This window comes from Piliocolobus tephrosceles, chromosome 7 (assembly GCF_002776525.5).
Source record: "Piliocolobus tephrosceles isolate RC106 chromosome 7, ASM277652v3, whole genome shotgun sequence".
NCBI classification, from domain to species: Eukaryota; Metazoa; Chordata; class Mammalia; order Primates; family Cercopithecidae; genus Piliocolobus; species Piliocolobus tephrosceles.
The window spans coordinates 23,099,998-23,171,733 of record NC_045440.1 but is presented as its reverse complement, the minus strand read 5'-3'; the positions used below and the strand labels follow the sequence as shown (position 1 = coordinate 23,171,733).

General features: G+C 42.2%; 2 protein-coding genes across 3 annotated transcripts; one reads left to right on the top strand and one right to left on the bottom strand.

Moving 5' to 3' along the window:
- The first annotated feature begins 11,635 nt into the window (after positions 1–11,635).
- On the top strand, positions 11,636–17,575 carry NEFL (neurofilament light). The gene is made up of 4 exons (XM_023216750.2): positions 11,636–13,049; positions 14,234–14,358; positions 14,741–15,060; positions 15,570–17,575. The coding sequence occupies exons 1-4, from the start codon at positions 12,006–12,008 to the stop codon at positions 15,710–15,712; spliced, it is 1,632 nt and encodes a 543-aa protein (XP_023072518.2). The 5' UTR covers positions 11,636–12,005; the 3' UTR covers positions 15,713–17,575.
- Positions 17,576–49,749: 32,174 nt separating this feature from the next.
- Positions 49,750–57,842, bottom strand: NEFM (neurofilament medium). 2 transcript variants are annotated; one of them, XM_023216748.2, is made up of 3 exons: positions 54,370–57,842; positions 53,518–53,642; positions 49,750–51,757 (listed from the first exon to the last, which is right to left on the bottom strand). In XM_023216748.2, exons 1-3 carry the CDS (start codon positions 55,447–55,449, stop codon positions 50,242–50,244), a joined length of 2,721 nt encoding a protein of 906 aa, XP_023072516.2. In that variant the 5' UTR covers positions 55,450–57,842; the 3' UTR covers positions 49,750–50,241. The 2 variants fall into 2 exon arrangements, with proteins under 2 accessions (XP_023072516.2, XP_023072517.2); XM_023216749.2 differs by lacking the exon at positions 54,370–57,842 and adding an exon at positions 53,948–54,301.
- Positions 57,843–71,736: the final 13,894 nt, after the last annotated feature.

The window sequence follows — 71,736 nt, the reverse complement described above, 5'->3', positions numbered from 1 at the left end:
TAGAAATCTTAGTCAGGCATGGTGGTGCATGCCTATAGTCCCAGCTACTTGGGAGGCTGAGGTGGGAGGATCCCTTAAGTCCAGGAGTTTGCGGTTACAGTGAACTATGATCATGCTACTGCATTTCAGCCTGGGTGACAGAGAGCCCATCTCGAAAAATGGGAAATTACCCTTTTCGACATATCAGATGGAACCTAAATATAATACCAACATTTACCTATCATCATCCAATTGACATATGCATGAATAAGCTCTTCTTCAGCCTTCACCAATTTTATGCTTCCTTTTTCTCCTTGAACTCTTATTTCTACTACTCTTCCCTACATTGTTTTACCTTTAATATATTTTACGTTTGCAAATCTTTTGTGCAAAACAGGACCTTATAAGTTTTATTAAGCAATTATTAAAATAAAAATAAACTTTTCTTTTTTTCTAGATATGCCCACATACACATGTACTATAAAATTACTGAGAAACATAGTTTACAAAAATAAGTATGTAAGCATACAAGTACACAAACAAATATATAAGTATACAGGAATACAAGTTTTATATTAAGTTATAGCAATGTCACTCAATATTTGAAATGTTTCCAAATTTTAAACCAAAAAGCACATGTAGACCTATTATAAAATGTATGTATTTATTTACTTTTATTTATTTATTTTAGAGACAGAGTGTTACTGTTACCCAGGTTGCAATACAGTCGCACAAGCATAGCTCACTGCAGCTTCAAACTCTTGGGCTCAATCCATTCTCTTCCCTCAGCCTACTGAGTAGCTGAGACTATAGGCACACAGCAACATTAGGCTGTTATTTTTTTTTTTTTTCTTCTGTAAAGATGGGGTCTTGCTATATTGCCGAGGCTGGTCACAAACTCCTGATCTCAAGTGATTTACCTGCCTAAGCCTCCCAAAGTACTGGGATTACAGGCATGAGCCACCATGCCCAGTCCTGTAGAAATACTTTCATGATCAGAGGATTAACTGATTAAATACTCCTTTGAATTTGTTAAAAGCTGAGAATTGGGAAGCACTTAGCTTGCATAGGAATTTCTCTCTAGCTGATTAAAGTAAGTTACTCCATTTCTGGGAAATACACAAGAAGAGGCTTTACCAAGTCTTATAAATGACCCTTAGTTATACCTAGTTATTTTTTTCTCTTAAAGATACTTTATTTAACCCGTTAGACTTAAAACAATTGGAATAAGAATACTTTTAATTTCAATGCATCTTTATCAATGCAGTATTACAAAATTATTTTCTTATGTGACTTAAATGCATTTTTGTCAAAATCTTACTGTTGAATATTTGCCTCATTCACTTTAGGGTAGAGGTGGGAAGGAGAATATGTGTAAGTTTGAAAACAGATTGATTTTACAAAAAACTACATATGTCGATGGGAGATCTAGAAATAGATTCCCTTTGTACTATCTACGCCTGTGAACCCCTTAGAAAGACCTCCAGTCTCCCCAGGGGAACATATAGCCCAGTTTAAAGACAGTTGCTCTTGGTTAATGGCAGAACTAGGTCTAGAATGGACACCTCAACGTCAAATCCAGTACCATTTCTACCCTCCATGCTATTCCCAAAACTATATAGACTTTCACAATTATACACAGAGCAACACGACATCCATAACATTTAGTTGTCAGGAAAAGATGCTGTGCATTTGGCTGGCTTCAGTGACGCTTTTTCTTTTTTGAAGTGAGAGCAGGCTCATCACTCAACCTGTAGGACGTGTCACCATAGTAACACCTAGAGATTGTTGGCGTGTCCTCTCTCTAAACCTCAGGTTCCACCGTCTGCTAATCCCTGGACTTTGGGGACCAATTTATAGGTTACTTTCTTCAAAGGGAAATCAGCAACACACACATTTTAGGAAGAGATAAAGAACCAAAGACTTAGAGAGTAGGGATTGGGAGATAGACTATTCAATTCCTCATGCTTGGGTTTGAGTCTTAGATGAGAAGGGTGAATGGATATGAATACGTGCTCCTTTCTATACTTAATCTGAAAGCAAGAGTAAGAGAAGCATCTGCTTTTCTCCCCTTTCATTCATAATGAACCCATGAAAAGAAAAAAAAATGGAAGAAGGAAAGTGAATATTGTTGTGTTACGTGAATGGAAACCAATTCAACTGATTAATATTCAGCTGTTTATTACTTAGCCTAACTCTGTAGGAAAGATGAGTTCAATGCAAATAAGCAAATATATGTTCTCCAAAGCTTCAGTTAGTAGCTCTCTTTCTTTCCTCAAAAATCTCATTCTGCTGGTTCTTGCTCATAATTTGCCTTTTTGACTCATCTCCAAACTAAGATATTAGCAAGTCTTGGTTTGGGGACAAATGCTATGCTTTTAAGCTCTCATTCATGATCACTGCAGGATGGGAATACTCCTTGGCCCTAGCTTGTTCAGTACTTTAAACCTTTTTAGTCCTTTTGAATCAGAGACTCTCAGCTTGGCAGACGACCAGAGGGGCCATCTAGGGCCAAGGCCAGCTCAGAGGTGAAGCACTATTTTTTTTTTTTCCTTCTAAAACGCTCTTGCCTCATGCTTGGAGCAGTTCCTTTCACCTTTGGACAGCTCTGAATGTTACATGCAACTGAGCCTTCTCTCCCTATAGCTTCCATCCATTTGTACACTGGAGAGTGTTAAAACAGAGCTATGGGCTTTACTTAAGTAATCTTTCTAAATTTCATTTTGGGAACTAATTTGGAGGGCAATTTTAAATTGGATAGCTTCTAAAGTAAGTATTAATCAGTGTAACGGGCAAAAACTGTTTCGGCCTGAGAAAGAAAAAAAACACTTTTCAAATTGAAATATCTAAGGCCTATTCAAAAGCACATCTGTTTTCCTAATGTAATTTGGTGGTGCAGTTTATTAGATTTGTAGGATGAAGTGATCCTGAAAGGTGCAGGGAATCTTTGTTAGTGTTTTTTTTTTTTTTTCTCTTCCAGATAATATAATAACAAAAGGAATTGCCAGTTAGCAATAAGGCATTGGACTTGTATCTGGAGAGAGACGCTGTAATGTAGTTTGGCTCTTATAAGTTATTTTAGTGATGGATGTCTATTTTTACAGGCTGCTAATAAAGCAGAGTGTGGACTTATTTGGCTTCTGTCTGTGCTGCTCTGCCCAAAAGATGATTATATGGATGAGTGATGTGATTTCAGCATTCTTGACTCTGATTATTGCAGTGGGGGTTTTTTTTTTTTGCATTAATGTTCAAATTTAAATTTTGTAGGAGAAATAAAAAAGATTGAGAGATCTTATTTGTATATCACATCTCAAGAATCTTGTACTTTGGTCATAGCAAAAAGTGTGAGAATTCAGCTGGATCTTCTCGCTGTGTGACTTTGAACAATATTCATTAACTCTCTGAATTTCCCTTTCCTCATTATAAAGTGAAAATAATGCTTACCTTAGTAGGGTTCTGTGAGGGCTTAATGACATAATATGGCAGAGTTCCTTTGGCATACTGTTAGTTGAAACCTTCATTATTACATCTTTGAAATGAACACGATTTTAATACCCAATTCATTGGGACTTTGTGATGATTAAATGAAATTATCCAAGTAAACGACTTCGCATGGTGCTTGACATAAAGATACTATTAATATTATTGCACATAATTATGCTTAATGAATGCAAATTCCCCTTTCCCTTATCCTCTTAACTTACAGGATTATGATTTCATTTTCCATCAATCCTCCTTAGGTTTAATTACCTGATATGTGGGTTATTCTGCCATTTTGCTTCTCCTCTTTCTATTTCCTACTCCCTATGGCCTTTTCCTGGCTGCCCAGCACCTTGCTGGAGTATGTAAGAGTTGAAAATGAGCTTGAATGAATGCCTGTCAATGTACAGATTATTTTTTCCCAAGATACAGGGTCTTGCTCTGTTGCCCAGGATGGAGTGCAGTGGCACATTCATAGCTCACTGCAGCCTCAAACTCCTGAGCTCAAGCAATCCTCCTACCTTCAGAGTAGACAGGAGTAAGGCACAAGTGCCACCATGCCTGGCTTTTGTACAGAATTTCTTTGGCCAAACGTCAGGTGGGGAAAGATACCCCAAAATAAAGCCTTAGTGTTCTCCCTTGATTTAAATATATCAAGGATTAGTTGACTGACATATGAATTGTAGCTTAGTCAATCATACGATGGAAGTAGAGGCCTTTGCTTTAGGTATGGCAGACTCGAAGTCTGTGAGGAATATTCTGCTTCCAGCCCCATCGCTATTCCTGCTTCTTCTCTGACTGTCCACTTCATCCTGGAAGTGTTGAGTCTCCTTTTTCCCTTGTTGCCCCATGCTCACTGCTCAAGGTCCTCAAGATTTCCCCTCTTTTTTTTTTTCTCAAAACTATTATCAGCCTCATAGTCAATCTTAGATAGAAAGCTTACATATGTCAGCTTTAGCCCTTACCTTTTCCACTGATATTGGCATATTAACAGTGATTGAAGATAAAGAGATGAAGCTCTGATTAGGTAGTTACGCATCAAGTATCCAATCAGAAAGTGAGCAGCAACTGGGACTTCCCTGTCTTTCTGGAATTGTACCATGAAAGGATCCAAAAAAAGGATTTACCGTGTACATGTACTTATAAAACTGAAAGATTTAGGGGGAAATTCCCAGTGAATTTGATGACACGAAAGCTGGATTATAGTTGTGGCTCCATTGCTCATAGGAGATATGGTTTGGGGTGCATCCCTTACTTCTCCAGCCCTCTCACCATCCTCATGTATCCTGTGAGGATGGTGACATCTGCAAGATTTGCAGAAGCCTCAAAGGATTGCTACAGGAAACCAGTGATACAACTCATAAATGCTTGGGAAACCTCAAAACCCCATTTAAATATCACGACATCATCTCTGTTATGTGAGGATGCCATGGGAATCACATGGAAAAGAAATTTAAGTGTGAAAGTGAAAGTGAAAAACCAAAGCTCATTTCTGGACATCAATGCCTCTGCTTCCCTAGAAATTTCTGCTCTGTTCAGAAGTCGTGCCCAATGGCTGCAGTGCAGGGTATAGAAAGAAGATAATGTACTTTACAGAAGGATAACCAAAGCCGTCAAAGGTTAAGGCCTGACAAAGAAGCAAGTGCAGGTCTTGACTGGAAGACATTTAAACACTTTCCAATCCCAAGAGTCCATGACACAGCGTATAAAGCACATTGCTGATGTATTAAGTTAAAAAAAATTGGCAATTGGCATATTTATTCATTATCAAACTTTACCTAAAGTTGAAAGATTTAAAATGATTTCAGCAGGTTTGAAAAATGGACTGGAAGTATTTATATTAAAGATTACATTTAAAGAAAATAAAGGAAAGTTATATTTTAGGTTTCTTAGAAAGCCACAGTATAAATCATTTTCAATGTTTAATAAAAGTCAATGCAAATTCAATATGAGGCAGCAATGTAAGATTGCTAAACATTTTTAATACATGATGAGGATGAACTAATAGAAATATTAATGTGGTAACTACTCATCTTGAGAGCAAAAATAAGAACATCCACTTCATAGAGCAGCTGTGAGAATTAAATACAATACCTTCAAAGCATCTGGCATAGTAACCAGCCATAGACGCAGCAATGTTGATTCAAGCCCACAGTCGCTGCTCCCTTTTCTAAAATCACAGCAGTTATTGCTTGTACTATTTTCTTCTTCCTTCTGACATCTCCTAGATTTCTTTTATTATTTAACTTTTGCATAGTTCTTTCAAATTCCATGTGCATTTTTTTCTGCTTAGCTATTTTAACATGATTTGTTATATATTTATATTTATAAATTTTTAAATTATATTTATTTTGATAATGATATGTAATCTACAAATGTGTATATACACATTCGGTTTCATTTTCTTCTTTTGATGTAAAATTTACATTTAATAAAATGCACAAATCTTGGTACATCCTATGCATCTTGACAAATTGATACATCTGCACAATTCAAACTTCTCAAGACACACAAACATACCACCACCCCAGAAAGTTCCCTTGTGCCTCCTCCCAGTCATTCCCTACTCCACACTCCCTGAGGAAAACACTGTTCTGATATTTTTTCCACCATACATTAGTTTGCCTGTCCTAGAATTTTATATAAATGTAATTATATAACATGTACACTTTATCTAAGGCTTCTTTCACTCAGTATCAGTACATTGTTTTTGAAATTTATCCATGTTGTATGTAGTAATAGTTGGTTTCTTTTTATTGTATTCAGATATTTTTCAAGGCCTTCAAAGACTGGGACTGGGCTAAAACTCCCTGCATCTCCCATGACACTTGTACAGGATCCTGTACCTTGTAAGTGTTCAGTCAACATTTGGTGAGTCAATGGATGAATGAACATTTGAGTTATATAATCAATCAATAAGCCATTTAGACATGATCAAGTTTTGCTTTTCTTATTCAGACAGTCTTTTTCATGTTCAACTTACCATACACCGGCGTTAACATATCCTGGCTTCAGAAGCCTGCCTGCTTTACTGTAGGAATCCAGGGATCCGCCCATACGCAATTCTGCAGCCTTTGCTGCATTCATGCAGCAGTGAAATACTGGCGAGAAACTGAACTCCTGCCCTGGACAGCATCCAGTGTGGCTGTGAAAGAGCCAACCTCGGGGCTTTGTCTCTTGCAGACAGAAATGCTTATCCTCTATCTTTGCAAACATTAAAGCTCACATTCCTCCCATTGATTTATCAAACCACTGTAAAGGTCAGCAAAGAAATTCAAGTGCCCAAATTGTAGAAGCAGCATGTATTTCCTTGCAGTTGGGAAAGCATAACTGAACAAACAGGGTTAGTACTGTCGGCTCTAACTGATATCCCTGTGACCTGCCTGAAGTGGCCGTCCCCAGTGTAACCCTCTTACCTCTGAGTCTGGTGACTACGATTAAGGACAAGGCATAGTAGAGCACGCCTCTGGGAAGAAAACACATTACCTCGGCTAGTTTTCTGGAGTGAGCGTTTAGGGGTTTGAACCTATCACCATCATTTCTGCTTGGACAGCGGTGAGTTCCCATCATTTCTCATGCTGCACGTGTTCTAAATATAAACGTGCTTTCCATCCTTAATCTATTCAAATGACATTCTCATTCCTGCTGCAATCTAAATTTTATATAGCCACATAGCACACTTGATGATGTATCACTTCAAAACGTGCTGCTGTAAAATAGGCATACTTGATATTAAAATGGGAAAAGAATATATTTCAAACAAATATATTTCCCAAGAGATGAAGGAGATCCATGCATAATTCCTGTGGTGAGCTAAATATAAAAAAGAAATAAACTGGCTACAAGAAACAGAGATGAAAGATCTTTGCGGTTTCAACAAGCTATATATTTCTATTGACTTTATTCATACTGCTTTTGAGAAAGTTAAAGACTTGCAGAAAGCATTATAAACTCCAATAATGAGGTGTTCAGTGCCAGCATTTTTTTTTTTTATTCCTTAGAGCAATTTTTAAGGTCACATTTCCAAAGAAAACCCATTTACAAGCGTGGAAAATGAAGATACTGTAATTAGAAAAAAAATGTGGAAGTCATGGTGTCGCTATTTTAAAGAGTTAGGTCAGCTAATTTGCATTTCAGCTTATTAATTCCTGAAAGGGTGTTTTGTAAATTGATGTTTAGAGTTGTATCTAAAATGTTACAATGCCAGTTATGTGTCATGTTCCACTGGCCGCACCCATTTTATTTTACATTGGGATATCTGAGAAACCTACAACAATCATGTAGTTTTTGCTGCCACTAGCTGCCCAAATGGAGCATGCTCATTAGTGGTTTCCTTATGGTGCAGAAGAGTGCAAATTGGTGTCCCCAAAGCAGGAGAGGTTTATTATATGCACGCTAAACTCTGCAGATGGCAGACTTCGCTTATCAAATTCCACAGAGACATAAGGAAGCAGTAAATGCCAATGGCTGCAGTTTGTGGAACGAGTAGAACCCTCAGTCTGGAAAGCAGGTAGAGCTTAGGTTTGAAGGAGCTGTGTGAGTTGGCAAATTACTTACTTCTCTGGGCCTCAGCTGTTTGCTCTGAATAATAGTAAACTTCCCCAGGTGATCTTGTCATTATTCAATACAAGATAGCAAATGCCTGTTATATAGTAGGTATCTTGCATGAGTTTATTTACTGGGTTTCCTTGCATCCACTTGCTGATGCCAGCTTTGGTGACGCTAATGTATCTACCTGGTGGTAAGATGGATGGAGACTCATCTACTGTTCTTTTTTTTTTTTTTGAGACAGAGTCTCGCTCTGTCACCCAGGCTGGAGTGCAATGGTGCGATCTCGGCTCACTGCAACCTCTGCCTCCTGGATTCAAGCAGTTCTCCTGCCTCAGCCTTCCAAGTAGCTGGGATTACAGGCATGTGCCACCAAGCCCGGCTAATTTTTTTGTATTTCTAGTAAAGACAGGGTTTCACCATATTGGCCAGGCTGGTCTCAAACTCCTGACCTTGTGATCCACCCGCCTCCACCTCCCAAAGTGCTGGGATTACAGGCATGAGCCACCGCGCCCCGCCGACTCATCTGCTATTCTATCCTAGGACTTCTGCCAGAGCTTATTGGTGGTAGGAGAACTTGGCTCTTTTGACCCCTGGACTGAGGCTTTTCATGGGCCCTACTCTATAGCTGACCTTTACAAAAACACATGCCAATATAGAACTTCCTGCTTCCCCAAACAGCTTTAGAATAATAAAATGAAAAGTCATCAGTTGCCAGGTCCCATCTATCTGAAGCTTTCAGACTCTGCTGGCACTGGAGAAGAAGTCAAGTGTTTTCAGTGCTTCTAAAAGAGTTATGCCTTATGGGTTTATTTTTTTAATTATTATTAATGTGAAGACATTTACTTTTTAACTAAATGAGCTGGGACAGTTCTTTGGAGGGTTACAGAAGTATTAGGGATAACCAGAGTGGTAGGAATTCTGTTAAAGTGGTCATCAACATACTTCTACATTTTTAATCTCCCAGGAGCACGTTTTGTTGACAGCCCTCAACCAAGTTCAGGTTTGCAGAGAATAAGTTTAAAGGGGAATAAATGCATAAGGGTGTGACAAGACTCAAAAGCCTCCTTCTAAAGAGACTGCAACTCTACTATAAACAGCACTAATCAGAAACACTTATGGCAAGGGAAAGAAAAAGTCAATATATGTATTCTTCCTAAATAGGTTTTCTAAAGTTGCTCACTTTGCTTTGCCACACAAAGCAATGCCATGTGGGGTTTTAGAGCAAAACGCTGGGAAGAAGATTCAAAAAGGAGGATGACTGGACAGAATATTAAAGAAGAGGCAGGCGCCTGGCAGAGGAAGGTTGGAGGTAGGGTAACCAAAACCCAGACCCAGGCTGTGTTCGGGAGTTCGGTAAAGCAAGGCTGTCATGGAGTATGAGGTGGCCAGGCCAGGAGCTATTAAAAAAGACCAGAGATTGACAAGCCTAAACGCGGTGGATCTGTCCCTTCCCCCACTCTGTGGGCCAGGTTCAGCAGAGGAAAAGGTCCCATTCTCACCCTTGGCTCCTGTATTCCTTTTTTCCAGCTACTCAGGGGACGGCAGGCAGCAGGTGCCCCAATGGTTTCTTCTCTCCGAAGCATCCCCCTGCAGCACCCGCCGCCCCTCTCCTTTCTGGGCAGCCTACTCTGCAGTCAAAGGCTTCAGGGAGGCGCCGTGGAAAAAAGAAAACAAAAGAAAGAGGAAAAAAGAAAAAAAAAAAAAAAAAAAAAAAACAACGCTGATGGACTTAAGATCTGAGGGTGACCTGAAACTCCTGGGAAAGAGAGCTGGCACAAAGCAAATGCATTCATAAATACCTGAGAGTGTGTTTTATGCAGACTCACACACACTGAGTGTGAAACAAGGTGGTTTGCAGGGAGCAGATTAACAAAACAATCCATTCTGCCACACTTCATCTACATATGGGTAATTGGGAGGAGACGACTCTATGGCTTATTTAGGTCCTTGCTCCACCCTCCGCCCCCACAGAAACCTATTCCACTCTTGAATTTGATGAGTGAAAAGACCAAGGATAGGTAGGCTATGAAAAGTCAACAGAGTAAGTAACCTATCAAGTCTGCCAGGGACAAACAATATTCAGGACAGCCTCATGACCTTAGGCTTGAAGTCTAGAATATTTGGACATGGATGGTCCTCTGAGATCACTTAGTCTTGATAGATTTAAACTACTAATCTCAATATTTCTGAATTTGCATTATTTGCGACAACAGACATTGCTTAGAAACCCAAGGAAAGTTATGTGCTGCAGTCTTTCTATCATGAGAACGGTGGGCTATCACAATCAAAGGTTTTTTGTGGGGGGGGGGGTCAGAAAGGGCCTCTGAGGATAAGCCTCCCCCCATCCTTTCCTCAGGAGAGGAGTGAAATGTCTCCAGAAGCAACTGCACCGCTGCAAATACTTCACCTTCCGAGTATCACAGGGGAAGCCATTCCGGCTTCTCTATTTGAAAACAGTTACCATATTTCCCCTCAGTTTGCCTCTTTAAAAAAAACATAAGTTGCACATCAAATGCTGCGATATACAAATAAAACAAAAACTAAATGCTTGCTCAGATAAATCTTAGGTGTTTCCCGTAAATCTCTGCAATCCCTCCATGAAACCTGGGGGACTCCTAACATCATGCGTGTGAAAATGCCCTGCAAACCGCATGGCTGTATCCACGTGCGCTACGGCGTGTGCCAGTTTCAGGTATCTAGGTGCTTCCTGAAGGAAATCCATGCAATCCTGACTGCATCTGTTTTCGGGTTATTTCAGTGTATCGGGGAAGAATCACGCGGCTATAGCTATTTTCTATCTGTTCCTGAAGAAGCCTGGGTGCAGAGCTCTCCTCCCCTGAGACCACACCCGGCGCTCAGGGCCGGCCGCAGCGGCTTCCCTGAAAATCAGCCACTTGCAAGGCTTGTCGAAATCATCAAGTTGTGAGCTATACATGTGTAAAAAGAGGGACGCTGACTTTAAACGTGCTGCGGTTGGTGGAAGCAAGCAGGAATTTAGCTTGGTGAGGATCCAGGCACCTTGAAGCTCCCCGCCGCGGAGCGCGCGGCTGCCTCAGCAAGTCAGTCTCGGTGTTAGCTTCCAACTCTTTCTCTGCCCTCCGCCACCCACACACTGCAACACGTTAAAAGCATCCGCGGCTTCATTCCCAGTTAAGAAATGTGAAAATCTAGAAACACCAACAGGCGGATTAACTGCTCTAAAGGTTTAGAAATACTAAACCAACACCTGCAGTAGTGCCGCAGTTTCACGAGTGTATGTGTGTGCGCGCGCGCGCACTCCCGCGCACATTCCCTATGTGTTGAGAAGCAGCGCATTAAAGAAAAAGAAAAATAATCAGGAGAAAGAAAATGAATTGCAGAAAGTGCCAGAAAACTGGAAAGAAATTAAAACTTCTCCATACATACTGCATAGACACAACCTAGCCTATTTATTTGTATCTAAAATCCCCTAGCGGCACTATCACCATATACACCAAGGGGAATAATTAAGGAGGTCCCTGGTGGGAAAAGGGAGAGTTGAGGGGACAGGGTGTGTGCGAGGTGCCGGGATACCGAAAACTCGGGTGTCAAAAGAAGCTGTTTTGGGGACACTAAAGGATCCAAGTGTCACGGGGTGTGGGCGATGTAGGACAGGAGGGGCTGCGTGGGTGGGTACAGAAGGGAAATGAGTAAGGGGGCATGGTATCTCTGAGAAAATCAGGGGCCTCTGAGCAAAGTGGAAAGGACGAGTGCCGCAGCTACCCGGGCCGTAGCTCGCCCCCGCCTTCCCTTTTGCGCAGAATCCTCGCCTTGGTTGCAGCAGCGCGCTGCCCCCACTGGCCGGCGCGCGGTGATCGATCGCAGGCTGCGTCAGGAGCCTCCCGGCGTATAAATAAGGGTGGCAGGACGGCGCCTAGCCGCACACAGCCATCCATCCTCCCACTTCCCTCTCTCCCCTGTCCTCTCTCTCCGGGCTCCCACCGCCGCCGCGGGCTGGGGAGCCACCGGCCGCCACCATGAGTTCCTTCAGCTACGAGCCGTACTACTCGACCTCCTACAAGCGGCGCTACGTGGAGACGCCCCGGGTGCACATCTCCAGCGTGCGCAGCGGCTACAGCACCGCACGCTCCGCTTACTCCAGCTACTCGGCGCCGGTGTCTTCCTCGCTGTCCGTGCGCCGCAGCTACTCGTCCAGCTCCGGATCGTTGATGCCCAGCCTGGAGAACCTCGACCTGAGCCAGGTAGCCGCCATCAGCAACGACCTCAAGTCGATCCGCACGCAGGAGAAGGCGCAGCTCCAGGACCTCAATGACCGCTTCGCCAGCTTCATCGAGCGCGTACACGAGCTGGAGCAGCAGAACAAGGTCCTGGAAGCCGAGCTGCTGGTGCTGCGCCAGAAGCACTCCGAGCCATCCCGCTTCCGGGCGCTGTACGAGCAGGAGATCCGCGACCTGCGCCTGGCGGCGGAAGATGCTACCAACGAGAAGCAGGCGCTCCAGGGCGAGCGCGAAGGGCTGGAGGAGACCCTGCGCAACCTGCAGGCACGCTATGAAGAGGAGGTGCTGAGCCGCGAGGACGCCGAGGGCCGGCTGATGGAAGCGCGCAAAGGCGCCGACGAGGCGGCGCTAGCTCGCGCCGAGCTCGAAAAGCGCATCGACAGCTTGATGGACGAAATCGCTTTTCTGAAGAAAGTGCACGAAGAGGAGATCGCCGAGCTGCAGGCGCAGATCCAGTACGCGCAGATCTCCGTGGAGATGGACGTGTCCAAGCCCGACCTCTCCGCTGCGCTCAAGGACATCCGCGCGCAGTACGAGAAGCTGGCCGCCAAGAACATGCAGAATGCTGAGGAGTGGTTCAAGAGCCGCTTCACCGTGCTGACCGAGAGCGCCGCCAAGAACACTGACGCCGTGCGCGCCGCCAAGGACGAGGTGTCCGAGAGCCGTCGTCTGCTCAAGGCCAAGACCCTGGAGATCGAAGCATGCCGGGGCATGAACGAAGCGCTGGAGAAGCAGCTGCAGGAGCTGGAGGACAAGCAGAACGCCGACATCAGCGCTATGCAGGTGAGGCACCCGCCCGAAGCACAAGGGGCGGGGGGACTCGAGCAAGGGGGAGAGTTGGTGCGCCCAGAAAGTGGAGACCAGGGGTGGTGCGGCTGCATGCAGCTCTTAGGGATAGGGCTTGGCTCCTTGGCCACTGTGTGGGAGGGGTGGGGCACTTGGAGGGCGTCAGTGAGGGCGCAACTGTAGTCTGGGAGTGTGCTCTGTGCTCCTGCACCCGCGTTCCGCATTAAAGCTGCCCAGCCCCTGTTGGGTGGGGGAGGGGAAGACGTGGGAATTGGGCGTTGCCTCCGGCCTGCAGTGAGATCTGCTGTCTAACTGACCTGCATTAACTACAAGTTACTTTGCAGCAACTATGGGATCATCTGGTTAATAAATAGTAGAGTGAACAACTCTCAATTAATTCTGAAAGATTACTGTGACCAGCATGCTTTATGACTAGTTTTACCAACCACTCCCTTCCTTTATTTAGTAGGTAGACAGGAAAATAGTCAACATTGTTTTAGGTAGTTAACTAGTGATGTTCATAGTAAAGCATTTCTTTAAAAATTTTTTTTTTTAATGTGTAAAATCTTCTACAACATTTCTGTTTAAACATCTCCATCTTCTGGGGAGTAGAAAAAATAAATTTTTAAAAAGATGTCCATTTTGAAAGATCTCCATCTTCTGGGGAGTAGACATTTTTTCTTCTTTTGGGAGTAGAAATTTTTTTCTTCTTCTGGGAGTAGAAAAAATAATTTAGATACATAGGAAATATTTTAGAATTTTATTTATTTATTTATTTATTTTTTTACATCTGGCTATTTTCTTCTCCTATAAAGAAAGGCATTAGTTTCCTGGCATGTAACCTAGCTAAAGAACAGTTAATCAGTGAATGAGAAACACAGTTTTTCTATCAACTTACTTTGTTTGCAGGCATTTTATGATGATCATTAAACAGTATTAAGTAAAGAAATAGAAGAACAGAATTTTCTTCCATCTTTTTTTTCACCTCAGGCTTCATGAACTTGGGTATTTTAGGCAAGAAGGTTTTTAAAAAGATACAGGAAGTTATTCTAGGGGAGATTTTATCACCTTGTGTGCACCTTGATTTTAATCGAAACTAGGCCTTTGCAACTACACTACAGTAAAATAGAAGGGATTTATGCTTGGAATTTTTTTTTTTTTTAATTTTTGTCTTCAAACAGGACACGATCAACAAATTAGAAAATGAATTGAGGACCACAAAGAGTGAAATGGCACGATACCTAAAAGAATATCAAGACCTCCTCAATGTGAAGATGGCTTTGGATATTGAGATTGCAGCTTACAGGTGAAAACAGAGGGGCAAAGATAGCGCAGCCATTAAACCTTAGGAAGAAAATCAGATCCCATTTAAAGTTATGTTGGATCAGAAACCTTCAAGAATAGTCCTTTTGAAATAATGAAGTGTTAGTTTTTGGCTTCTTCCAAGAAGGTATTTAGATATATAAGAATTTAACCCTGTAATTAGGAGTCCTGTTTTTAGCTTCTCATTACATTTTAAATCTAATAGGATGATTTAATTTTTTTTTCTGGTCTCCATCAAAAAATCCCCAGGCATTAAGTTTTGATAAATCCCAGCCCTGCTCCTGCTTGCCTTTGTCTTTAGGGTGCTCAGAGCAAGTCGTGAAACACAGGTGTTTTTTAACCTCACCTTCCGTCTGCATCCCCAGGAAACTCTTGGAAGGTGAGGAGACCCGACTCAGTTTCACCAGCGTGGGAAGCATAACCAGTGGCTACTCCCAGAGCTCCCAGGTCTTTGGCCGATCTGCCTACGGTGGTTTACAGACCAGCTCCTATCTGATGTCCACTCGCTCCTTCCCGTCCTACTACACCAGCCATGTCCAAGAGGAGCAGATTGAAGTGGAGGAAACCATTGAGGCTGCCAAGGCTGAGGAAGCCAAGGATGAGCCCCCTTCTGAAGGAGAAGCCGAGGAGGAGGAGAAGGACAAGGAAGAGGCCGAGGAAGAGGAGGCAGCTGAAGAGGAAGAAGGTATGATAAGAAACAAACCCCTGCAACTTCAAGTGCAAACTGGGTGTGGAGATTTGTTAGGAGGTAGATAAGACAAATGAAGCCTTGCCATATATGATATTAGAATCATAAATAATTTTTCTGTTTGTTCAGCAAACTTTTCCTAAGGCACTTACTCTGAATGAGGTGATTGGTCAAAAATTTCCTTTTTTAATATAATCATTTAACACAGCAGGTTGGTGTCCTAAAGAACAAAAATAGATACCAGACACAAAATGAAAGAAATATTGAGGTTCAGTCTTAGAGAGGAGCAGAGTTTCCCATACCTAGGAGTGATCTCATTCAATTTAAATATGTGTTCAGTGGCAAATTATTCATGGCAAGCATCATCTGTTAACATGTGCTTTTGGAAGCTGGGAGGTTTTGGTGAGTATTCTGACAGTTGTGTTTGCAGATAAAAGCTTTGCAGACATGTTTTGACTGGACTTACCCTGGATTTGGATTTTGTACATTTTCTTTTTATGTTAAAGCTGCCAAGGAAGAGTCTGAAGAAGCAAAAGAAGAAGAAGAAGGAGGTGAAGGTGAAGAAGGAGAGGAAACCAAAGAAGCTGAAGAGGAGGAGAAGAAAGTTGAAGGTGCTGGGGAGGAACAAGCCGCTAAGAAGAAAGATTGAACCCCCATTTCCTTAATTATTTCAGGAATAATTCTCCCGAAATCACGTCAACCCCATCACCAACCAACCAACCAGTTGAGTTCCAGATCCTATGTGAATTAAAAAGTCAATATATGTATAATTCTGAGATGACTTAGGTTGGACATTCAATGTTGTGCTATGAATTTCCTCTTTATGCAGAGTATCTGTTTGCTTGCAGAGTGGCTTTCTGGCTTGCTGCCAGCCTGTGCATGGTCCACGCTTATGAGTTCAGGATCTACGGCAATGTGAATCATTCAGATGTTTACAATAAAAAAACACCACATGAGTAAATGAATTCGCTAATGTTAATGTTAAACTTCATGGAAAAATAGTCCTTTGAACCTTTGGTGGTTAGCAATTAAAGACCCTGAGTTATGTGCAATAAATAGTAAATAAAGTTATACCGAATGATGTATTTTTTGCTGTGGTTATTAATTAAAATACCTTAAAGATGGCACCAATATAAAGTATATACCAGTGGACTATTGACCTCCAATTTTTTAAAAAGTCAAAACTTTAACAATTACCAATGCTGTTTTTTTATTCCTTCATTGGAAATTCTGAGGGATACAGTTATGTTGTGATTACTCGTGAAATCTCTCCCCACAAAAATGTTACTGATAATAAACATGAGTAAATGAGAAAGTCTATAAATAACAATAGACTTTGCCTCATAACACGTGCTGTGTTAGGTTTTGGGATGGCTTTCTAGGGAGCAATTCTGAAATTATTTGACAGATATACCCTTTATGGTAAATAGGTCATTTCAGAGTCTGGAGTGCTAACCATTACACTATGGAACCAGGATAAATAGGTCATTTCAAACTGATATGTCATAATGCAATATGGATAGAATATGAATCCCATACATTCATCCCTATAACTGCATTTTAAAATATAGTCTAAATATCATGGGCAGAGGTTAAAACCTGACAACATGGTACAATAAGAAGGAATAATTTTTTATCTACATATAATTTCAGGAGAAGGGATTAAAACTAACAAAGGTTATTTGCCACTCCACTGCAAACATGTTGCCTGCAATCCTGAGCTCATGATTTAGTGTTTGTTAAGCGTAATTCTGTTGCCTCAAGTAAATAGCATTTGATGCCACACATTTTTAAACCTGTAAAAACTACAGACACAAGTAATGAAATTATGAGTCACTTAAGGGGGGAGGTAATATGCTTGTATGTTACATTGACATTGCTCTGCATGTCTCTATTGGGAAATATTTGGATTTCAATGATAGCTTGACTGGTTGGACATTGCATCAAATACACACCCCATCTGTCCTCTCTGTTCATTGTAAAGTTATGAATGCTCTTGCACTTGCATTTGATGTGGAATAAATATAGATGATATTACTGAGTATCTGCTATTCTGCCTTTGTTCTAAAACAATTGCTTTGTCAGCTAATTTCATTCAATATTTGTTTTTTAGACGATCTTTATAAGTTATGAATTTAAACTGAAACCAAAGTGGTCTCCATTTAAAGTTACTTAATCCCTTTGTACCACCTATTTCTAGTTAAATATAGGTTGCTGTGCAAATAGGTAAAGTTCTTCTTTGCCATGATGGGGATGGATTGGAACTATGAAGGCTCTCAGTGTGTTGGCTTCTGTAAAGATGAGGTGTCTCCTCAGAAACAAAGCTTTCCATATTTCTGCTTACCAGACCTGGGATGATGTACATGGCAAGTCTCAAACAGATGCAAGCTACATGCAAAAAGTAACTTTAGTCAAATGGAAATAACTGGATGCTTTGAGAATTACTTGGTTGAAGTAAGGAAACTGTACCATACTCTATCCTGTGTGCCATAATAAAATAGTAAAAAACCTACATTGAGTTTAAAGTCTTTTTTAACATTTCTCCAAATTTGGTACTGTAGTCAGTGCCACTTTTCCCTCTCCTCCCCCTGAACCTGCAGTTCTCTTTCAGTATTCCCTCTCCTAATGAATGACCCCCTCTCTATAATCATCTGATTCAATTAAACAGACTCCTTGAATAACATCCTACCTCTCCTCTACCCCTCTAGACTAACCTATCACCGAGTTATAGTGAGAACACCTCTATGTCTTAAATCCTTCCACATCTTTCAGTTGATACTGCCACCACTCTAACCCTTCTCCCAGGGCCTACTCTTGGTCTCCTTCAATTAGCATCCTATAGCAGGCTAATCTTTTAAAAAGCAAATTTTGATCATGGCATCCCCCTGAATAAAACCCTGTAATAGCTTCCTACTTTTAATATGAAAACCAAAATCTCAAATGTGATCTTCAAGGCCTGCCTGGCGCTGACCCCTGCCTGCTTCTCTAACCTCATCCCATCGTACACCCCTTTCCCTCCACTTCCAGTACTCCATTCACCCTGGTATTCTGTTCTCCCATCTGTCGCAGGATCTTTGGTGATTCCTCTTTCTGGAGCACTCATATTTTCTCTCCTTCCCTCAGCCTTGACCTGTCAGTTCCTACTGACCCTTCAGATTTAGGCCTAAGTGTCATTCCCTAAAGGAAGCCTCCCTTGACCTCTTCTAGTGGGTCAAATTCTTTGAAATACGTGCATAAGACTTTGTAGACTTTTAAATTCTTGTCATTGGCATCTATTTGTGTGATCGGTTGATGAATGTCTGCCTCCCCCATTACAGTGGGATCTTTATAAGTATTAGAATCAGATCTCTGTTGCTCATTAATTTAGCGCCAGTATCCAGCATAGTTCCTGCCATAGTAGAAGCACAATGAATATTTATTTAATTAGTGACTTTCTCCATCGATTAAAATGCCTTCAAGATGACTGGCAAGTCAAGAGTTAATAATAAGTCCCAGTCTAGTCCATACCTTCTTGTGGAAAGAGCAAAGAACCAAGAATCAAGCGTCCATCTTGGGTCCTCGCTTTGCACTATTATGGAACATTGGCCATCCCTGCCGAACCTCAGTTTGTTTATCTACACAAGGGTTCCGTGGTGGACATCTCAGATCCATTCTAGATTCATAATTCAAAGTCTCCTGAAATACCCTCACTGCTCTATTTTAGAAGTCCAGGCTAAAGGCTGAATGGAAAACACACATATGACACTCATGTCCTCACTAAAAATCCATCCCCTACAGGAAACTGCTAAACTTAGCGTGAAGTTTCATTGCTACCAATTTAATTGCTCAAATTGGTAAGCAATTAACTTGGTCACTTTTTTACCCATATGGAGATTCCAGTGCTGTTGGAGGGGTTACTGTGTCTCATGATGCTGTTCTAAGTACATTTTCTGTATTAACTCATTTCTTCCTTATATACAACGTTCTGAGTCCAGTATGATTATCATCCCCATTTTATTATTATTTTAAAAATATTTGTAATTTTAAAAAATAGTGACAGGGTCTCACTACATTGCCCAGGTTGGTCTTGAACTCCTGGGTTCAAGCGATCTGCCTACCTTGGCCTCCCAAAATGCTGGGATTGCAGGTGTGAGCCACTGCCAGCAGCCTATAATCCCCATTTTACAGATAAGAAACTAAGGTTAAGTGACTCGACAAAGGTCATGTAGCTGGTTGCTGGCAGGGCTGAGACTCAGACTCACCCACCTCACTGCCTCTCCTTTGTGGTCCAGCTTATAAGGTACACTTGTGGCATCAGTGTATGTTTCCACAGGCATGTTTTGTGACAGTGGTTCGGGAGTTCACACAATAGTCAGAATCCTTACAAGGCAGTCCTGTACTGTTCAAGAGCCACATATACACTCACAATGTTCCATTGTAGTTAGGATCAATGTTTTCTTTCACCCCTTTGATGATTTATGTCCATATCTTAATTCCCCTGCTAATAGAAGCTTTCAGAAGGCAGGAGTCAGGTCTTATAAACAGAGATGAGTTTGACATTTATCTTCAAGGATCACCAACATTCTGGTGATGCTGGTTCTCATGATGTTATTCTTCTACCTGGCCACAATTTTCTAGTTCTGTTGACATTTTAGTCGTCCTCAAGTTTTTCTTCTCCTTCTTTTCCTCCCTTCACTCTTTGCTCTTCTTTTTTTTTTGTCTTCTTCCTTTTCCTCTTCCTTCTTGCAAGTCTTCTTACTGCAAGCAATTTCAAATCATTTTGGGAGGAGAGAGGAATAAAGATTGACTGAACAAATAAATGTCTTTGTTTCCATTCACAACACCCAAGAAAGCACCTTGGGTTGAGTGGGCATACGTTTCCGGAATGGCAATGGTTTAATACTTGTGAGAAGTTTCCATAAACATGAACAGCATAGAGAATTTCTTCTTTCTCTTTTGGGAACAGTGTGAGATGTCAGAATTGGTTAAGCCGTGATTCATTTGCAAGGGGCTCCCAGTGGAGAATTCAGAATACTTGTTTCTTAGGAAAATGTCCAGTAGAGTGAAGTTCAGTGAGTTACACAAGCTAGGCAGTGAGGACCATTTCCAGTTTAAGGTCTTCTAGAAAATTCCCAGTGAAGAGTCTTAAATAACTGGAGCATCAAAAGATAAGGCAACATGAGAAGAAAAAAAAACCCTTAGCAGCCCTAGGAAGTTACTATAAATAGTTTTTTAACCAATCTTTTAATTCTACTTCAACATAGGTAATTTTTTGCATATGAGGATTTAAAAAATAATATAACAATGACATTAAAAACAAATTTGAAAAGAAAACACATTTCCTCCATTTAAACCCAGTTATTTTCATTTATATGTTCTGTTTTAGTTCTTGCTTCTAGTTATGTATATTTTGACACCGATCATCCATTCATTCCACAAAATTAATCGTTCATTAAGTGCCAGATGCTGTTCAAGATACAAGGAATAAAGCAGAAAATGTCCCTGCTTTCAGGGACTTAATAATGGTGTGTATTTGCGTGTGTGTGTGTGTAACAGACAGTGAACAAATAAGCAGGTTAACAAGCACGTAATCTTTGATCAGAGCCAGGCACATAAGGGTATGGGGTATGAGTGCTCCAGGTGGCGGGAACTGAAAGGACAGCAAGCTTGGCTTCTTTGAACCCAGAAACTTGCATTGAGCTCATTGCTCAGTCTTATGAATGAGACACAAATGAGATTATAAATGAGAATAGAAGATGGGACTGAGAAAGGCAGGCAAAGGCCAAGTTATGCATGGGCTTGTAGGCTAAAGAATTTAGATTTTATTCCTTGTGCAATTAGGAACTTTTGAAGAGGTTACTCAGGGGAAGGGTGATATTATCTCATTTATGCTTTATAAAGACCACTCAGGCTCTTGTGTGGAGAATAGACTCTAGAAAAACAAGAATCAAAGTAAAGAGACTGAGAGACTGTTTTAGTCCAGATAAGAATAGGCAGTGGCATTAGACATGGCACTACATAGTATGAGTCAAGAAATTCTTAAGGTATTTCTTACTGACAGAATAAATGAATGAAGAAGGAAAATTGTAAACAGTATCTTTTGATGACATAATATTTCAATACATTAATATATAGTATGTATCAGTTATTTGTTGCTGCATAACAAATCATTCCAAAGCTATGTGACTTTGAACACCTCAATTACTTATTCTTTCTTAGTTTCTGCAGGTCAGGAATCTGGGAATGGCCTCGTTGGGATTTTCTGACTCTTGGCTGCTGATGGATTTGCAGTCAGATGTTGACTGCGGGTATTATCAACTGAAGGCCTTGATTAGGAATGCAGGATCCCTTGCAAAGTGGCTTATCAACTTGGCTGTCAATTTCTTCTCCCTGTGGGCCTCTCCAAGGAGCTGCTTGAGTATCCTTACTATATGGTAGCTGGACCTCCCAAGAGCAAGGCCTTCAAGAAACCAAGGCAGAAGTTGCAATGTCTCCTATGACCAAGGCTTGAAAGTCACACACCATCACTAACACTGTGTACTATTGGTCACAGAGACTAGTCTGCCTGATTCAGTGTGGGAGAGATCTACACGAGCGCACACACCAAGGACAAGTAGCAAGAAGGGAAGATCATTAGAGAGGCTACCACAGATAGCTGGGCATGTGGATATCTCTTTTATGAACAACAGGTGTACATTTCACAGATTCTGAAATAATTCCAGTTTTAAATATTCTTCTGCTCTAATTTCGCCAGTATACTCATTCTTATCTGTTTGTGTGTCCCAATTTAAGTTTAAAAACACGTTCATAAAAATTCTAGACAGCATGGCAATAAATATTCAATGTATGTCTTCACATTTACTCTTCTAGTGAAGTGTTTCTTTAATAATTCCCTCAGTGGGTTTGTGTATTCAAGAGATATCATGTACATTTTCATAGCACCTGATGTGTAATCCCATATTTCCATTCTATAAAAGATGATAGCTATATTTTAAGAGCTTTACTTCCGACATTCATTCATTTTATTTTATTTTCATTTTCAAAATATCTTTTTCTTTTCGTTTTGTTATACTTTAAGTCCTATGGTACATGTGCACAATGTGCAGGTTTGTTACATATGTATACATGTGCCATGTTGATGTGTTGCACCCGTTAACTCGTCATTTACATTAGTTATATCTCCTAATGCTATCCCTCCCCTCATTCATTTTAAATGAAAGGTATATTACTCTAGTTAATTGGAATAAATATAGTGGTGGCTAATATGTGACAAGGTAAATTGTGACAGAAAAATAAAACTGCTTATTGTTCTGTTGGGAGATCAAACGCATCCCAGTTGACATCTTAATTTTATTTTTAGGGCCTGGCATGATGGCTCATGCCTGTAACTCCAGCACTTTGGGAGACTGAGGTAAGAAGGTTGCTTGAAGCCAAAAATTTGAGATCAGCCTGGGCAACACAGTGAGACCTTGTCTGTACAAAAAATATTTTTTTAAAAAATGATTAGTTGGGCATGGTGGCACATGTCTGTAGTCCTAGCTACTCGAGAAGCTTAAACAATTGTTAAAAATACTTTACATTTACACATGATTTTAAATGGGAGATTTTTAATAAACAATAATTTTTGTTAATTACAAATAGTCTTAATATAAAATGATAAAACAAAAAACATGAGATTCTGCAGATGAGGTTCAGACTTCTCATAGCTATTAAAGACACTCTCATTTGTATATTGGTGGTCACTAATCCTTTTAGGTAAATGTCCTTTCAATTTATAACCACCCCACATCCTTATATGCTCATGTGGGGTATAGATTATTTCCTGACATGATCATTAGAAAACAAATAGCAACTAGCAGGATGCTTTGATGCAGCAAAATTAATGCTCCCTTTTGCTATGTATCTCCCCTACCAGCAAAGACAGAAATCCTACGTTACAAACTCTATGTTTTATCTAATGATCTCTAGCGGTGAGGAAGGAATGATCTGCTTGTTCTGATTTGTTTGTTTGGAATCATTTATTCACTGGAGAACTCCATCTTTTTAACACACACACACACACACTCACACACACACACAGAGACAGAGAGAGAGACAGAGAGAGACAGAGAGATAGGCTGGCTTTCTCTCTTTCTCCTCCTCCCCATCCTAGAGGCACGCAAAGGAGAATATGTGTGAGAGAATCTCACCTGGAAGCCACGAATCATTCACAGAGTTTAAGGCAGAAAAATTGGTGTCAGACATGTGAAACTAACTAAGGATTGTTACTTATCTCTCTCTCTCTCTCTTTCTCTTTCTCTTTCTCTTTCTCTTTCTCTCTCTCTGAAACAGGGTCTGGCTCTGTTACCCAGGCTGGAGTGCAGTGGTGCCATCATGGTTCACTGTGGCCTCAACCTCCCGGGCTCAAGCAATCCTTTGACCTCAGCCCACACCACCATGCCTGGCTAATTTTTGTATTTTTTGTGGAGACAGGGGCCTCCTTATATTACCCAAGGTGGTTGGAATGCCTGGGCTCATGTGATCCTCCTCCCTTGGCCTCCTATATTGCTGGGATTATAGGTGTGAGCCACCTCAACCACCCCAAGGGTGAAAGTAAAATGCAATGCCTTCCCCAGTGGGTTTGTTAATTGGCCCCTATGGTCAGCAGGATCCCAGTGTGAACCCAAGACTCCAGTTACGGGGCAGTTAACCAGAGAGTGGCTTCCCCTTGAGTGTGTCTGTGGAAGTGACTTCTGAGTGTGAACCAAATCCCCAAAGGGCCACTTTAGTGACTTATTAGGAGCACCTGGGACTTAGCGCGTGTTCTCAATTTCCCTTGTGAACACTGACACCTGCCCTCAGGTCCTCCCAGTCCCACCTGAGCAGTGAAAACTAGAAAAGACAAGTGTGGCTTCTGAGAAGTCAGCTGAAGCCTCCAGACAGGGGCAAGTGGAAGCTGTTTTCAGCACGTCCAGCACCGGTGCAGTTCTCCTGGGGTGGCATGCAGCCCTGAAACAAGTGGCCTCCTTCTCAGCCAAAGCAAGCAACCTGATGTGTTGGGGGTGTGCGCCGGTGAGTGTGTGTTGTTTAGACACCATACCCTTAGCATGTTGTTGTATAAGAGGGCCAGACCGGCATCTTATTGCTCAGGGAGTAGAAGCCCAGGCGCTTTTGGAGCCCAGCGGTTCTCTCCAGCTGGCTTAGGAAACAACACTTTGTTCAAGTTTATGCATAATTTAAGCAAAATGAGTAGAAAAATACTTCCTTTCAGGCCGGGCGCGGTGGCTCACGCCTGTAATCCCAGCACTTTGGGAGGCTGAGGCCGGCGGATCACAGGAGTTGGAGACCAGTCTGGCTAACATGGCAAAACCCCCTCTCTACTAAAAATACAAAAAAAAAAAAAAAAAAAAAAAAAAAAAAAAAAAGCCAGGCGTGGTGGCGGTACTTGGGAGGCTGAGAGGCAGGAGAATCGCTTGAACCTGGGAGGCGGAGGTTGCAGTGAGGCGAGATCGCACCACTGCATTCCATCCTGGGTGACGGAGTGAGACTCCATCTCAACAACAACAACAACAACCCCCAAAAAACTTTCTTGCACCCAGTGGCAGCAGGTTTCCCGAGGTGATGAAAGCCTGTTTGTGGATTAAGGAATCTTTCCTGCCTTCCCAGGGCAGACCCGTAAGGGCACGCTACCCTCCCCTGCCTACTGCTCCCCACCTCCCCCAAATCAGTGTGGAGAACGAGGAAGGGTCGTAGGACCTCAGCCCCTATTTCTTTCTTCTTTTCTTTTCTCTTCTCCTTTTTTCTTTTCCTTTCTTTTCTTTTTTTCCTCTTTTCTTTCTTTCTTTCTTTTTTTTTTTTATTTGAGATGGAGTCTTGCTCTGTTGACCAGGCTGGAGTACAATGGCTCCATCTCGGCTCCCTGCAACCTCTGCCTCCCGGGTTCAAGCGAGTCTCCTGCCTCAGCCTCCCAAGTAGCTGGGATTACAATCGCCTGCCACCACGCTTGGTTAATTTTTTTTTGTATTTTTAGTAGAGACGGGGTTTCATTGTGTTGGTCAGGCTGGTTCGAACTCCTGACCTCAGATAATCCACCCGCCTCGGCCTCCCAAAGTGTTGGGATTACAGGCGTGAGCCACTGCGCCCGGCCCAGCCCCTATTTCTATCTTCACGGGGCCTAGTGACTGCCAGCTCTGGGGGTCCCTCTGGAGGGCCTGGGTTGTGCTCCTGGACAGGGCGGAGCACGTCAGATCGTGTATAGGGTTACACTGAACATACGGATTATTCGAATGTATTTTTAAAAAGTAACCTAAACACGCCTCCCTAAACCCGTGAAAATCTAATAAGCTGAGATAAAAGGCTTTGAAAAATCAAAATGGCCAGATACCACTTTTTCTGGTTTCACTGCCGCGATCACCGCTGTTGCCTGGAGCCGCCCCCTTGGGCTCCTGCACCTGCAGCTCTGCCCGGGCGCCACCCACGCTCGCATCGCCACTGGTCACAGCTGCTCTCTTTGTTTCTTTCCGCCCTGCACGGACAGACTGGATGCACGTGTGGTCGGGGGAGGAGGAGCGGGGGGCTGGGGACTGACTACCGGGGCTGAGACAGAGCTTAAGAGGCGCGGTGGCTCACGCCTGTAATCCCAGCACTTTGGGAGGTGAAGGCGGGCGGATCATGAGGTCAGGAAATCGAGACCATCCTGGCTAACACAGTGAAACCCCGTCTCCACTAAAAATACAAAAAATTGGCCGGGCATGGTGGCGGGCGTCTGTAGTCCCAGCCACTTCGGAGGCCGTAGAACTGCGTGAACCCGGGAGGCGGAGCTTGCAGCGAACTGAGATCGCGACACTGCACTCTAGCCTGGGCGACAAAGCGAGGCTCCGTCTCAAAAAAAAAAAATAAAAGCGGCTCTTGTCTCCTTAGTGGGTGGGCACGACCCCAGGATGCCTCCTGGGGGCAAAACCTGCGCGGGGTGCAACCACCGCAGCCCCTGCAGTAAGAGATCCCGCCCCTCCTGGTGCAAAATGCTGCAGCTTCCAATTTCTTAACTATTAAGACCCCCATCCTGCAAAAGAACAAGTTCCAAGACTTTTGAAATACTTTAGAGCTGGTGGAGCCACGCGCCTTTGCAGAAAGCTCCTCCATTGGAGATGGAGCAGGGCGAGGGAAGGAGTAGGCGCTGGGAATCAGGGTTTTGCTGGATCTTTCTCCAGGAGGCCGCGCCCGGAGGAGGCGGCAGCGAGATCCGCGGCCAGAAACCCACTGGCCAGAGGACTGAGTGGGCAGCCGGGGGGGCGGGGTGTGGGCATCGTGGTGTGGCGGGGGGTCCTCTTAAGGAACTTCTGCCGCCTGCCCTACACAGGAAGCCCAGAGGTGTCTCCTCCAGAGTCGGGCCTGTTCTGGGACCCCAGACTCCAACATGAGTCTGGTGAAGGGGCATCCACAGTCATTCTGGACAGTGACCCTCCTCATCGAGGCCTGACCGGGAGAGCCGAGTCCCAGCCGTTCTGGAATCTGAGTTTAATGTGAAGAAGCTGGACTCAGAGGCGCAGCGAGGCTGCGGTGGGGATGGGGAAGAGAGGGGAAGGAGAAGGGGAGGGAGGTGGGCAGAAAGGAGGGAGGAGGGGTAAGGAGGAGGAGAAAGGAGGAGGGGAGGGCGGCCAGGCACCAGGCCACGGGCAGCTGGGGCGGGGCCTCCAACGGATTCCTGGGTGTAGTGTGGACTAGCAGCCTTTGCATCCTTCCGGCGCTGGTTGGAAATGCAGTCTTGGCGCCCCCCTTTCCCCGCCAGGGCTCCCACCCAACCAGAATCTGCATTTTAACCGGACACCCAGGCGATTCCTGTGCACGTTGTGAGATGCCCTGGTAAACATATAACGCTTATCTGCAGCTCACTCTTACACAGGGGTGTGGAGAGGAGAGGCAGAGGAGGTAGCAGGCTGCTTTTCATAACAGAAGACAGGCGAGAAGAGGAGCAGTATCTCCCTTTGCCTTATAAGATAAGGACAGGGCTGGCGTGGTGGTTAACACATATAATCCCAGAGCGTTGGGAGGCGAAGGAGGGAGGGTCACTTAAGCCCAGGAGCTCCAGAGCACCCTGAGCAACATAGCAGACCCAGTTTCTACAAAAAAATAAAAATCAGCTGGGTGTAGTGGCGCCTGTAGTTCCAGCTACTTGGGAGGCCAAGGCAGAAGGATTCATAGAGCCCAGGAGGTTGAGAGTGCAGAGAGCTGTAACAGAACCATTGTACTCTAGCCTGGGCAACAGAGCAGGATCCTATATTAATAATAATAATAATAATTAAACAAGGGGAAGGCCTGGCCAAGGGAAGAGCTCATTCCTACCAGTCTTCTAAACATCCCCTCACTATCCCAGACAGAGCTTGGTAAAGGAGCTTTAGTGGACCCTTGAGGGTCAGCACTTGGCTTCCATTTGGAGGCCTGCTGAGGTCAGGTGATTGGGCACTTCCTTATGTGATGTTCCAGGACCCTCAGCTCCCTGACTTGCTGAGACGGTCCAAGCCCCGGTGTGGGAGAAGTGTAAACTCATGGGGGCAAGGGGTGGGGTAGGACAGAACCCAAGTGAAAATATGCATTCATGGGCAGGGCAATATTTTCCCCACTCCCCAGGTGCAAATTCTATCTGGCTTCATGTTGCCATCTCTAAAGCTCCTTGCCAGTTACTTCCATAAGACAGGCCTCACTCATCTCTTCAAGCAACTTTCACCTGTATAATATCAACTCTGCCTTCCCCCCAGGTTGGGGTGGTGATAGTTGGGAAACATGCACCAGATATTTCTCTGGACCCTGTATCTATCCCAGGGAGAGCATTAGCCTGGCCCTAGGGTCAGGCAGACCTGGTGCTTGGAAGGACGCAAGCCTAAGAAGAAGAAAAGATGTGAAAGAGAGCTCAGGGCCTGAGAGCTCACGAGCTGGTCAGTTTTTATCACCTTTAACATGAACACTTTCTCTGGAGCTGAATGCCAGGTTTAGAGGCTTACCATAGGCTATATCAGCCAGTAAGGATGACAGTAAACTTATAACATCCTTTCTGTGGACTTAAAAATCACAAATCCATACATTTGCAAAGCAGAGTTTTATTTCTTAAAAAAAGTTGCAACTTGCTGGCTGGGAAGCGGAGTCTTCTGCGCAGACTAAAAGCACTCTCTCTGTCAGAGCAAGGGTGGGACAGGAGTTTTATGCTAAGCGGGCTGAATATAATATAATATTCATCAGGTTACAGGAGGAGCTATGAATATTCATGAATAGAGGATCGTGAACATATATTGTAAGCATGTTATGCATGTCCCATGTTCACTTTGAAGTGGAGGCAACATTTAAATGTGCTAACATTATGCTCTATAAGTCAAAAGGTGAAGCAAAGGACACAGAGTGTCTTGTGCACAGCATCTGTGAAGCAGTCCATAGAAAGGAGAATTTTGTCTGAAAGGAATGCATGGTGAAACCAGTTACCTGCTGTGTCAAAACCACAAGAAGGGAGGGGAGTTGGGCTATGGTATCTATCTGGCAATTGGCTGAAGTCAGGGATGGAGCAAAGCTTCCATTCTTTGTTTCTCCAGGGCCAGTTCCTGTTTAACTGTTAGGAAATAATCTGGTAAAGACTAGTAAGAAGGATTGCATAGTGAGGCATGACCAACTTCCCGTCTTGTCATGGCTGGGAAACTTAAAGGTTTTCTGGGATCTCCTTGGCTAAGAGGGTTCCTTTTCATCTACTGAAGGTGGGGGGAGTTGGATTTTATTTTTATTTTACAATTCATTCATTCATTCATTCATTCATTCATTCATTCATTCATTCATTCATCAGATAGTTTCTGAGTAACTGTTATGGGCCAGATATCATCTTTAGGCCCTGGGGATGCAGTGTTTACATTACTAATTTTCTGTTTTCACAGTGGCAGATGATTTTTTAAAAAACATATGCTAGCAACATAATGAGACCCTGTCTCTACAAAAAATTCAAAAATTTAGCTAGGTGTGCTATCGCTTGCCTGTGTGGTTCCAACTACTCAAGAGGTTGAGGTGGGAGGATCACTGGAGCTGGGGAGGTCGAGGTTGCAGTGAGCTGTGATTGCACCACTGCAGCACTCCAGTCTAGGTGGAGTGAGACCCTGTCTCAAATACACACACACACACACACACACACACACACGCTATGGTAGATGATATGGGTTATGTGCTATAATGAAAACTGAAGTTGGGTAAATGGGATGGAGTTGGCAGGAAGGTGCAATTATGCATTGGTTGGTCAGGGAAGCTTTCTCTGTTGACATTTGGACAGAGACCTGGAAGAAGGGAGGAGGAAAGCTGCGCAGACAATGGGTTAAGTCCAGCCCAGGAGCTCTGGGGTGGGAGCATGCTTAATGTGTTGGAATAAGAATGAAGAGGCTGGTGTGGCCAGAACAAAATAGACATAGTGAGAAGTGAGGGGAGATGAGGTCAGGAAGGAAGTGAGTAGATCAGGTGGGGCCTTACAAGCTTGGCAAGGGCTTTGGATTTTACTATGTGGGAGACTGAACACCATGGGAAGCCCTGGGAGGGTTTCCAGCCATGCTGTGGCAAGAAGTCACTTATATTTTAAAAAGATCACTCTGGTTGCTGTGTTGAGGATAAGCTATGGAGGCTGGAAGGCCAATTACAAGGCTACTGACTTAAGTGGAAGTGAGAAATAATGGTGATTTGTTCTTGGGTAATTGTGGTAGGGAAGGTGGGTTATTGTAGGACTCTGCATGTATTTTGAAGGCAAAGCCACTGGAATTTGCTGGAAGATTCAATATGGGAGAATGAGCAGAGTCAAGGATGACTACAAAGTTTTTGATCTGAGAAACTGAGAGAATGAAGTTTCCATGTAACACAATGGGAAAACAGAGGATGTAACAGGTTGTGGGAGTTGCAGAGTTGCGGGGGGAGGGACATCAAAGGTCAGATTTTGTCCGCGTTACATTTGAGGCAGATGTATGGCAGGAGATATAAATCTCAATAGTGTTTTAAAGTTCTCTCCCTCAGCACTCTAAGCCCTTATAAGAAAGTTCTCCATGAATGCATAGTGCCATAGAATTAGAGAATTCCAAAATTATAGAAGCTACTTAAGAAATATTTTTTTATTTTACATATGAGGACATTGAGATTCAGGGCAGGGGGAGCATAAAGTGACTTGCCAAATGTGATGTAATTGGTAATAACAGAGCTGGGATTAGATTCCAAAACTCAGTGTGTTTTCCCTGCACTAGACGGCACTCCTCCCAAGAAATGATGTTATTATTATTCCTGCTCTTTCTTTGGTGGCCAAGATCAAGTAGACTGTGGAGTGAAAGATAGTCTTGTTCAGTTACAACAACATTGGTATAGCAATGGGTGGTCTCTACCATTTAACATGGAACTTTCCCTCCCTCCCTTCTGCTCTCCTTCCCTATCTGTCTCTCTCTTTCCCTTCCCTCTATCTCTTTCTCTCTCTCTTTTCTTTTCCCTCCCTCCGTCCCTCCCTGTCTCCCTCCCTCCCTCTCTCTCTCCTTTTTCTTTCTTTCTCTTTCTTTTTCCCTTCCTTCCTTCCTTCCTTCCTTCCTTCCTTCCTTCCTTCCTTCCTTCCTTCTTTCCTTCCTTCCTATCCTCCCTCCCTCCCTTTCTCTCTTTTTCTTCTTTCTTTTTCTTCCTTTCTTTGTATCCTATCTTTCTGTGTTTCTTTATTTCTTTCTTGAATTTTAGGCTTTATTACTGATAATTTGGTAGCTACTCCATGAAATAATTCCATCAAGGGTCACTTATTGACTTGGAAGTAAATGTACAAATCAGAAAAATTCTGAGTATTGTTATATTAGTCTGTTCTCAAGCTGCTAATAAAGACATACATGAGACAGGGTAATTTATAAAGGAAATAGGTTTAATTGACTCACAGTTCCTCAGGGCTGGGGAGGCCTCAATAAACTTACAATCATGGTGCAAGGGGAAGCAACCACGTCCTTCTTCACATGGTGGCAGTCAGGAGAAGTGCTGAGAAAAAGTGGGAAAAGCCCCTTTTAAAACCATCAGATCTCATGAGAACTCACTATCATGGGAACTGCAGCATGGGGGTAACTGCCCCCATGATTCAATTACTTCCCAGTGGGTCCCACCCATGACATGTGGGGATTATGGAAACTACAGTTCAAGATGAGATTTTGGGGGGGAAACACAGCCAAACCATATCAATTGCGAGCCTCATCTTTTTGTATTTTTGCTCTTCAGATCAACAATGAATTGTTCATGTGAAAGAAATGCTCAGGCTGGGTGCAGTGGCTCACACCTGTAATCCCAGCACTTTGCGGGGGCTGAAACAGGTGGACCACTTGAGGTCAGGAGTTTGAAACCAGCCTGACCAACATGGTGAAATCTTGTCTCTACTGAAAATACAAAATTAGCGAGGCATGGTGGTGCATGCCTGTAATGCCAGGTACTTGGGAGGCTGAGGCAGGAGAATCGCTTGAACCTGGGAGGTGGAGGTTGCAGTGAGCTGAGATTGTGCCATGGCACTCCAGCGTGGGCAACAAGAGTGAAACTCCATCTGAACAACAACAACAACAAAATGCTCAGTTCAACAAGTCACTTGAAATTTTCTTATTTTTAATGAATGCTTGCTTTGGAAATAGTCGATCTGAATTTAACTAATTGGTTTTCAATTCAATCAACTGGTTAAATACATTGGACTTCACACATTGGGATTCATTTTATGCTGTTTCCTGCAGAAGAATCCTGACGTTCTGGGATGGAGAGTGAGGAGGACGAGTGGAGTCCATGCACTGGTGATCTTGGAAAGGATGGAGCTGTCACTCCAGTGACACCAAGCTTGGAGCTCTGCCTGTTCTAAGAGTTCGCTTCCCTAAAGACACACGTGTGGGGCATGTCACTGAATGAGGCTAAAGCACCATGAAATAAAGCCAACTGTTTCTTCCTTGAGCAATCAAATTGCTAGTCATAATTCCTAAGGAATAAAAACAGATTTTTCGGACTAGGAACAATCTGATTGTGAAACATCAAAATAAGAAAATTACTTTGAAAGACTCAAAAATCACATGGGCCAGCAGCCCAACACATCATCTCCAAAGTCACATTACACTGTTAAAACCAACACATTCATTTTACATCTGTGGGATCAAGCTTGTTTTCTCCTCTGTCCCAACCTACTATCCATATGGGGCCCAATTCCCCATCTGTCCATTGCTTTTGTTCTTCATAGTTGAGATTTTAATTTCAGTGATAATAAAAATTATCACCATCATCAGGTTTAGGTTTGAGGGTGCGTTTTGCTTTTGGAAACACTCTCATCCTTTTCCACAATGCAGAGAATCGGCAGGACTCGTATTCCACACATTTTGCAGGTGGAATAAGAAGAACAGGGCCGATGGCAACTGGTCTCTCTTGAGATGCCATCTCCACTTTAATATCGCATGGGCAGTCAACTTCTCACGGCAAAGCCACTGTCTGGGTTTCCCTTCCTCTTCCTTAACCCTGTCCACTTCTAAAGACATCTCACTCATTTTCGTATCATGGGAACTCCATCCTTTTTCTTCTCCAGAACACACATTCTGGGCTCACCTTTGTTTAGTCTCTCTTTTCTCTTACTCTCTACACATCACCAGCAAATCTCATGGCCGTCACTTTCAAAATATGCTCAAAATACTGCCTACTAGTTCTCTTAATCGCCGATGCTTGGTCCTGGACATCAAAATCTCTTACCTAGATTATTGCCAAAGCTTCATAACTAACCCTATCATCCTCAACTCTTCCTGTTCCCCAGTAGACACTCAACAGAGTAACTAGAGTGCTTCTTCCCAAATTTACTGGTGTCACTTTTTTGCTAATAACCCTCCAAAGCCTTGTATGTACTGTGGCCTACAAGGTTCTCCATGACTGAGCCCCTCTTATCGCTGGCCTGGCTTCCCTCTTATCACTGGCCTGGCTTCCCTCTTGTCAATTTCCCTCCTACGAACCTGGCCTAGATGTTATTCTATCACTCACCAATATAATTTTTGCCTTAGGGCTTTTGTACTTACTCTTTCTGACTGGAATAGATTCTCTCATATGTATCCATGTATCTTTCATAGACATCTGCATATATATGCCTCATAAATAACCTATATATTTATTAGAGAGGTCTTAACTCTCCTATATGAAAGACCAACCCTTTTCTCCCTGTTCAACCCTTCCTAATCTTTTTATCTTTTTTTATCCAAAACAATTATCACCATCTGAATCCTTTATATTTTTCTTTTGCTTTTTTCCTACTTCCTTCTACAGGAATATAAATTCCGCAAAGGCAGGGACTTAATTTTTTCACTGCTATATTGCCAGAGCTTTGAGCTATGCCTCTCTCATACAATTTTTGTGCTTACCAATACTTGGTAAATGAATAAGTTGATGAATTCAGAGCCATCCAAAGACTGAATGGGCCTCCTTGGATGATAGTAGACACTTGGGGTTTTCCAATATTGATTCTATGTTATAAAATTAACCTAATGATCTGAAGGGTTGGACTAAGCTAGATGTCCTTTAAAAGGACAGCAGCATGGTGGCGGGGGCTGGGGGGAGGTGAGAGCATGTGTCAGAGATAAGTGATTTGAGTTTTTTATCTGATACTCCTGTGACATTGGATAATTTATTTAACTCTCCTAATCTCAGTTTCTTTGTTGGAAGGGATTTTATGCTTTCTATTTCATAGTGTGGTTATGATATTAAAATTAAACAACAAATAAATACAAAAAAAAAAAATACAAGCCAGAGAACGTATGTACAATGTTTAGCCTGGTTCCTGACACTTACTTAATAAATAGTGTGGCAAACATTAACTATACACTTACTCCTATCTCACTCCTATAGCTGGTATGTCTCCTGCATACTCTGGATGCTCAATAAACTATTGATCATGCATTGGTAGCGTGGTCTTCAAGAAAGGGCCAAGCACAATCGTGTCTCTTCCAGCCTCTGGATTCTGAGGATCTGTGAAAGGATGGGCCCAAGGCTACCCAGGATGTGAATGGACTTTTTGGTTATTTGTTGGGATATGTTTTTCCTGCCAAATAAATTATTAGTTCTTTTCCTTTAGGCTTCCTTCTTTAATTCTTGTAAGATTCCTGACTCTCCTGATCCTCCCTTGGTCTCTAAAATTGCTCTTTATCTTGAATTTTTTTTTCTCAAACTTATCTGTATTAGACCATTCTTGTGGTGCTATAAAGAAATACTTGAGACTGGTCAACTTGTAAGAAAATAAGTTTATTTGGCTCATGGTTCTGCAGGCTGTAGAGGAAGCATAGTGTCAGCAACCATTTCTGGTGAGGCCTAAGGAAGCTTTCAATCATTGTGGAAGATGAAGGGGGAGCAGGTGTTTCACATGGCCAAAGTGGGAGCAAAAGACAGAAGGTGGTGGTGGGGAGATGCCACATGTTTTAACAACTATATCTCATGAGAACTCACTCACTATCATGAGAACAGTACCACACCATGAGAGATCCACCCCCATGACTCAAACACCTCCCACCAGGCCCCACGTCTGACATTGGGAATTACATTTCAACATGAGATTTGGGGGGATGAATATCCCAACTCTATCATGATCTTGCTTACTTCTTGACCTTTGCCTCTGATATTGATTTTGTCTAATGCAATTTGTGAACCCCTAAAAATTCCCACCACAGATTGCTCATGCTGACTCAGATTTAAGTGGGATGAGTCAAATACCAGCTCCCTCACTCCTATAGCTAGTATTTCTCCTGCAGAAACTGGATGCTCAATAAATATCTGTTAATTATGCACTGGTAACATGGTCTTCAAATGAGTTACTAAATGAAATTATCAGAAATGATCACAGCCATATCAAATTTGGGCATATGGAAATATCAGAAAGAAATATGCTGAAATGTAACAGTTATCTAAGGTGGCAGGAATATGGGCAAATACAATGCCATTATTCTACAGCGAATATTTGTTATGCTTAGAAATTAAAAAGTAAAAAATGTCCTAATAATGTATATGGTAGGTCCTACTGGTGACTTTCTTCACTTCTCTCAGCTTCTGTATCTGCAGATTGAAGAGAGAGAGCACAATATCTGTTTGACATACTCTAAGGTGTAAACAGGATGATGTATGTATTAGTCTGTTTTCACGCTGCTGATAAAGACATACATGAGACTGGGCAGTTTACAAAAGAAAGAGGTTAAATGGACTCACAGTTCCACATAGCTGTGAAGGCCTCACAATCATGGCAGAAGACAAGGAGCAGCAAGTCACGTCTTAACATGGATGGCAGCAGGCGAAGAGAGAACTTGTGCAGGGAAATTCCCATTTTTAAAACCATCAGATCTCGTGAGATTCATTCACTATCATGAGAACAGTGCAGGAAAGATCCACCCCCATAATTCAATTGCCTCCCACTGGGTTCCTTCCACAACTTGTGGAAATTGTGAGAGTTACAATTCAAGATGAGATTTGGGTGGGTACACAACCACACCATATCAATGTATCTGAAGTTACTTTCTAAACTGGAGAAAAATATATGAGTTTTAGGTGTTTTAGTTATTGGCATTGCTGTGGAGATGGATGTTTTATTGCCATACGGATATACAACTCTCATACCTTCTGACCTTCTGTCTTTTTTTTTTTTTTTTTTTTTTTGGCACACAGTCAGGTCTCATTGGGCAAACATGTTTGATATGCTCATGTTCAACTCTTCAGGAGAGAGGCCTGGAATAAAAAAACTACTACTAATTCCAAGAAGATTCTGTCTTTCCTGGCACATTTGTCCTGAAACAATTCCTTATTGAGACTTTCCTTGAGTGGCTAAAAACAATTTTGAATCAGTTTGCTCTGAGTTTCCTGTTCATGGTCACTCAGCTGTATCCTAATTGATTACTCACTGTATTTGTATCTGATGCCCATTACTGTTCTTGTTCTACAAGCTGGGCAGATGCTCTTGCCTTGATTAAAGCAGGGAATAGCCCTAGCCTCCTCCTGGAGATCGTGACTTTTAGCCTCTTTTTGTGGGCAATGTGCAATTTTTCTAGAAAGTGAGAAGCAGAGTGGTTGAGATCCATTCACATTTGGCATCTTTGCCGCACTGTCTCTTCCCTGTAGGGAAGGATATGACCTTGGTAGAATAATATGACCTTCCTTTTGTCAGAGCAGTTCATGTGGAGGGGGCATAAGCTGAGGGTCTTCTAGTGTCCATAATTTGTCTTTTGTCATCAAGGGACATCTGCTAAGACCTTCAGTCCTGAGCAAGGTGAACCATTCCATAAAGAAGATATCTACATAGAGTGCCTATGCATTCCACGGGTCTAAGGATGCAGCTGGGGAAAATGTCTAAATGGATTAAAAATCCATTAATTATCAATCCACTGATTAACCATCTTGATTATCATACACAGGCACACATGTACACAATCTTGGAACTTCTGCACAAGAAGGGACTTGTGGATGAGAGGAAAAAAGGAGGCTCAAATGGAAGGAGGTAACAAGGGAAAAGAAGTAGAGAGCAGAAAGGAAGCATGAATGGACACTCAGAAGTTGTTTTAACCTTCCCAGAAGCTTCCCTTTATAAACAGCTACACAGTTTGGCTCAAACCAATATTTGGATTTTCCTGAAACTAGCTAAAATAAAAGTTCCCTAACTAATAATAAGCAGCATTTATTTAGTGCCTACCATATACTAGAGAACTTACACTGCCCTAAGAGCTTCCAAATAATTTTATTCCTAATGCTGATAAAAGAAAAATGACCTGAATTAAATTTAAAGCAGTTTATTGGGCAATGTACGATTCATGAATTGGGCAGTCTCTTGAGCCAGAATAGGCTCAGAGACTCCAGTGTACCCAGGTGGTAGAAGAAGATTTATGGACAGAAAAAGGAAAGTGATGTACAGAAAACAGAAGTGTGGTGCAAAAAAAGCCAGACTGGTTACAGCTCAACATTTGCGTTATTTGAACATGGTTTGAACAGTGGGTTACATTTCATTGGCCTAACTTGGTGATTGGCACAAGTGTAGGCTACAGTCTGCTTATACCTCCACTTGTTATAGTTCATCATGTACAGAACTCTAATAAGTGGAGGTATAAACAGACATAGACCTTTAGGCCTGTGAACCCTGAGTATCTGAAACAGGTCTGGGTAAATTTAGAAAGTCTGTTTTGCCAAGGTTGAGGATGCATACCTGTGACATGGCCTCAAGAGGTCCTGACAACATGTTCCTAAGGTGGTCAGAGCACAGGTTGGTTTTATACACTTTAGGGAAACACGAGAGATCCATCAACATATGTAAGATGAACACTGGTTTGGTCTGGAAAGGCAGGACAACTCGAAGCAAAGGCAGAACAACTCAAAGCAGGGGGGGGGCTTACAGGTCGCAGGTAGAAAAGAACAAATGGTTGCATTCTTTTGAGTTTCTTTTTCTTCTCCTTCCCCTCCTCCTTCCTCCTCTCCCTTCCTCCTCCTCCTCCTCCACTCCTCCTCCTCCTTCTCCTGCTTTTTCTTCTTCCTTTTTTTGAGATGGAGTCTCACTGTGTTGCCCAGACTGGAGCAATCTTGGCTCACTGCAACCTCCGCCTCCCAGGTTCAAGTGATTCTCATGCCTCAGCCTCCCACGTAGCTGGGATTACAGGCAAGTGCCACCACATCAGGCTAATTTTGGTATTTTTAGTAGAGACAGGGTTTCACCACACTGGCCAGGCTTGTCTTGGACTCCTGACCTCAAGTGATCCACCAGCCTCAGCCTCCCAAAGTGTTGGGATTACAGGCATGAGCCACTGCACCCAGCCTCTTTTGAGTTTCTGATTAGCCTCTCCAAAGGAAATAATCAGATATGCATTTGTCTCAGTGAGCAGAATAGAATGGGAGGCAGGTTTGCCCTAAGCAGTTCCCAGCTTGACTTTTCCCTTTAGCTTAGGGATTTTTGGGGCTCCAAGATTTATTTTCTTTTCACAGGCCAAACTTAAAATATGGCAAGAGGCAGCTTTAGGCTAAACTTGATTTAACAGTGATCAGATTATCTTTTATTTGCCCCGTGTTTCAGATGAGAAAAGGGATGTGAAGAATCCCTTTTCTCTTAGGATGAGTTGCCTAAGGTCACATGGTGAGTGTGCCAGTCATCTGTCAATGCTTGTTCTCAGCTCAGTTTCTCACACTGACCCTGCTCTACTCTTTATCACAGCAACTGCACAGTTCAGGCTCCCTTCTTGACTAAATTTCAGATGCTACTGGCTCATGGCAGGAACCAGAGAAAGGATAGAAAAGGGAGGAGGGACAAATCAGAGAATATCTGCCACCATCGCCTCCCCACCTTGCTTCCATGCCCCACGTCCAACAGAGGTTGTGTCTCCTTTTCCTGCTTGCGTTCTTGAGTATGGCTTCCCTTGGACACCTCTCCCCTCCATGATCTCAGTTCTCACCAGGCTGCCCCTGCTGCCATAATTCTAGCTCCCTTTGGATGGTCATGTGTTCTGGGCTCTGGTGGCAACATCTACTTCTTGTGTGTTGCAACCCCAGAGGTGATAAGGGCCTTTTTCCATTGCTAATTTCTGGGTTGTCCCATTGTCCCCTGTGATGAACTGAACTGTTCCCTCTCCCCCATCCCAAATACATATGTTGAAGCCCTAAGATCCCAACATGACTGTATTTGGATATAGGGCCTTTAAGGAAGCAATTAAGCCTAAATGAGCTTTAACAGTAGGACCCTGATCTGACTGGATTAATGTCTTTATAAAAAGAGACACCGGAGAGCTCACTCTTGCTCTGCCATACGAGGACATGATGAGAAGTTGGCCCTCTGCAAGCCAGGGGGACAGCCCTCACCAGAACCTGACTGCTATCACCCAGACCTTTCTGTCATTTAAGTCACTGAGTCTATATTTTGTTATGTCAGCCCACACTGACTAGAGTTGAATTTGTTTCTCCCCTTTCCCTTAACTTGTGGTATATCTCCTTGTATTACATTCCATTCTCTTTGGAACTCTTAGAATGTTCTTTCTCCTCCTCCTTTTCCTCCTCCTCTTCCTCCTTCTCCTCCTCCTCTTGACTGGCCCCTAACATGCTAAGTCCACTAGGAAGTTTAAAACTGAAACTTGAACCAACATCTAACTGGACATCAAAATCTGTGTTCTTAAAAGCTACACTGTACTTTCTAGATTGTTTTGGTTGTCTGCAGAGATTTGAGGAACAGCCAAGTAAATAATATGAAAGAGGCTGTTTGATTAATGGCACTAAGAGGGATGGAAATGGGGAAAAGTTTAAAGTTTTCAGTGGTTCTAAATGTGACATTTTAGACCCATCCTTTGTAATGACAGGCTGGAGTTTGGGGGTCTGTGTGTGGACAGAGCATTCCAGTTAGTGGCCCTGCTGTCGTGGACAGCAAGAGGGGTAGGGATATTGTAGATATTGTACTGATGGAATGTGGACATTGTTGTTCCTTGACAGCATCTTGAATGATATCATGATATGGCATGCCAAGCTCTGAAATATATATTAGCTTGGCAGTGAATATATATGTTTTTATTTTCTGATAACACATGGAGTTATAGGCTGTTAATATGAGCAAGGTACATGTCTTTAATGTTATTAACTATTCTCATTCTTTGACAAATATTTCATTTCTCCCCAGAAAGATCTTGTTTACATTTGTTGCCAGAAAAAGGGGTTCCGATCCAGACCCCAATAGGGGGTTCTTGGATCTCATGCAGAAAGGAATTAAAGGCAAGTCCTTAAGTGCAGCGAGAAGACAGAGTTTATTGTAAGCAGCTCAGTAACAGAGTAGGGCATCCTCAGAAAGCAAGAGGAGGGATATACCATCTTTGTTTTAAACTTTCCTTATATAGGGATCTTATCTATGTAGCCGTAAATTATGTCAATGTGCAGGTGAACTGAGAGCATGACAACATTAATACTTTGCTGACTTAAAGTTTTTCTCTGCATTTTAGTGAGTAAGTGGATCAAAGCATGATGATAGCTATCATGAAAGCACACACTGTTGTGTGATAGGGTATCACATAACTTTATCTTTAAAGTTATAGGATCTTTAGTGTATCACTTTTCTGGCCAGAAACCTCTGTGGCTGGTGGCACCTTTGCCTGAGTTGTTATCTTATGTACAGGAAGAATGAGGTATGCCTACAAGTGGAGGGTGAGCAAGACCAAGAGAAGCTTTACTGAGGCTAAAACAGCTCAGAGGAGACATGCCGGGGACAGCTCCCGTCTGTAGGCAGGTCATCTTGTTCAGTGTTCAGCTCTGAGCAGAAAGGAGGCCCTGGAGTGGGTGGCTCCTCTCTGCAGGTAGGTTGTCCTGTTTGCTCTGCAGCTCTCAGAAGAGAGGAGGCCCTGGAGAGGGTAACTCATCGCTGCAGCTAGTCCTCCTGTCCTCTGCTCTGCTCTGGCTGAGCCTGGGGCTTTTATGGGCGTCAGAAGGGGGAAGTGCATGCTGACTGGTCCATGGACCGACATGGGTGGGCCTAGGAAAAAGCACCATGAGTTCCCCCTCCCTTCGGCAGCATTGGCAGGGCTTCACTGGGGACCTACCCACTTCCACCCAGGAGCCTGTCTGCCTCCCACAGCCATCCATTGCACCAAGGGGCATGTGTGGGGCAGCACCTAGCTGCCCTCAGTTCCCCTCAGCTTCCCCTCTCATGTCCTCAGCTGATCAGCATCCAAAGTCTGGAGGGGTAAGATGGCAGGAGGCTGGCATATCAATACTTCCCCAAGCATGTGCATATCCAGCCAGGCTGTGGCAGCACCCAGGTTTGGCCCCAGCTCTGCTCTGAAATCAAAGTAGGTGCCAAGGAGAGGCTAGGCAGCAGGAGCAGGCACCTCCAAGCCTGCAGGGGTAAGAGTGCAGGGATGCCTGGGTCTGCAGCCTTGGTATGGGTGGCTGCACCTATGCAGGGTGGGGGATGAGGTTCCTGTGTGCTTCTGGCTCCCAAGAGCATAGGGGTGCTGGGGTTGCAGCTCTGACTTGGGTGGCTGCAGTTGCACCTGGAAAGCTCCCCCTCACCAGTCGCATGACCTGACTTGGCCCCATCTCAGTGGCCCCAGGGCAGAGACTGCTAGGGGGAGGGTGCCGTCTGCCTCCTCCCGTGCTCTCCCTGCAGTGGCTAGCGTGATGGCAGATGGTTCACTGCTGCCATCAATATTGCTACATCTGGACATTCTGCTGTCACAGGAGTTTGTGCTTGCAGGCATGACTAAACTGCTTCCTTAGCCATAAAGATCTTATGACCATGGGTTGCGACAGGTGAGGAATATCCCTTGCTAGTTTTAAGATGGAGTTGCTTTTAAAATGATGGCACCCTGGCTCTCCTGTGCTCCTTTTCCCCTAACACTTCTGTCCACCAAATTTGAGGAGGAAGCATGTACTTTGGGTGACTTAATTCACTTGTCCTTACTTGGCCTTACTTTTTGATATGTCTTGATGGGGATTTTGAAATTCATGTGTTTTCTTGAGCAAATCCTGTAAGCAAATTCCTTACGAAGAATTGGCAAAGCAGTTTGCTAATTGCCAATGAGAAAGTGTTACTTTAGAATCATTTATGGCATATATAATGGGTGGTTGATGAAGAATGGAGATCAGCATTAGCTCTCCAAATGTCATGGACACACGATTTCCTTCTAATGGTAATGTTCATTCGAATATGCCAAGGGAATGAACTCAGTGGGTGGACATAGTCAACTGCTTTCCCAGGAACATGGTAATTATTAAGCTTCATGATCAATAATGCCCAGCAGAGGAAATTTAATCTCAAACTATGATAGTAACAGATGACAGTGTGTGGGATGTGAAAGTGCCATACAAATTTGTCCAAATTTCTAACATGTGACATTCAAGGCATTCTTTATGAGAACCGTCCAAGCCTGTCTAATTGCTGATGGGTAGAAATAATTTCACTCGATGCTTAATCACTTTAATCCAACCTAAATACTTCCTTAGTTGCTCTCGCTGAAGAACTAAGTGTTGATCAAAGGTAATAGGCAGATACATGTTGCTGTTCCCTATGAAACTGGTTATGTGTTATAGGTGAGTAACTACTAGAAGAAAAACTTATTTGTTAGGTCATTGCCTACTTAAGAATCTGAGAAATGGAAAAATAGAGACATGAAATAGCTCATGCACCAATCAGAATTTTAATATATTTTATTTTGTAAAGAAGATACCACAAAATATTGTTATATATCCAGGCACAAATTAGTGAAACCTAGACGGTAACCTAGGATAACTCATTGTTGAGTTTTAAGTTCCTGCCATCTATATAGCAACAAGTTTTAAAGTAACACTTTCCCCAAATCAGTTAATTTTGACATAAATGAGAAACTGGAGAATGGGGACTACTTGAGACAGGTTCGGCTCAACAGGTAGAAGGTTCATTCCAAGGGTGAACAGATATAGTTATATATGTTTGCTGTTTTGTCTATTAAAGTATGAAGTAGAAAAGTCATGGGTTTGATATTTTAAAAAATGCCTGGTTTTATTATGCCCAAACTTCCACAAAAAATGGTGATAAAATAATACCTGCATGTATGTTTGTTATGAGAAATCATGGATTTATTACAGGTAATGTGCTTAGAAGACTACCTGGTAGGTAGTAAACTCAACAATGGTCATTACTGTTATGAACTGTTTGGATTTGGGCATGGCCTTCTGTTTTAGTCCATTTGCGTTACTCTAAAGGAATATCCGAGGCTAGGCAATTTATGAAGAAATATGGTTTAATTGGCTAATGGTTCTGTAAGCTGTATAAGCAGCATTTGTGCTGGCATCTGCTTCTGCTGAGGTTTCAGGAAGCTTACAATCATGGTGGAAAGCAATGGGGAGCCAACATATTGCATGAGAGTTCTTGAGCAAGAGAGTGAGGCGGGAGATGCCACGCACTTTTAAACAACCAGATCTCATGAGAACTCATTCACTATGGCAAGGACAGTGCTAGGTTATTCATGAGAATTCCACCCTCATGACCCAAACACCTCCTATCATGAGATTTGGAGGGGACAAATATCCACACTATACCACCTTCATCTCTCTGAAAGTCCATTCTGGGGAAGAGGGAAGTGGGATTTATATGACTCAGTGGTGAACGTTACAGGGGATCAGAGATTAGAACAATGTAAAGAAGGTTTTGCAAACAGTCAAAGTTTTCTGTTTGGATGGCTTGCAGCAAAATAACTCCCCTGTCACTGTAGATATTCAATTATATGTTAGGCAGCTGCCTTTTAGGCATAAGAAAGGTGGGTTAAATATTATCAGCTAATTCAGGCTTTAGGATTTTATGATTCTGAGTAGCATATAGTAAGTAAAGTTTGGTGCGAAGGTATCTACTCTTCTACTTCTTGAAGCTTTGCTACAGGTTGAATTTTTGTGTGTATCTCTTATTGACATGGTAATTAATATACATGACTATTTTAGTTATTACTTTTAAAATAAATATTAATAGTGGCAATGAAAATTTACCATTTATTAAATACCTACTACTTGTCAGACATTGTTATTCTGTATCTTATATTTATAATTTTATTTGGGGCTACTGAGAAATCCAGTTCAGAAGCAACTAGGCAGCCATAGTTAAAAAGAAATCTAGGAAAGAGGGAGGTCAGTTTTCTATTTCTCTTTCTGATATTCATACATTATATACTTACATAGATAAGTCAATGACTTTTTTTTTTTTTTTTTTTAAAGAGATAGGGTCTTGCTCTGTCACCCAGGCTGGAGTACAGTGGTCCAGTCACGCCTCACTGCAGCCTCGACCTCCCAGGCCAGGCTCAAGCAGCTCTCTCATCTCAGTCTCCTGAATAGCTGGGACACAGGTACATGGCACCATGTCTGGCTAATTTACTTTTCTTTTTATTTTTTGTAAAGACCAGGTCTCCCTGTATTGCCCACGCTGGTCTCAAACTGCTGGGCTCAAGCGATCTCCTCTTGCCTCACACTGCCAATGTGCTGAGCCACTTGTGTTCCTCGCCCAAAAATTAGTAACTTTTAACTTTTTGTTCTTCAAAATATTAGCACACAGTTTTTTTTGTTTTTTTTTTTTTTAGATGGAGCCTTGCTCTGTCACCCAGGCTGGAGTGCAATGGCACGATCTCGATCTCGGCTCAGTGTAAGCTCTGCCTCCCGAGTTCACACCATTCTCCTGCCTCAGCCTTCTGAGTAGCTGGGACTGCAGGTGCCTACTACCATACCCGGCTAATTTTTTGTAGAGACGATGTTTCACCGTGTTAGCCAGGATGGTCTTGATCTCCTGACCTCATAATCCGCCTGCCTTGGCCTCCCAAAGTGCTGGGATTACAGGCGCACACAGTATTTTAGTGCAAATTCTCCTTAAGCTGAATTACTCTTTTTGGATAAGAGTAAGTTTTTGACATATGAATCGAGGAAGATATAAAAGAATCATCACAGAATTCAACATACACTTGAATTTTGCAAGTTAAAATAGGAGATGTGGAGGTGTTATGACTTGTTTGGAGGGCCCAGCCTTCTAGATCCCAGGGTAAAGAAGGCTCTTTGTGCTATACTCTGTGGTTTCAACTAATCTGTGATTTTCCAGAAGAGATGATGAGCAATTACAATTAAGCATATTCCAAAGCCCTAATGCAAACCAGTAATTTTACCCTCCTCACCGAAATTTATTTGAAATCTGAGAACCAGTGCGAAAAGGAGCCCTTTTCAATCCTTATCTGTTTCTGTTGTCGGAGCTTACTCTCTTAGGAATGTGAGAACACCAAAAGTAGAACCTATGATACTTGAAGTTGGCCCCTGACTTGTGATCTCAAGGCAGAATCAAAAATTCCTGGTGTTTGCCTTCTGGACACAATGTTGTCACTCAAATTTTGGGGCCCTTGATTCTCTGCTCTCCACCCCCTACTCACCTCACCCACCCACACACAAAACAAGACTATAGCAATGGGCCTATGTAAGTGGTCCTTCCTACTTAGTGCTTTAGAATGATTATGCTTTTCATAAACTTCAAAAAGAAAAGCCTTTTTATGTAGTCGGCTGTTATTTTTTTTTCAACTCTGTTCTCTTCTAAGATAAGAATGCTAATTAGAGTTAGGGAATGATTTAAGGAGCATTACCTAAAGTGAATACCTTATTGAAGATACTATGTGGTAACTTTTCAAAATACCTCAAATAAAAAGTCAAAGAGAATCCTGAAAGCCCTGCAGTATGGTGTTGAGCACAGTCAGCATGGATCTGGGGATTTCATGCTGTCTTCAGAGGCCTGGCACAAAAATATTTCTCTCTCTTACTCTCAATATGGTTTTAAATCATTTGCATCAATAAACTTTTTTTTTTGTTTTTGTGCTGCGGAGTCTTACTCTGTTGCCTAGGCTGGAGTGGAGTGGCACAATCTCAGCCCACTGCAACCTCTGCCTCCCAGGTTCAAGCAATTCTCCGTCCTCAGCCTCCCAAGTGGCTGGAATTACAGGTGCCCACCACTACACCAGGCTAATTTTTGTATTTTTAGTAGAGACAGGGTTTCACCATAATGGCCAGGCTGGTCTCAGACTCCTGACTTCAGGTGATCTGCCCACCTTGGCCTCCCAAAGTGCTGGGATTACATGTGTGAGTCATCATGTAATCAAGATTACATGATGGTCAAGAAACTTTAAGCCCTGTGATTATGTAGATGGATTCTTGGGTGTCTAAGCAGCCTATGTAGATTAATGCAAAGAAAAATGCAGTGAATTTCCACCCAAATTCTCTATATGGGTAATGAAATTATGTGTACAGTGATGAAGAAATATCTGTGCACATGAGTATATTTATATTCATGTTGTGTACTTATTTTGGTAAACTCATCATTGCAATCTGTATTGAAATTATATATAAGAAAATTAAGGTACCAATTAATTTCGTCTCTTTGAATTAAAAATTCTGTACCTATAGCTGTGATCCAATTTAAAATTCATCATCTTTAATAAATGGTTTTGATTGGCTACCAAATGCCTGAAGCCCTGCAGCCCTGTTACAGTGCGGAGCACCTTCATAGGTAACACCCCATTACTTCGGCAGCCCTGTTTTACAGATAAGGAGGTGGAGGCTTAGAGGGTAAATATAATGGACCCAAGACACACAATTTTGCTATCTACAGCCTGGGATTTGAACGCTAAACTATTACTTTTGCCAAGCTCTAAGGGTTGAGGAGCCCTAAAAATAGACAAATTTTCTGCAGATCTAATAGAATAATTCACTTAAAAATAGCTCCTCGTTCCCTTTCGGCAAATTATATAAAACACTAGGAAAAAGATAACTTGTTCCAAACTGGAACAACCAACCCATTTGTTGTGGAAATGAATATCCTAATGTTTTAATACTGTTTCTGTCTGCACTGACTGGCAATAGAAGGAAATGCACTAGAAATAACTCTGTCTATTGAACATGAAAGTTACTATGAGAAAAGTGTTTGACACTTGCAAGCTGTTGTGATAGAAGGAATCACCACTTATTTTGCATTTGAGTATTTATTCTTTTCCTCATGATGCAAACACAGTGCCATAGAGAAGTGAAATTGTATCTTTTTTTAAATGTAAAGAGATATGCAAGTATATTAAATGAATGATTTATAGTATTCCTCTGTTTTGTTTTTTTCAATTTTAAAAGAAATAAATGACCCTAGCTTAATATCCTTATAACTGGAGATGGCTGCCATGGATGGATTTGAGGATTACTATAGGACAGGGGTTAAGAGTATATGCTTTGGGCTGGCAGAGTGGTTCACATCTGTAACCCCAGCACTTTGGGAGGCTGAAGTGGGCAGATTGCTTGAGTCCAGGGGTTTGAGACCAGCCTGGGCAATGTCACAAAACTTAACATCTACAAAAAAACACAAAAATAGTTAGCTGGGCATGGTGGCATGTGCCTGTAGTCCCAGCTACTCAGGAAGTTGAGGTGGGAGGATCACCTGAGCCCAGATGCTCCAGGCTGCAGTGAACCATGATCATGATCATGCCCCTGAACTCCAGTCTGGGTGACAGAGTGAAAGCCTGTCCAAAAAAAATAAAAAAAAAAAAGAGTACATACTCTGGACCTTTACTAACTGAGTTAAATCCCAGTTCTATCATCTACTAGTGTGTGACCCAGAGGAAGATTTTTCTTTTAAAAAAAATCTGTTCTTATATGTTTGAAGATTGAGAATAAATGAACTTTGATAATCCTCACAATATTTAAAATAAAATAGTGTCTCAAAGACACTCTACTGGCAAAGTAGAAATTCTGCTTTTCAATGGCTTAATGTGCCCAGAGACCAACTGTCGTCAGAGGAAAGGTACTCTTATATCCTAAACTCTTGGAGATTTGTGCTTAGTTTAAATGTAGTTTCTCCCTGTCACTGAAGATATTTGGAAACATGAATTTCAAATTGCTTTCTCTTTCAATAATAGTGTAATGGCTGGCAGTGACAACAAAATAAGTAATTTTATAGGAGAAGACCATTGTACCTCCAGGCTCTAGTCCTCAATATGCATTTATTGAATTAATGAATCAACCAGACAATTGATTGACTTAGAAATACTTGCATGGGTTATCAAAGGTATGTTGTTCTATTTATTTATTTATTTATTTTTTTAGAGATGGACTCCCCCTACGTTGCCAGGGTTGGACTCGAACTCCTGGGCTTGAGTGATCCTCATGTCTCAGCCTCATGGAGCAGCTGTGACTATTGGCCTGTGCCACTGCAGCCAGAGGTATTCTGCCATCTTTAAAGAGTACAAAATCGTGATTTTGTTTTATGGAATATGTAGCAATATTACTGGATGTCTTACCTTCTTAGGAAAGAAAACAAAGTGGTTGAAAACAAAGTTAGAGCTGAAGAGTTAAGTTTCTAGTGCCTGTGTTGGACAGTTTTGCTGATTGATCCTGTCATTTTAAAACAATATATACAACCAAAAAAGAAAGTTTTCTAAGCCTCAGGGTCCAGTGCTGGTAAGTGAGATGATTTTAGGTACCAATGAGTATTTTTATAGTAATGATTGTATATTTACTGGGCATTTAAAAAATTCACATAGATCATATCATATAACTCCAGCCTCTATTCCTACTTCTGATAACAGCTCCCAGACTTTCTGTGAAGAGTTGCTGTTCTGTCATTGGAGTCAGTTTGGGTGGGACTATCAATCAAGGTGCTCCTCTTTGCTGGCGAAGGTGTGTGGCAAATAGGTGATGCTGTGTTCCTGGAATTCCAATGAAGTGTCACTGAGTTTTCAGTTTAATCGCCCTGTGACTGCGTGATGATTCCTGCGACCTCTGTCCCTGGGGCTGTCCGAGCTCCTCTCTCCCAGCACCTGCCTCCTCTGTTGATGTTTTCCCTCTAGGAGTTACCCTGTATCCTTCCAATACACTCTTTTTTATTTTTAAATTCTGTATCACTAGATCAGGTTTTTTTTTTTTTTTTTTGCTGATCATATTTAAATAATCCTGTTCCACTTTGTGTGTCATGGATATTTTTGCTTCAGAAAAATTAACATCTTAACACAAAATGTAAATTGTTTTAAAGAAAGAAATCTGAATACATAATTGTACAGATGATACTCAGATATAACCAAAATTGTGAGGATTAGCAAATGGTTAATGATTGGAAACACAATAAAAACTGCCGTTAACAATTAGCTTCCTGGATATGTTTAGGCATTAAAATTAGAGTTATCTTGAAAAAGTCATTGAAAATACTATCAAGTCATTGAAAATACTATTATTGAGCTGATCCTATTAATGAGAAAACATGGACTTGGACAAGATAATGTGCTAATTAATATATTAATGGTCTTCAAGGCCTGAAGCAAGTTTTGAAAAGGGAATGATAGTATTTCCTTGGTCAAGATCATGTCTTTTTTTAAAAAAAACACTTATTGCCTATGTCACAGAATCTTATTTTTGTTTTCTCAGGGTATTTTATTTATTTTCTATATTATTTTCCCCAATTAGTAAAATACTAAAGGTATAAATCTCTTTCAAGCAAATCAAGCATTAGTGATGCAGACAATGTATACGTGTGTGTGTGTGCACAGGAGGCATGCTTCTGAGGCTGGATAGTTCCGGGTAGGAGTGTTAGTGATGCAGACAATGTGTACGTGTGTGTGTGTGCGCAGGAGGCATGCTTCTGAGGCTGGATAGTTCCAGGTAGGAGTGTTAGTGATGTCAGTCCTGTCCCCTCTGGACACATCATCATAAATGCCATGAGCTCCTCTGTCTCTGTCCCAACTCCAAGGCACAAGTGATGAACCCCTCCTTCATTGGTCCTCTTACCTAGAGGTTCTCTGAGTTCTATTTTAGGATAGAAACACTGAAGATTTCTATCCCACCGGATTCCTATTTGTATCTGATGCTTTTATTTTTATTTCAAAAATATGGTTTTAAAATTTTGGGATGAAGACCGAGCTCAGTGAAGATGTTGACACCTGAAAATATCTTCAGCAATTACGTTTTCCAAGTAATCGCTCTCAGGGAAATAGCAATAAGAAGTGCAGTTTACTTATGATTCCCCCCAAAAATCTATTTTAGGGCAAGAACGCTTCAGATAGTGGAGATCTCACTTTGAAATGGCATAACAGGCTGGGCATGGTGGTTCCTGCCTATAATCCTAGCACTTTGGGTGACTGAGGCAGGAGGACTGCTTGAGGCCAAGAGTTCAAGACCAACCTGGCCAACATAGCAAGACCCCATCTCTAAATAAAAATAAATAAAAATGTAAAAAACAGAAATGACATAAGACTCAGCAATTGACTATGTTTCCAATATGACCTTTATTGAGCAAGTACTGCTGTGACGTTTAACATCGATCAACATAAGATTGCAAACTGTGCATGTCAACAAGGTTCTCCCATGAACAAAAGTCCATTTTAAACACACCAGTGAGGTAAACATAATTATTCATATATAGCTTTCTTAAGGCTAAGAGAGTTCTGTGTTTCATTTATTGTTTTTGGCTCAGTTGGTACTTTGCATAATACATCTCAAGACATCCCCCCTTAAGTGACCCCCTTCCAACAGCTTAGGAAATTGGCAAATTTCCCAGGTACATACAATATCATGCATTTGAATCCCCCAAAGACTGAGGAGGGAGCACCCTGAGCTTGCATGCAGTCCCCTCATATTGCACAAAGTAAAATACAATGTCTGGAGCCCCCATGGGAGAACCCGTTCTGTTTTGAAGCTGCCAATCACATGCATTTTGAAATTGTCATATGGCTTAACCTTTTGCAGTGGACTCAAATCTTAGTCACTCTGGGTGACTTCCTTTACTATGGCGTGTGAAGTGACTTTTTCTACCTTTTTAGTAGACACTAGTTTCTCCTCAAAGGTCTCTTCATGCTCTTCAACCTTTTGAGTGACGGTTACAGATTTAGTGATATATTTGGTAGCACCATCTCCCCCCTCACTGGTGATTTTTTCTACCGTTTTGGTCACTACCACTTTCTCCTCACTTTTATCTCCCCCCTTCTTTTCATCTGCCGGGCTCAAGTCTAGGCCATTGGTGACAACGCCTTTCTCCTCTTCCTTCCCACTGCCTTTTTCCTTGGTCTCCTGCTCTACCTCCTCTTTTCCTTCTACCTCCCCATTGACAGCTATGTCTTCCTTCCTGGATCCCTTGGCACCTTTATCACTCCCTTCTTCCTCCTTCCCTCCCTCTCCTCCCACTTTCTCCTTCTCTTTCTCCTGCTGCAGTGGCTTCCCCTCTTCTTTGGTCTCTTTCTCCAAGTGCACCTTTACCGATTTGGTGATGGTGACCACCTCCTCCACAGCTTCCTCCTTTACCGGGGACTCAGCTTTCTTTTTCTCTGGCACATCCTTTGGTTTCTCTTCCTTTTTCTCTACCTTCTCTTCCTTGGGAGCTTCCTTGACTTCCTTCTCTTCTTCCTCTTTCTGTTCACCTTTCCCTACTTCTGCTTTTGGCTTTGCTTCTTCCACTGGTGATTTTGTCACAGGAGACTTGGCTTTCTCTTCCACGGGTGATTTTGTCACAGGAGATTTGGCTTTCTCTTCCACCGGTGATTTTGTCACAGGAGACTTGGCTTTCTCTTCTACTGGTGATTTTGTCACAGGAGACTTGGCTTTCTCTTCCACTGGTGATTTTGGCACAGGAGACTTGGCTTTTTCTGGCTTTTCCACCTTGACATCTGCCACCAGCTCCTCCTTGGTAGCCACTTCCTCACGCTTTTCCTCCGCTTTCTTTTCCTCTTTAGCTTCGGCTTCCTCTGCTTCACCTTCAGCCTCTGTTTCTCCTTCTTCCTGCTCACCTTCCTCTTTCTCACTAGAGCCTTCCTTCTCAGATCCTCCCTCTTCGGCTTGGTCTGACTTAGCTCCCTCATCTTCTTCTTCCTCTTCTTCCTCCTGGCCTTCTTCTTCCTCCTTTCCCCCCTCTTCTTCTTCTTTAACTTCAGGTGCAGTTGCTTTCACTGGAGACTTTTTGGCAGCTACTTCTTCTTCTTCAGCTTCTGGCTTCTCTTCCTTTTCTTCTGCTGCTTCTTCCTTCTCTTCCTTCATGGAAACGGCCAATTCCTCTGTAATGGCTGTCAGGGCCTCTTCCATTTCTGACTTCTCATCCTCCACTTTGGTTTCCTCTATGATTTCCTCGACAAATTTGTGTTGGACCTTGAGCTTGGGAGCTTCCACCTTGGTTTTCTGAATCTTACTGGATATTGTAACTGAGGGCTGTCGGTGTGTGTACAGTGGCCCAGTGATGCTTCCTGCAAATGTGCTAAATCTGGTCTCTTCACCCTCCAGGAGTTTTCTAAGGAGAAAATCAAAGAACATAAGACATAGTAAAAATTTCACTGGGCCTTCTGAGCTTCATTACATTCTGGGTATTGTAGTAGCTACCTTTGAAGAAATAGAATTACATAAGTAAAATATTCTATCAATTCAGTATAATACCTGCTATCACTTACTTGCGTATTACATCATACTCAGTGACAGAGAAAGGTTCTCCGGGACTGCCCCCTACAATGACTAACCTTGCCCAGTAGTCCACTAACCACACCCAGCTACTAAGTCTTGGCCCTGCAGTAGAGATCCATTCGGTCCAACAAGAATATTCTGAAAAACTTGTTAGTGGCCAAATAGGAAAAAACAAAAACAAAAACAAAAACACAAAAAGCCACAAACAAAACCCCCCCAAACTCCAAAGCCAAATAGCCTTTCTGAGAGTAGTCACTTTCCTAAACATTTAGATTTTCAGGATATGTACTATTTTTAAAGCAAATATAACTTTCATAAAAATCTTGCTGTTAAGCATATTTCAGAACTTAACCAGGTGTTAATATGGGTGTATCAAGTTATAAATTGGTCGATAATTTTTACCATAAATTGTCTATTTAATGTAGTTATTCAGCTTTCCTGAAAAGAGAGATAGCTCTGTAAATGCAATTTATTCTTGTTATATTATAACTACCTTATTGGTAGTAGAAAATTTTTATGTTTTTTTCTTTTTTCTTTCTTTTTTTTTTTTTTTTTTTTTGAGACGGAGTCTTGCTCTGTGGCCCAGACTGGAGTGCAGTGGCCTGATCTCAGCTCACTGCAAGCTCCGCCTCCTGGGTTTACGCCATTCTCCTGCCTCAGCCTCCCGAGTAGCTGGGACTATAGGCGCCCGCCACCACGCCCGGCTAGTTTTTTTTTTTTTTTTTTTTTTTTAATATTTTTTAGTAGAAACGGGGTTCCACTGTGTTAGCCGGGATGGTCTCAATCTCCTGACCTCGTGATCCGCCCGTCTCGGCCTCCCAAAGTGCTGGGATTACAGGCTTGAGCCACCGCGCCCGGCTGATCGTAGAAAATTTTTAATCAACGATTTTGTCCTTTGCGCTTAGTCAACAGCAAGGTCACATCAATTAATAGACCTATAACGTATCTCTCTATCTATAAAAAGATCATACACATTTGTGTCTATATATCTAGATTTACATGCATATGCACATATATGTATCTATAGATCTAATGTTATACATGATAGATATAATTTATACTATAGTCTAGCATAAAATATAATACATATAAATTACATATATAAAATAACTATATCTATATTCGAATATATCATTCTATATCTATTCTCAGCCAGATGATGGCAATAGTAAGCTGTATAACAGAGAAACAGAGAAATAGAATGTCCTGGTGTTTGTCCTTGACATTATAAATTTGAAAAGCTGAAACCACTAGATGAAATATTAGAAACCAAAACTCTGTTCATGCTTCCAGCATTTGAAAACATTTTTCCATAAAAAGTTTAAGCATATGCATTGAGATTAATCTGCACCTCGTTCGTCTAATTCAAAAAGCTTTTGCTTCTACTAGTATTCATTCTTTTAAAGCTGCATAAAAAGAGAGAAAACTACACTTGCAATTCTTTAGAATAATTTCTTTCTAAGTAAGCAAGAAAACCAGGGGCTGAGTTGATGCCTGTACCCTGCCTGCTTTAACTTTAGTGGTGAAAGCTCTGCCCGAACAGTCTCTGCATGGTGGTTAGTGTTCCGGATACCCACGCAGTGAGCACCGTACCTGTATGCAGCGATTTCTATATCCAGAGCCATCTTGACGTTGAGGAGGTCCTGGTATTCGCGCAAATGACGAGCCATTTCCCACTTTGTGCCCCGAAGCTCATTTTCCAGCTGCTGGATGGTGTCCTGAAACAGACACAGAGTCTCCCTAGACTCATCCTTGCAAACAGCAACTTCCTTCTCAAACCACTTGCTACCCCTTCCCTCTCGCCTCCTCCCATCTCCCTCCGCTTCTGCAAACCTCGCTGACACCCAACTCCCAGCCCCCCTCCCCCACCCCCTTTTTCTTTTAAATCTAAGGGATTCTCAAGGAACATACAACGTCAGTAAGACAATAGGACACTTCCTGGGCACATCACGCACGGAGATCAGTGGACTTAGAATACATCTCAACAGTACACAAACATGCATGGGGAAACTCCATGGCTGACCTGGCCATTCCCATCTGAGCCCTTTGGGCTGAAGCCAATTTTGACAGCTCTTCCGATCACTGCCGGAAAAGTAGAGAATACACGGGTTTCTGCATAAGCTATCCTAAAGTTGCTGGTTTATCCACTACGAATTTATCCCTCCTGCTTTAAATGTGCAAGCATGCAAAATTAGAACTGGAAAAGAAGCACGTTTTTGAAAAATGTCAAGACCCTTAAGCAGCTGGGGCAGGTGGGTGGGGGCGGAGTGTGGAAGATGAGAGTGGCGAGTATGCTGATGCGCAACTACCCTGTCTGCGGCGCGCGCGCTCTAGCGAGAGGCCGCCAGGGAGCGCGGCGGAGAGGGCTCCTGGGCACGCGCCCAAGTGTCGGGGGCGCGCGGCGCTGGCGCTGGCGCAGGCTGGCCGCGCAGCCGCGGTTCCTACCTGGTAGCTGCTGAGGTCGTGGTTGTGGCGCTCCTCGATGTCGCTGAGCTGCCGCTCCAGGGACTCCTTGGTGCCGCGCACAGACTCTAGCTCGATACTCTTGGACTGCAACTGGCGCCGGTACTCGGCGATCTCTTCCTTGGCGGAGCGGATGGCCTCCTTGTTCTGCTCTGCCGCCTCGGTGAGCTTGGCATAGCGGCATTTGAACCACTCTTCGGCCTGGTGCATATTCTGGTCGGAGTGGCATTCGAGCTGGGAGCGGATTTCCTTCAGCGCCGTAGAGATGTCTGTCTTCAGGTAGTCTTTGCGCTCCACCGTGATGTGCGATGCCTGGATCTGGGCCAGAAGGTCGGCCACCTCCTCCTCGTGGTTGCTCCGCAGGAAGGCCACCTCATCCTGCAGCGACTGCACCTTCTTGTCCAGCTCCACCTTGACCAGCGACGCCTCCTCGATGTCTTTGCGCAGCGCGCGGATGGCCGCCTCAGTGTCGTCGCGCAACCGCGCCTCTTCCTCGAAGCGCTCCTTGAGCCGGTGGATGTCTTCCTCCAGGTGGTCCGAGTCCAGCTGCACCTGAGCCTTCTCGTGGTTCACCATCTCCAGCGTGGCGCGCAGCTCGCGGATCTCCTGGTCGTACGCGTCGCCCAGCTGGGCGTGCGAGGCCTGCTTCTGCCGCAGCGCCTGGATCTCCGCCTCAATCTCCTTATTCTGCTGCTCCAGGTAGTGCACCTTCTCTATGTAGCCGGCGAAGCGGTCGTTCAGCCCCTGCAGCTGCTCCTTCTCGTTGGAGCGGGACAGCTTGTAGTCGCCGCCGGGTCCGGAGCCGCCGTTGAGCAGGGACGAGGACTGGCTGAAGTCAAGGCTGCTCTCGGCGGAGCTGAGCATGGCCGAGCTGTAGGCGAGGCGCGGGGCGAGCATGCTGCGCTTGTAGGAGGAGGACACCGTGCTGGGCGAGCCGCGGGACCACGACTGCGAGCGGAAGCCGCTGGACGGGGAGCCGCTGACGCGGCTGAAGCTCGAGCGGGTCTCGGTTACCCGCCGGTAGGCGGACGGGTTGCCCAGCGAGTCCAACGTGTAGCTCATCTTGGAGGCCTTGGGGCGTGTGGCTGTCACAGCGTTCTGCCGGCCTCGCCGCAGCCCATTTATAGCCGCGGCGCTGGTCCCGGGCCAGGGCCCCGCCCCGTGGAGGCGGCGGCCGAGGAGGCGGGGACTGCGGGCACCGGTCGGGGAGGAGGGGAGGGGGGCGGCTGAGCGGTGATTCAGCGCCCGCTCCACGTGGGCTCAGGTCGCATGGGAACCTGGACTTTGCTGCCCTGGGCCCAGCCCCTCCCCCAGGTTCCCTTTCAGTCCCAGGCCACTTGTCGCCGGGCATTCGCCTTCTCTCCATTTCTCACCTCCCGATTGCGTTTCGCACCCTTGGTGCGAATATCGCCAGCGCCCTTTCTTTGCCCGTCACTGTCCCACTGTTCGGGCAGCGCTTCCCCGACCCCCTGGTCCCCTTGTTCTTTAGCCCTCTACCCTCTTATCCTCAAGGCTTTCTCTTCTTTTGCCCTTTCCCTGATACTTTTTTCTTTACCCATCTTCTGTGCTTAATCCCATCCCCTTCTTTTTTGGCCCCTCTTCTCCTTCCTGCTCTGGCCTTTAGTTCGCTTCACCCTGCCCTTCTCTCAGCACCTTCCTCGCGGACCCTTTTCTTCCAATCTTTCCTTCTCTCCGTCTCTTGCTTCCCCTCCCCCTGTATTCCCTCTTCTCCTCTCCCCCATCCTCATCTTTTCTTGCCTCCCTCCCCTTCCCCCACTCCTGTCTTAAAGCAGCTGGAGATGAGCGCCAAGGAGCTGAGTCTAGAAGACAAAAAGAAAAGAAAAAAAAAAGACTTTGAGGAACCGTCTGCCTGAAGGCTTCGGGAAGGGGACAAAGAGAACAGGCCAGGGTAGTTCTTTGTATAAAAAGTGGGATATTGCGTTTTTAACGTTTGGGGGACGTCCGCAGCTTCCGCAGGGGCAGAAGGTAAGGCGCTTGTGCTCGCTATGGCGCCGGCAGCACCAAGGACAGCGCCCAGGTCGGCGAGCGGGAGGTGCAGCCTCTCGGGGGCTTGTCACCCAGCCTGGCCTGTCAGGTTGGCAGGGGGTAGGGGGTTCCCTTCCCCCTCTTCTCTCCGAGCAAATACAATTTAAACCTGCCTGTAGTGACTCTCTTTGCAGGAGCGAAGCTGGAATCGCAGGCTAAGACTTCTCTGCAATGCAGGGCTGGCACAATGAACAGATTGCAGATTTTGAAAACAACCAAAATTCTTTAAAGTCAGTTAACAGAAATATGTACTTGCAGCCCAGTTTGAGTTTTCTAACGTATGATTGTATAGGAAATGAAGAGATACAGGACCTGAAATGTGAAGGTCAAATACTCCTTGGAAAGGAGAATTTGAAATCTGTTGGGATGAAAAGTCCAGGGAAATATAGTTTTTGATAAGTTTGGACACAAACGATTGCCTTGTCATCTTTCGGTTCAGTATTCTCTATATGTAACTGCAGTGATTAAAAAGACATCTGAATTAACTTTAAATTGATTTAAAAGTTGCCAAACAGATTCACCACAACCTTGAATAAAACCAGATGTTTTCCCTCCATTTAAAATGTAATATATTTTTCCCTTTAGATTTTAATGATTTATTTGGAATAGATTTTCTATATCATTAAACATGTTGATGCAAACAAGGACTCTACACAGACTTCTTGCTGTCTGGTGTACTCTTAATAACTATTAGAATGTCTCTTTATTTTGTGTAGTGCTTTGGGGGTAATTCAGGTTAAAAAAATTCAGAATACTACAAGACAAAGTGAAGAAGAGATTGCAGAACTAACAACAGCGCTGGGGCCACAGGTACAAGTGACTGAATGTGAAATGCTTGCTATGGGTGAGAAGAAACTGCTGGTTATAAAAAGTAGGGACTTCAGCCTGAAATGGCTTCTTTTCACAGCATGTTTTCTCAAGTCACTGTTTTGTTGAAAGACAGGATCATACTCATCAGTAAGTAATCAAGAAAGGGGTGGGTTTCTAGAGGTTTTATTTTTTTATTTTTATCAGCTCCCTTGGCCCATTTGTATTAAAATACAAATAATGTTTTAAATAGGAGATGCTAATTTGGAAGTTACTTTGGTTTATTAATATGAAACTGCAGCATGGTAGGCCATGTAGGAGAAGGATGTTCTAGTTTGCTGAGAGACCTTAAGCAAGCAGAGCCTATCCATGTCTTGAGTTGTTGAGAGAGACGATGACGGAATGAGGGGATTGGCTTGTGAATACTGTAAAAACAGGATTTTCTGGTTTTATATAGATAAAGGAAAAGAGAAAGAAAACTCCCTACCTTCTGTAAAGTACTGCGGATATCAGGCTGGACTCAGCAGGATACCATCTAGATAAGGCCAAATGCTAAGTATGCAGTAATTTTACCTTTGTTGCTTATTACTTTCTGCTTTTATTGAAATATATTAAACTCTTTGGCAATTTCATGATGCACATTCACTGCAAACTCTGCAATGAGAGTACATGGTTAACCGGCAGGCTTCTGCTGTTAGTTTTCTTTAGGGCTTTGGAAATGAGATGACTCTGCAGAGAGACATTTACAAGGAAACACATGTCTAACTTCACAATTACCCAGTTTTGCCTTGTATCTAAAGTAGCTCAGAAATTGTTCAGCTTCCAGCTGGTTACAGAAGGAGGAAAGTGTTGCATACAAATAAAATAAGAGTCAGTTACTCAGGCTACATCTAGTGCCTATAGCTTAAAATTGTAACTTCAATGTCACATGATATATTGTTCAATCTGGGCACTACAGGATAATGCAAAAAATTAAAACAGTTGCTTTATTAAGAAAAAACAGTTCCCATGGCTTAAAAAATGATGAATCCAGTTTCACATTTAGCAAAACATTTTCTTTTCTATTAAACTCTTTCACTTTACTCTTCCTAAAGGTGATTTGAAGGTTATACCCACCAGTAAATTTAGTATAAACACTTTTTTTAAAAAGCTATAACAGATGTTTTTCCCTTTTTGTCTCATAGTTTTGAAGAACATTTGCCACTTTAATAGTTTTCACAGAAAGAAATGCTTTTGCATTTTTTAAGCCCTAACGATACTAAGGCTATGAAATTTTCTTGAAATACTAAAAAGAGAGAAAACAATCATGGCAACTCACCTGGATTAACCACACTGCATTCATGGAATTAAGTTTGACTACAATACTTTTGTAATTTATTCTAAATAGAAAAGTTACTCATATGATTTAGATGTAAGACATTTTAAATGAAATTATCTCTGAACTGTTGTTTCATAAGCTACAGTCTGTTTTGAATCACTTTATAGAGAAATACAAGGCATGCTTCAATCTATATGTTCCTTCAGTAGCGAAAGTGCAAATGTTAACTTTGTGGCTAAGAGATAGCCACTGTCAAATTTTTTAGGGTGTCATCTAATAATGGGAAAGTATTGTTTGCAAAGGGGGTATATTTATTGGGTCAGAAAATTTAAAAAAAGATAAGGAGTTGAGCATTTTCTCCCATCTTTCCCCATTTCCTCACATTTCTTCTTTTAAGTAGTATTTTCGGATATTAAAAAATGCAAGGAGGATGGGATGTAGGAACCGAATAGCAAGTAAGATACTCCAGATGGACGACGTCACTGTCAAATTGGTAGGCTGAATCCATCCAAGATGAGATGATCTGTACTTTCTTTCAACCTATTGTGTCTTGAACCTAGTCCTTTTGCCTGGGATCTGGTTCTAGAACTCATAATAACTATTTATAACCTGTCCTCTGCTAATCATTTAATGGGTTGTTGATGTAGGAAGCTAGGGACTTAGTCTGCGGAAGCAGGAACATAAGAAAAAGGAAGCTATATTACATATTTCTACTTGATCCTCGGGATGTCAAACTTTAAAAGCAGCGTTCACTTTTGTTTTTGTTGTCAAAAGTTGAAAGTAAAATAAAAATATCCTCAGGCGAGAAAGGCTGTTTCTTGTCAGGGAAATTGGGATGTACATATATGTCCCTATTGTCTTTAATCAAAACAAATCCATCTGGACCACAGTGTTCGTTTTCTGTCATTAAGCCACTGAAATGGTGTTCCCCTTGCCAAGTATTTTATTCTTTGAATATTGCCTTCTATTTTTCAGTTACTGTTATTACGAAGTTAACTGAAGTATTTACACAACTTAAAACATTTAGTCTTTATTTTATTCCAAATGTTAATCAGTTTTAAAATTCTATATCTGGAAATTTCATGTGTGGTGGGGAAAAATTTAGCTTTCGGTTTTAACAGAGCTTGCTGATTTTTTTGCTGTGTAATGCTTTCACCTCTCCACTGTGAATCAGTTCTGTGAAAGCCAGGGGAGAAAGATTTAGAATTTTTAAAAAGTACTTAATAGAGCATTGCTAAAAGTGATTCTAAAAATAAAGTTCAGTAGATGCATAATAAAACAGTACTACTGTATTAATTTTTAGCATGGTTTTAATTGAACCCGTTAGTTTTACCTACAAAGCAGCAACAGATCTTGATGATATGCACTTGAATTTTGAAAACCCTGCATTGCACGTAACTGCACCAGTGCAGCTATGAAATATTTATAACATATTTTATTCCAAGCTTACCAAGGCCTGACTTAGCAAGATACATAATTCTTTTATTAGAAACTCTTAATTAAAATGAGCTTTGTAAAACTAGAGCAGATCAATGATCTTTGGACCAAATTTTTGAAAAGAGCTAAACCTGGGAACATAAAGTCACAAAAAAGCCCCACCTAATAATTCAGTCTCATTGTCCCAGGACTGGGCATTTTTTTTTCAATCTCTGCAATTTTGAAAATCAATATTCTTTCATAATCCTTTGAAAATGGGCTCACTGTCATAGCTCTGTCCTGTCACTTAGCTGACTAAGAAGGGCATCTATTTGAGAATACTTAACTCACTTTTTTGGTTAAAATTTGTATATATACGTAGTGTAGAAATTTACAAAATGCAGAGAGACAGTAATTTAAGTATTTTCTTCTAGTCGTTTTCTCTGTAATTTAAATATAAATAGAATTTTTCTGTTTATATAATCCCATGCCCTGTTTTGTAAAGTAAGTATATCTGAATAAGTAGTTTGCTATCTTTAGAGGAAAGAATATGGTCCTGTTTGCCGCGAGACCTGGACTGTAGCTGGGCATTTAACTTGCATTTTTCTCTTAAAAAAAGATGTGTAAAGACCCTTTAGATCAAGAATAATATAATAATAATAGCGATTATTAATAACAATAGTGGATCGAGAAAGCCTAATCAGGACTGATATTAATTTCTGTCTCCTTTTTGCCTGCTTCTCTCTCCCTTTGGTTATTGAGAGGAATGTCATCATGAAGCTGAGGGCGGTGGTGTGACAGCTGGAGGTGGTAACTTGTAATAACTTGTAATGTGGTCTAGTCAGGACTGAATACTGTGTTCTTTTACACTTAGTGGTACCCTAAATCCCAAGCTATCATCGTCTCTACCATCATCAGACTTTTACATTTGGACAATGCTTTCTATCAAAGAAACCAAGCAAAACAAAACAATGTATTCTCATCTGAGCTGTGCACAAATTACTATTTCCATTTTAGAGTTGATTAAATTGCTTGATTTGTCCAAGGTCACACATCTGGAAAGCATTGGAGCCTAGGCCAGAACTCGTATCTTCTGACACCCATGACAACATTAGAACAAGTTTCTTTAGATAGTAAAATCCAGTCTCAATGAGCATGAAAAATAAAGAAAAGTACGTGGATCATAGTCATATCCATAAAGATAACCGGTATTTATTAAGTACTCAGTAGGTGCTGGGCACTGTGCCAAAACTTTACTGGGTTATCTCATTTAATCATCACTACAGCCCTTGGAGATGACACTTTTGTGGAAAGTGCAATTGAGCACAGCGGCACAGGGAGGTTAAGTACCACACACAGCTTGGAGATGGTGGAATGAAGACAGGAATTTAGGAGACTCTGACTCTAGAGGACAGTCCTCAGCACGATCATCAGGAGGCTATGCCCACCTTAAAATTCTCATTTAAAAGCGAATTGTTGAACTGTTAGGTCATGTTAAAAAGATTCAAGGGCCAGCTGGGCACTGTGGCTCATGCCTGTAATCCCAGCACTTTGGGAGGCCCACGTGGGTGGATCACGAGGTCAGGAGTTCGAGATAAGCTGGCCAACAGAGCGAAACCCCATCTGTACTAAAGATACAAAAATTAGCTGGGCATGGTGGCGTGCACTTGTAGTCCCAGCTACTTGGGAAGTGGAGGCAGGAGAACCACTTGAACCCAGGAGGCGGAAGTTGTGGTGAGCCAAGATCACGCCACTGCACTCCAGCCTGGGCAACAGAGCGAAATCAATCCCCAAAAAAAAAAAAAAAAAAAAAAAAAAAGATTCAAGGGCCACTATACATTTCTTTTGCTGCATTTTTACTATGTATATAAAAATAAAACATCTTTATATTTTTTCAGCTAAACATTATTTCATGGTTTGTGACTTTATTAAAGACATTAAGAATAAAAACGTTGAATTACTTGTCTTTGTTATATTTTATTCTAAATTAATCTTCTATGTAATTTGAAGTACATCAAATTCATTCTGCTAGTCCATGCTCTATGGATGATATCTCTAATAATGTAGCTATTATTTTTTCTGGTATATATTTATCATTCACATTTATATACACTTTTGGTTTGGTTTTTAGAAGATTTTTAATTTGTACTGTACATTAATTTATGATATCATTTATTTACATTTATGTATATATTTATACACAGTTGAAAAGACAATCTTTTAATCATGTATTCACAATTTTTTTGTAGAAGTCAGACTCTTTAAATCTACTTTGAGAGATCCAATAACAAGCTTTTGAATCTTGGCAGAAGAAAAAGCTTGGCCCACAATCTTCAGCAGCGAAGGTTTACAATAGGATGGTTGGCAAGGAAGCAGCTTTTAAAATCTATTAAAACAGTGAAGAGCCAGCTGTGAATAATTTTAAGTGAATCTCTTGATCTTCTATTTTATATACTAAAATCAGGGTTATGTGACTGTACTTACATAGGTTGCCTGGAGACCAGTCAGCCTTAATCCATTTTTGTTATTTATGGGACAAAGTGCTCTGACTCAACCTTATTTTCATTTGTATAAATCTGCGTTGGTTTCTGCTTTATCAGATAGGGTCAAAGAAGAGAACTGTTTCTCATTTTTCTTGAGCAAAAGTTGGCCTTGAAAGGAAACATCTATGCTATACTAGTCATGGCAGCAAGCAGCTTCTGCCTGGATCTAGCTTACCTAAAATTATTAAGGAATGAGTGTCTAGTGATAAAAATCCTTCCTCAGCCAACGTGACTCATTTCATACAATTTGCTGTGTTTTCTCTTGCCTCTTGGTAATATCTGTGGCCCCTTCTCTCATGCTCTATATACCTTGGAAACCTGCACTTTTGGAAACTCTTAAGGGTGAGACACTTGTGTACTTTCTTGCACAAAGTATACTTATGTTACCATCAAGCCATTCGAAGTTTAGTGAAGACCTTATATCACATAGGAGATGAGCGAAACTCATCTCCTTCTGGCTAGCCAGCCTCTTGTATGCTTCTACAACCGGGTCCTAGGAAACCTCCACTTACCCTTCCCTGTTTTTGACCCATGAGTTCGTCCTCTCAGTTCCTGAACTTGATTGCCTGTGCTCTAGCTGGGTACTACCACCTGCTGGTCATTTAGATAATGTCTCAACACTGACCACAAAATTCTAACTGCAGACTCTAAGTCTTATCTATATTTGTACATCCCACAGTGTTTTACTGATGGCGAGTGCCCAATAAATATTTACTGCACAAATGAGTAAATGAAGTCCTACCTTTTTTCCCCTAAAACTTTCATTCAACAAACAATGTCTTCAGTATCAGGCACTGTGCTGGCCACTGGGGAAACATGAAAGGCAGGATCTTAGCTTGGATGGACACAGTCTACTGGAGGATTCAGGCAAGTAAAGACGTAGTTAACTAGAGAGAAATGTCTCTAACATAACTAGAGGTAAACAACACGTGCTGTGAAAGCACAGAGAATGGGTGACTAAACCAATTGTTAAGAGTAGAAGACCCTCTGTGAGAGCTTTCTGGAGGAGACGGCAACTGAGGTAAGTTTTGGGCATAAGTAGGAATTGTATAGGGAAGAAGAGGAGGGCAGGGCAGGCACAGTGTTACCAAAAACCTGCAAGTGACTGAAATAGCAGGGGTTATATAGCACAGGCTGGAATGCATGGGACCCAGAGTCCAGACTGGAGAGAATGGGGGGACATGTAGCTCAGCAGAGAAAAGGAACATTTAGCCAAAATTGACAAGACAGAAAAGTTGGAGCCCAGGCTGGAGAGGGAAGCAGAGGAGAGCCCATAGGGGTCTTCCTATGTCATAACCAGACCTTTGCATTCGTCTTATAGCTGATTAGAGGCGGTTGAAGTATTTAAGTGGCATAGTGACCTGGTCAGACTGGTTTGTTAGAAAAATCACTTTGGTAGAGGGGAGCGGAATACTTTGGTAGGTGAAAGGGATCAGAAGGTGGAAAATAAACTTGGAGACTATTGCAGGAATCCAGATCAGATTAGAGGAAGATGCAAATTAAGAAAGGTGGATGAGATGAAGCAGGTACTAGAGTGGAATGGAAGGGCTTGGGGGCAGAGGGAGATGGCGATGCCATCCCCTGCATTTATTTCCTGTTTCTGCTGTAACAAGTTGCCACAAACCTGCTAGCTTAACAGAACACACATTAACTCTCTTACAGTTCTGGAGGTGAGACGTCTAAAATTGGTCTCAGTTGGCTGAAACCAAGGAGTGGACAGGCTGCGTTCCTTCTGGGGGCTCTGGGAGGGAATCCCCTGCCTTATGTTCCCCAGTTTCTAGGGCCCATGTGCTTTCTTTAGCTCATGGCCCCTCCTCTGTTTTCCAAACCAGCAAAACAGCATCTTCTCACCTCACTGACCTCTGCTTCATCTCACATGCCCTTCTCTCACTCTGACCCCTCTGCCTTCTCTAAGACCCTCATGATGACACTGGCCCCCCGATAATCTATATTAATTTGCTAGGGCTGCCATAACAGACTCAGCAGCTTAAACAACGGAAGTTTATTTATTTACTTTTTTACAGTTCTGGAGGCTGGAAGTCTGAGATCAAAGTATCAGTAGGATTGATTTCTTCTGAGACCTCCTTAGTTTGCGTAGGTGCGGTCTTCTCCCTGTGTCTTCACGTGGTCTTCCTGCAATGTGTCTGCATCGTAATTTTCTCTTCTTATGAGGACCCTAGTCATTGGATTAGGGCATCTCCTAAGGACCTCACTTTAATTTAACCACCTCCTTAAAGGCCCTATATATATTCACAGGTTCTGGGGGTTAGGCCTTCAGCATGTGAATTCGGATGTGGACACAATCCAGCCCATAACAGGATACTTATCTTTATCACATCTGAAAAGTTTCCTTTGCCATGCAAAGTGACATATTCATAGTGTGGGGAATGGATGTGAACACCTTTAGAAAGGGGGCATTTTTCAGCTTAATACATTCCCCAAAATATAAAGTGTAGGAGAAAAACCAAGTCTAGGGGTTAGAGGCTGGATCCTGGAATTCATACATGCCAAATCTGGGATGTTTACGAAGCAAACAAGGAAAAAATCTTCTGGGTGATTGAATTTCCTTGACTATAGAGAAAGACCCTACTCTCCACTCTGTATGCTGCACACAGTGTAGGGCCTAGTTATATATTAGGCTGGTGCAAAAGTAATTGCAGTTCTCATTGAAAGTAACGGCAGGCCCGGTGTGGTGGCTCACGCCTGTAATCCCAGCACTTTGGGAGGCTGAGGTGGGCGGATCACGAGGTCAGGAGATGGAGACCATCCTGGCTAACACGGTGAAACCCAGTCTCTACTAAAAATACAAAAATTAGCTGGGCATGGTGGTGCGTGCCTGTAATCTCAGCCACTCAGGAGGCTAAGGCAGGAGAATCGCTTCCAGAAAGTTGGAGGTTGCAAGATCTCACTACTGTACTCCAGCCTGGTGATATAGTGAGACTCCGTCTCAAAAAAAAAAAAAAAAAAAAAAGAAAAGTAATGGCAAAAGCCGCAATTCTTTTTGCACCATCCTACTACAATATTTTTCGATGATTTTCTTGCCCCAGTTGGTCTTAGATTTCCTAACTAATTTGCAAGCCCCTTGGTGCTGTTGTCTTGGTACTCTGTTGTATCTAAACCACTGCAAACTTCATTTTCTTCATTTGTGAAACAGCAATAGTAATAGTACCTATTTCATAATGTGGATTGGGGGATTAAATAGTGTGTATGAACTGCTTAGTGCCTTTGACAGTGCCAGATACACAGCAGTTATTATTATCATTAGGATGCGCATAAACCTCACCTGTAGTGGTTGGCATTGCTCTGGGCATGTGGTAGGTTTTCACTGTGCTAACGAGACATGTATCACATAACCTTTACATGAAGAGTTTAAAGACTTGTCAGAGAGATAAGAATTTACCTAGGATGAAAGAGAAGGAAATTGATGTGCTTTAGCTCACCAGGTTTGGCAATAAAAATGTTAGAATGAAGATGATTAGAGACCTATTCAGCCAGAGTGTTATTGGGTGCTTGATTTTGGGCACATAGTTCAATATCAAGATAAGAAGACAAAAATATTTTTTCATAAGACCGAGTATGTGCATGTATTTAACGGACACCCCTTCTTTCCCCTGCACTCAATTTTTTGCATATGGATATACATAATGAGATAGAAAGTTGCCAGGTTGCAGATTCTTTCTTTTGTAGGAGCTGCATGTTGGCTTAAAGTGAACAGAACATGTAACCCTGAATCTGCATTTAGCCTTGAATATAGATGAACTCTTTTGTCTCAGTGACACAAGTGACAGATCTGGCAAAGCACGAAGCTGAAGTTACAAAAAGATATAGACCACAGATTATACCGTAACAAGCATTTGGTATAACTTATGAATTTTTTGATAACCTGAAGCCTAATTTTCTTGCTAATATAACCCTAAGATTCTTACCCATTTTGAATGCTTAGGTTTATGCCTTTCAAATCTTTTATTTATAGGCAGATCCTATCAATAGATGAGAATCAGAGAGAAATGATAAATACATTTTAGCAAAAATAGTGTGGAGGGGAAAATGGTTATTTATCACAACATGTTTCATGTTAAAATATCTGAGAGACAGCTTATTATTATTATTATTATTATTTTGGCAAACTGCTAAGGATCCAGAAGGATTAGAAAGTCCTCTTCCCCAATGTCATTTGTCTAAAATACTAATTGTCAGAACACTCCAAAACCTCCTGTGCTTGCCAGACTCTTTTTTTTAAATTTTATTTTTATAATCAGAAAAAAATACGGTAATGTGCAAATCTGAATGCAAATTACCTCCTGTTTAATTACAGTAGGGGTGTAAATTACCCCCAATGCCAAACATTTCTGCCCAGGGTTCCAGAACTGTGTGTTGCAATTATGTCTTTCGTGCTCCTTTAAATTTTGTAGTGGTAACAAATGTGTAATACTAATAATTATGAACACCACTTGCTATGTGCAGCTGATTTAAAATTTAGGTTCATGATTCTATATTTGAAATGTGAAATTCAACCCTGTCAAATTTCCATCAACACTTAAATCTAAATGGATTTTCTGTTCACAATGTCAGAAATAACAAGTGACAAAGTTATCAAAGGCAAAGACTAAGACTCTGGGAATCAGTGAACAGGACAGCATCAGAAGGTTGGGTGACCCTGAACTTCCCTTGGCCTTAGTTTGCTCATCTGCCTAATGAGGGATGATATCTATTCTACTTAAATGAGACTACTTTTTCAAAGAATAAGTGAGATCTTGCATTAGTTGGTAAAAAGGCTAAGCTGATTAACAAGAGACCCAATATGACAGTGGCTAAAAGAACAAAGAAGCTTATTCTTCTTTTGTGTACTGATTCTGGTGGGGAGGTGGCCTGTTTTGTACTGTGTTGTCATCTTGGGATTCTAGTTGGAAATGCATCCACCATATCTGGGTTCAGAAAATGAGATTTTAATGAATTGATTGGGCCAGAGGGCATGCTTAGAATTCTGATATTATAGTACTCTGTTCTTCCTGAATATTTCATCCATTACTCACCTTCTATCCAGATTCTACCCACCAGACCACAGCTCCATTTCTGCTTTCTCAGGAAAAAGCATTTCTGCCTCCCCTCTCCTCTTAAGTTCTTCCAGCATGTAGTTGGCATCACGTGATTTGGTAATTATCCCAGCTCCTATTGTTTTATATTACACATGCAAAGAAATCTTGTTTCTGCAATTAAGCTATAGGCTCTTTAAAGGCAAAGACCTCTTCTTACTGATGCTTTATCCTTTTCCACTTCCCTCTTCTCACTGGTGTGTAGAACAATAGCATGTAATGTACGTGTCTTATAAACAGACATATCGAATTAAACAAAATCAAAGAGCATGTTAGAGCTGTGATTTCCCAGACTCAGAGTAAACAGAGGGTTTTGACCCTTTTCCTTGTTTTTTATTGATAACATGGTTAGGTTTGCTTAAATTTAGATTTTGGATTACTGATGTCCTGATCAGACTTCTCCATGACATCACTTGGGAACTCTTTCCTAAGGCCCAAAGTGTAGGTCAGGTAGTCTAAAGACAAGCTGGCCAGGAATTGTGGCCCTCCAGGTATGTGGCCTGTACTAGAATTAATTGTTGACAATGGCACTTCTGGATTCTCTCCATATTTCTGCTTATCCCCCATATTACGAAGGCTGTATACAGCCACATCACCTTTATAAAATACATTTTAACTGGGAACAATGACGGGGATGATTATGCATTTCCACATTTCATTTATATAGTCGATGGCCAATGAATGTTTGGTGACCAGATGGTAAACTGGAAAGTAATTGGTCTTTTCCAATCAATATGTAGAAAACAGTTGACTTTGACCTTTTGGATTTGCTTATTTTGAGGTGTTGTATATACCACACGCTGGGCATTACAGGCACCCATCAATTGTATTGATTGCCCTTTTGATTTTCCCTTGCTGCTGAACTGGAGTTGAAATCATGCATTGTATCTATTCTAAGCTGATTTGCACAGAAGAAGAGAAAAGGGGAGGAAGTCCTTTGGTGAGTGTTGATGTTGGACCGTTGTGGACACCTTGAACCTCAGCTTTCAGAGGAAGACTAAGAGGGGACACCTTAAAAACTGGTGGTTTCGGCCGGGCGCGGTGGCTCACGCCTGTAATCCCGGCACTTTGGGAGGCTGAGGCGGGCAGATCACGAGGTCAGGAGATCGAGACCATCCTGGCTAACACGGTGAAACCCCGTCTCTACTAAAAACACAAAAAATTAGCCGGGCGTGGTGGCGGGCGCCTGTAGTCACAGGTACTCAGGAGACTGAGGCAGGAGAATGGCGTGAAGCCGGGAGGCGGAGGTTGCAGTGAGCAGAGATTGCGCCACTGCACTCCAGCCTGGGAGACAGAGCGAGATTCTGTCTCAAAAAAAAATTATAAAATTAAATAAATTAAAAAAAAAAAAAACAAAAAACTAGTGGTTTCTCGCAAGGAATCTGCCCCATTCCCGAGTGTCAAGGACAGTGGTAATGGGTTCCAATCATGCATTGCCTCTGAAATCAAAGTGCAGCAGTTGATATCTTGACTGATTTCTTCTTGGCCTGTAACTCAGCTATTTTAGACAAATCTGTGTGGGTTCTTGATAGACAGTTAGTAAAAATAGCAACTGTGTCACATGTAACTTTTTCTAAGTAAGCATTTACATCATTTTATATTTCTAAAGTGATTTGGAAGCACTCAGATTCGTTGTCAGTGACAATGCTTATGTGAGCCATATTGGTGAAAGCATTTTAAAATTACCTTAATGTTAAAGAGATTTGAATGAGCAGCATTGGAATTCACTCTTGGGTCCTACTCTTTTTTTTCTTGACAGAGTCTCACTCTGTTGCCCAAGCTGGAGTGCAGTGGCAACATCTTGGCTCACTGCAAGCTCCGCTTCTCGGGCTCAAGCGATTCTCCTGCCTCAGCCTCCTGAGTAGCTGGGATTATAGGCACGCACCAACACGCCCAGCTATATATATATATATATATATTTTCGTATTTTTAGTGGAAATAGTGGTTTCACCATGTTGGCCAGACTGGTCTTGAACTTCTGACCTCGTGATCCACCCATCTTGGCCTCCCAGTGTGCTAGGATTACAGGCGTGAGCCACCGCTCCTGGCTGGGTCCTACTTTTTCTTAGCTCCTGATTTGCTCTGCTTCAACTGATAAAGGAAAATGTAGACTCTGAGGATGCGGAAAAGGGCTTTGAAAGATTAATTGACTCTAGGCATAATGGTAACAAAATGGTTCTAGATAGATGAAAATTATCTTGCTCTTCAAAAACTCTATTAAGAAGAAAAGTCTACATTTGAATTAAAAAGAAGCGTTTTCTTAAGTGGGTGAATAAAAATCTACTAAAAATACAGGAGTATCTCTTGGGGTAATGCTAAATACCTCATTAAAAATCACAATGTAGAAAATTTACCCACAGAAACACTGATACCTTTCTCCCTGGAACCTAATGAAAGATCCTGAAACATTATTATTTATCCCATTCTTTTCCATCTAGTTTATAATATGATAATTATTTCCTTTCATGTACTATTCCTCTGGTTCCACTTGTGGTCATTGTTCATCATATTTTGTGATAACTTGTAGTTCTTACAGTTGAAGAATTTCCCCATTTTTTTTCCTAGTGCCTAAACCCTTTCTTTGCCTGCTACCAATTAGGTCACTAAAATACAAAATTGCTCCAAAAGATGGTTATTTGTAATTTGAGCCACCACATTGCTCAAATCACTTCTTGATTTTTGTCACTTTCATCTTAATAAACTGCCTCACATAATTGTTTTTTAATTCACTCACTCATTTATTCATTCAGTCAAACAGTCAGTTACCATTCCTTGGAGTCCAATAATGATTAATATGTTGGGCTGGGAACTGTGGGTTTTTCCCATAGGCCCCAGGGTGAAGGGCTGGAAGTTAAAAAGTTTAAAACTGAATATTGTCAGACAAGTTTCTGATTGTCAATGAAGGGTTGTTTCTTTTTCAGCATGTAAAAGTGACTAAGCACAGAGTCCTTCTACAGTTCAAAGCAACTGCTATCCCATTTTCTCTTACAGTATGCGATACATTGTAGTCATCATTGGAAAATTAGAAACAAATAACATTTAACCTCTGTTCTGAAGAAACCACAGTGGAGACATACATTGTAATATCATTAGGTGGAGAACTCCAGCTGAGAGCAATCATATAGGAAGGCCGATCGTGTTTGAGACACTTTATGTAGATTTGCTTTAGTCCTCCAATTGACACTGTAAGGCCAGTATTGTTGTTCCCATTTTAGAGATTAGAAAATAGGCTCCAAGAAATGTGTCACAGCTAGTAAACCAAAGAGCTGGAACTGGAGCATGTCTTTCTCACGTATATGATTTTTCTTGTGGATTCGTCAGTTCACGCCAATCTGGGGAATACTCTGGAGTTAGCATGACAAAAATAAAACAGGCTGTATTTTTCTGGTTCCTTCCTATAAGGCTGGAGTCTAGCCACCCCCCCCGCTCAAGTCTTCTATCTGGATCAAGTAACATGATCAGATGGGTGAGTGTGTGTATTTGGGGGTTGGTGTGGATATAAGGGTGGGCTGGGAAGACATGCGTGGGGATTTTCTCTAGTTTGTGAACGCTACCTTCACTCATTCATCTATTGGAGCATGTCCATTCCTCCCTCACTGCCATTTTTCCTCTGCACTTCTGCAGTTTCTGTGTGGAGGCTGGTGGGTGGAATTATCTTATGCCTGTGGGGGTGATATGCTCAAGTGTAGTTTGGCCACAAATTCCCATAGTCAGTTTTGTTCTGAAAAACTGGTGATTTTCATATGTTGCTTCTCTTGTTCTAGGATTAGGCCATTTTCCTCAGGGTCACTGGGCTGGGAGATCATCTGAGAATTCCCACAGCATGATGAGCTTAAAAATCACTTAAGTTGCATGAGCCCCCAAAGCTACAAGATTTACCGACTCTGACTCCTCCTTTTTAGGTGATCAAGGGGTTAGGAGGTTGAATGAGAGGAATGAGGCTACCAACGTGGGTAAAATACAGACCTGTACCTGGGTAGATCTGGATATACAGAGGGCATATAGCTTGGTGTATGTTCTGGAATCCACTTTACTAGTTCAAAGCGTACTTTCATTTTGTAAGATGGTAAATTAAAGGCATTAAGTTGTAAGAGTTTTTACATCTTTGTGGATAAATGGACCCTTA

What these genes read in the sequence shown, in the direction of transcription:
- NEFL (XM_023216750.2), top strand. Translation starts at nt 12,006, where the DNA reads ATGAGTTCCTTCAGCTACGAGCCGTACTACTCGACCTCCTACAAGCGG. An exon ending in CCGACATCAGCGCTATGCAG is followed by an intron (nt 13,050 to 14,233) that starts GTGAGGCACCCG and finishes GTCTTCAAACAG; the next exon opens with GACACGATCAACAAATTAGA. An exon ending in GGCAGCTGAAGAGGAAGAAG is followed by an intron (nt 15,061 to 15,569) that starts GTATGATAAGAA and finishes TTTATGTTAAAG; the next exon opens with CTGCCAAGGAAGAGTCTGAA.
- NEFM (XM_023216748.2), bottom strand. Translation starts at nt 55,449, where the DNA reads ATGAGCTACACGTTGGACTCGCTGGGCAACCCGTCCGCCTACCGGCGG. An exon ending in ACGACCTCAGCAGCTACCAG is followed by an intron (nt 53,643 to 54,369) that starts GTAGGAACCGCG and finishes TGTCTGTTTCAG; the next exon opens with GACACCATCCAGCAGCTGGA. An exon ending in ATAGAAATCGCTGCATACAG is followed by an intron (nt 51,758 to 53,517) that starts GTACGGTGCTCA and finishes TTTTCTCCTTAG; the next exon opens with AAAACTCCTGGAGGGTGAAG.